The sequence below is a fragment of the Urocampus carinirostris genome, chromosome 1 (assembly GCF_059441175.1).
Source record: "Urocampus carinirostris isolate Australia breed hairy pipefish chromosome 1, RoL_Ucar_1.0, whole genome shotgun sequence".
In the NCBI taxonomy this organism is placed as follows: domain Eukaryota; kingdom Metazoa; phylum Chordata; class Actinopteri; order Syngnathiformes; family Syngnathidae; genus Urocampus; species Urocampus carinirostris.
In genome coordinates, this window is record NC_142349.1 from 31,508,866 (window position 1) to 31,575,891 (window position 67,026).

Here is a 67,026-nt window from a genome sequence, read left to right on the forward strand (position 1 = left end):
TACAAATGGCAATTAATTAGTGACTCTACTCGCATATTTAGCCATATACTGTCAATCAGTTATAATAGGCCAGCGGGAACGAGCAAATAGTATGTACTTCACCTATCCACCATCAATAAAATCACTATCGCTTACATACAGTAAATATTGAGTTCATAAACCCAGATAAATCCAGGGTGCTAAGGGAGAGAGGATTTCAGTCTGCATTTACAGATAATCTGTGAACGCGCCTGGCTAAGAGAAGACCCAGAATAAAGAAAGAAATATAACGTACTTATCTCAAGCTACTCAGATGAATAAAAACGTTTTAACCTCATTTAGCACATCAATATTGTGGTTTTTTTTGAAGAGACTGAAAAATGTCCTTGGACTCAGTTGAGTTTATTTTACTCAATACTGCCCCCTGGTTGAAACACTTGCATCTCAGCTTGTACGGTATTCCGCCCTTGCTTGCAGTTAAATCGTTTTGCTATTTTGACATTGCTTATCAAAAGCGACACACTATGCATAAATCCACGAGCACAGAGAAAACAATCTGATTTCCTTTCCATCAATCAAATTTCTACCCAGCCAAACCAAAAATAAGAAAATTGCTTCACTCGGTTGGGAAAGGGGGAAATGCAAGAAATCACATTTGAATGCAGCGCATTTGTTTGCATTTTTATGAGTTGCTTGTCTTTTTCGCTTGTTTTCGTTCCAATGGGCTTAACATTTTACCAAAGTGATTTATTTTTTATGGTTTAATGTGACTTTGTGACGTGTTGTTGAGTGAGATATCAAAATAAATGTTACGTTTCTCAAACGGTTATAGATTACAACTACAACTCATTCTTTATGTAGTTCTAAAAAAGGAAAAATAAAAAAATCACACCAAAAACCACACATTATCATCCTTGTTAATGTTTACATGTTCCAAATTGTGAATGACGTATATCAAGCTCAGAGCTACTTTTTGCTATTAATTAGTGCAATGGGCTCCTAGTGTGATATGGATTTCCAAATAACAAATGATTATGTTGTTATTACCAAGTTACTAAGTATCATTATTGAAGTAGGGTAAGATAGACTTAGTCAAACCCAACAACAAAAATAATAATAATTTTACGAGAAAATCACCTTAACCCAGCAGTGGTGACATAGTTTTAGACCAGGTCTTTGCCCATTCAGCTTTAATCTGCTACATATAATAAGCAACAGTAAATTTACTGCAGGTGGAGAAAAGACAAAGAAAGATGCTGAGAGAATAGTGTTGTTTATTCAGTAAATCAACTTTACCCCCCCCAAAAAAATCTAATATGGGGAATTGACATCATCAATAAGGGTAGCATTGGCTGAGGTTGACAGGTTTACACAATATTTGTGTTTTTGTCTAAAACAAATGGGAATAGCTTGACGTTGATGCTAGACTACCAAACAAATATAAATTACCCACAATGGCAAGAAAAAAACTAGTCTTTCGTCCCTTTTCTGTCCTTACACAGAACCTGATAGTGGAATATTTAGTCCAAAAGTCCTAGTCGTTGGTTTGGATTTTATGTTGATAATGTCCTGCGTGGCCGAGATGGATATTGTCTTGCCTTTGTCTCTGTGTGGGACCTGCAGAAAGTCCACCACAGAGCAAGTGGGCTTGAGACGCCTGCGTTTTAAGGCTCTTTTGTCGACTCCCGTCTTGGCCGGGGATGGACCTGGGCAGATCCGAGGGCAGGCGGCGGTGACCCCACAAAAGGAGGGATCGTCTGAATGGGACGATGCCTCCGAGCTTCCCTCAGACGGGGACTCTCGAAAGGCCGGCAGGAGGAGCGTCCTACTCATGGCCACTGGATTCGTTGTGACGGGCCCTCCGCTCCATACAGCGGCTCTGTTGCATGTCAGTGGAGCAGCTTGAAAGGATTCCAAGGTCTGCACATTCTCCATTGGTTTAATCTTGCGTCTTTTTTTCTGGAGACAACGACAAGGTAAATAGTAAGGTACAAATGAGCTCCAAATGTCTTCGAGGGAAATGACAAGTAATGGGAAGTGTTCGGCAACCATTTGTGTACCACTGACTGTTTTAATGACTAAATTCTTGCGACACGGCCCAATTATAACAATACCAATAATAACAATATATACATTAAGAATAGTAATAATAATTCCAAATCCACTGTGTTATCACGAGACCATTATATGGCTAGATGACTTAAAAAAACCATTACATTTTATCTTATCTTTACACAAGTTTTACTCGCAGTACTATGTTGTACGTTATTTTCAAGATGGCGGCGCGCGCGAGTGCAGCGGCTTCAGGGTCTCCAATTCGTGTTTTGTTTTTCAGTGTTCTTTTATCCCTCATATTTTCCCTTTGACTCCTTTCACAACTACAATAACATCCACAACATCCCAAGGGATATACAGAGACCACCGGATCTCCCTGGGTGATCTGCCTGCCGACAACGAGGGAGCAAAAGTAAAAAGCTGCCGGTCGGGCCGAGGCTAAGATGGCGACCACACAGACCAGCGCTTCCAAGCATGTTCCTGACCAAAGCCAGTTCCAACGTCCACAAAATGAGTGAATTTGAGCTACGGATCGCCACCAACAGCTTCGTCCGAAATTACAGTATTTTTGTCATCACGGAGTCTTGACTTCCCCGACGCCGCAGTCCAACTAGCAGGACGCACGCTTCACCGGCAAGACCGAGACAGAGACTCCGGTAAAAACAGGGGTGGGGGACTATGCGCTGCCATAACAGCTGAATCATTGACACACACAGCTCACTCGACCCTTTATCTACCGAGAGAGCTAATTGTGGTCATTGTGGTTGCTGTTTACGTTCCATCGGATGCTAACATTCCACCGGATGCTAATGTTAGCATAGCGCTAACTCTCCTGCCCGCTGCTATCAATAAACAGCAGCTTGCACACCCCGACGGAGCTTTTATCGTCGCCGGCGACTTCAATCAGGCATGGTTAAGGACTGTACTTCCCAAATTCATTCAATACGTGGACTGAACAACCAGGGGAAAAAACACTGGACCGTGTACAGTAAGATCAATCATCTAGTTGGATCCGACCATCTCTGTCTGTCCCTCACCCCCTCGAACACCCCCCTCCGGAGAAAAACAAAGCCTGCAACAAGGACAGTACAAACATCTTCTTTGTTCCTTTATCCTCCTTGTTTTCTTTATCCTCACTGTAAAACGTGGACCTGGAGTGCCACGTCCAATTTCGATGTCACAATACATTCAACCCATGTTGTAACAATGACAATAAAGGAATTTTTATTCTATTCTATTTTAGCTAAACCTGTTCCCCTAATGCTACATTACAATGTTGTAGAAAATGGAACCGTTAGTATAAAATAAAATGATGACGAGATAAAATCTAGTGCCTTTTCCATTGTTATCTATGACAATGTTCTCTATGCACCTTTCTGTTTGCTTGAGTCTCCTCAGGATGAAGGCTTTCGGGTCCTGCAAGCAAGACAAAGGTCGGTTTCATTTTTAAACCCTTATAAACACAGGATTGCAAAAATTACAGGTTTACCTTTACTAGGCACTAACTGCAAAGAGTGGATAAGTGGATAGGATGCGCTTTTCTTCAGATTACAGTCATCACCAGAGGTAAAATTCCTAATAGGAAAATCAGAGTTGAAAAGTTATTTCAGGAACGTAATTCCACGTTTCTCGTAGGGTTTGCTTTCAGAAGAATGTCCCACGATAGTCTAAACCCGCAAAGTAGAAACTTTTATTTATTTACTTGATTATGCATTTATTACTCAATTAAAAACACAATTTACAGCTTGTGGTATTTTTTAACAATTAAAAGTACTGTACTTTATAGAAACAAAATACAGTGGCTTGCGAAACTATTTGGCCCCCTTGAACTTTGACCTTTTGCCACATTTTAGACTTCAAACAAATATATAAAACTGTATTTTCTTGTGAAGCATCAACAATAAGTGGGACACAATCATTACTGTAAATAAATAATAATTAAGTTCTGTCAAATTATTATTTTGAAAACAATCCGCTACTTTACATGATACTTTGCTGCAACCATGTGGATGGAAAACTGAATTTACCTTCCGGTTCTCTCCCAAAAAACATACTTATCCATTATCAAAAATTTTTGAAAAAGCACCAGGGAGCCACATGTGGCTCCAGAGCAAGTTTAGCGGGTCGAGAAGTCTGGCTTTGGCGGCAATAAGAAAGCAACTTCCTCTGTTTAGCCAATCAGAATGCAGAACACATTGCACAATAAAAATCCTATCAGTAGAGAAACTGGTAAGTAAACCGTGATAAAGCAAGGGATTACTGTTTCGAATAGGGATGCTTTTGATGAGTAAATAAATTAGCAGAGCATTGAAACTGTTTCAATTTTAAAATGGATTTACACCGTTAAGGTCAGGGGTGGCGAATAAGTTTGACACACGTGTTCGCCACCCCTGGTTTAGGTTTTTAATGTATAAATACAACAAAGAAGAAGTAATATTACCTCTCGGGACAGCAGTAACTGTAGCTGTTTACTGAGGGCGGCTCTGGCTCGGTTTTTGGAGGCGTGATGGAGATGCGGCAACGGTTGGCAAACAACACAAAGCCCAAACACAGACTAAGCAGCAGGCACAGCAGCAGGTAGTTGTGTCTGTCTGACACCTGGAAGATAGATATACACATATATTTGCAATATAACCAGTTACACAAATGGAAATATACATAGTCCCTTATATAGTCTAATTTCTTAAATCTCATTACATTGCATTATAGTTGCATTGTTTTCAGGTTACCAAGTTACTGACGGCCCACATCCTTCTCCAGACTTTTTTTGGGGGTCGGTTACCAGTACCGAGAATAAGAACAATGTGATGAAGAGATAAAACCTAATGCCTTTTATTATATTGTCTGTGTTCCTAAGGGTCTAGTGCAGGGGTCGGGAACCTATGGCTCGCGAGCCATATATGGCTCTTTCTATGAGTATCTGTGGCTCAGAGACCAATTTGATTGCATGCAAAATTTTTCCATCTTGTTCAAAACCGGGATTGTCTATCCTATTCAGGTACACGTACAGCCAAACCGAAGCCAAATGCAGAGGAAACACTTCGCAGTATATAGAGGGCACGTTTTTCACTACAATTTACAGTCAAGGTGTCACACAGAAAAAGGGGGGAAAAAAACTCGTTTTGGCTGTACAACGCTAAAGAATCCTTTATTTAAAAGTTCACTATATAATCTGTGTTCAGTGTTCAGATACTTTATGATGAATCCACAGAACTGTAAATACGCCAAAACACCGGAAGAGAACTTAGTCATTTGATTGGGTGAGTGGGAGGGATGGGTGGAGCTATGCAAAAAGTACAAGCATTCCCTCCCATCTCTCGCCAAAGGTAAGCACATAAGGCTCCCTATTCTCAGAATGTTGTGACGTTTTTACAAAATAAATGCTTGCATCTGGTTTTGAAACCAATATGTATGAAAAAAAGGGTCAAAAGGAGTTTAACCGATCTTGAGTAATTGCAAGAAAGAGACAAGTTTAAAGTGGTCTGTTTGTTGAATTTGGGACAGGGGCTCTGGCATTATTCTCTTTTCAGAATTTTTATCAAATCATCAAAAAAAATTGTGCTGAAGACTAAGCTTTTGTCTGGGGCGCGGGTTTAGCAATTTAGTAAATTTGTCTCATAATATATGGTGTGGCTCTTTCCCAAAATAAAATTAATATTTTTTGCTTTTATGGCTCTTTGAGTCAAAAAGGTTCCCGACCCCTGGTCTAGTGTGTGAAATGCAACGCCCTCCCCACCGCGATCCGGGTTCAAATCCTATTGCAACCAATGTTTTACGATTGTGATCAAATATATATCTTGACTGTTCAATCAATGCAAAAACGCATTATTTTTTGTGTGCAACTCTAGCCAATAGAGAGTTTTAATTAAATGCGCTTAATAGTTTAAAAAAAAAATTAAAAACTTTTTTTTCCTATTATCTGGTGCACATTATAGTGTGGGAAATACCTGTTTTCTGACAATGTTAGTGTGCTGAGAAACCCTGCCTTCATGCCTTTTCACACTGAACTTGGTTTGCTTGATACTGTGCAAGGTTCACAATTAGGACTCAGAGTATGTTCCTGCTGGAATTTTTGACATTTCTCAATTGAATCATAGTGAAGGATTTGTAATGTGTTGAAGTGCAAAGTGAAAGAGCCTTTAGGTCTATGAGTGATACTGCTTATTGAGAACTTGGTTTTGTCTACCTCACTCTTCAGCTTGCTGACCTGGACCGACAAGTTGAGAACTATCTGAGACACATTCTTCAGCTGGCCTTGCAGCAACTGAATGGACTCTGTTTGACGCTGGTCCTTCAAGAGAATTTGAAAACAATCAGTCAAGAACCTGACATGAATAATCCACGAAAAATGTTGCTCACTTGCTCTTCTGCTATTCTGGATGTGTTCTGGAGTTTAATAATGGTTTTGTTGAAAGCTTTCTGCATTTCCTCCATTTGTTTCCGATATCTAATTTTTAAGAGGGGAGAAAGGGTCAATCAAAAATAAAAATGACACGATGGCAAAAATCTGTGAGAATTTTTTTGGCCTCACCTCTGACTGAGCTGCTCCAAATAGCGCCCGCTAAGCGACATATTCATCTCAAGGGCCTTGATGCGGTTGTTAAGCCGCATAAAAACTGACTCCTTTTGGCTGGAGCCGTGCACTGGGTTGCCATTCTGTTCGGTGCCATTAGGGGGATCTGCATAGATGTCTGACAGGGACGGTGAGTGCGATGTTGAGGGCAAAGGAAGGAAACCCGGGTTAGACAAATCCTCTGTCAGTTCCTCTGTTTTGATATCTGTGACGACTGGGGTGCTCATAGATAGCTCAAGATCAATCGGCTGGCGTGCATCAGACTGCGATGGCTCAGTGGGAAGAGGGAAACTGTCAAAAGCAGCGGTGATGTCCGAATGTACATGAGAACTCTGGGATTCACCTGTGATATCGGGTATTGGAATAGAGTCATGTATTGCTACACTAGCCAGGACCACTTTGCTATCGTGAACTGCAATTTCGATAAGCGAGCTACTGGGAGGTAGTGGAGCTTCTGTATGTTTTTCCGTTGCCAGTTTTTCCTGGCCCTCTTCTGAACTTAGCGGCTCCTCAGGGGCCCCAGAAGAAAGCTGCGGAGTCTCGACAACAATAGGGTTGGCAAAGGATGAATCGATGCCGGTGGGTTTGGGGAGGCTAGATGTCTGACTCGGCTCCAGGAGTGGAGGTTCGGACATGGAGTCGTAACGAGATTGGGCAACATCGTTCTCTGGAGGCTGCGGCGCTTCTGAAAGGCTGGCTCCACTTTCTGGCTGCCCGACAGGAACTTGCTCTTTTTGGAGGGGCTGGTGAGCCTCACTGTATATCTGCTTTGGTTCAGGGCAGACGGAAGAGGGGGTGACTGGGTGCCAAATGGGAGCGTGGACGGAAGGAACTGTTGGCTTTCCGTCAGCGGATTGACATTTCCGTCTCTTAAACATAACCAGCAAACATTTCTGTTGCAGGTGCTCCTGAAGGGAGGTCCCACATGAACAAGAGGAAAAATAAGGGAGAGATGCACAAAAGTCAACATTTTGTGGTTCACTGATATCTCTGTTCTCTTTCTCGCCATCTAGCTCATCCTCTTTATCTAAAAGAGTGATGGTCGAGCCGATGGATTCCTCTTCCTCGGATTCTAAAGGAATAACAATTTGTTCCTCCGGTGGGGAAGGATGGTGCTCAACGTCATCAGTTCCAAGTAGCTCTGGGACAGTGCTCTCTGAGTTTGGGACAACTGTTTTGGTAATTTCTGTGTCTAATGAGAGTGTTGCCTCATCCAACATAGAACTAGAAAAAAAAAATAGAATACAGGTTAAAATAGCAGATTGTATATGGAATATATTCTTTCTACAGAGGTAGGTTTTAAAAAAAAAAAAATACAAAGGAACGTTAATAAATCAGTTTGCCTCATTTTAATTTAATATAAATTCGTAAAATTCTAAATCAATTGCCTAAATATATAAAAACAGATAATTTAATGACAAAATACCATTGTCAAGATTACAACATCACTAAAATGTATCCAACAAAGCTTCTGATATGTACTCACACAGGGGTTGCGTCTGCGATGGGGGTTTGATCACTTGTATTATTAGCACTAGGCTCAATTATATTCACATCCTGGGATGAAAGATTTCCTAATAGACACAAATGAGAAATATAACAACATAATCCCAGTCTAGGTGAAATATTTTGCAGGAACAGATTGACACAAAAATAACAGTACAACAATAATACAGATAAACATACACAACCAGATACAGTGGAACCTCGGTTTTCGAACGACTCTCAGTTCGAACAAATCGGAGTTCGACCCAAAATTTTGAGAAATTCTTGCTTCGCTGTTGGGTCAAAAATTCGGAGTTCGAACGCCGGTAATGCCTGAGTGCGTACACTAGAGTGCGATGCTGAGCGGCGTACAGGTGTAGATCGCCCCCACCCCTCTTGACCAACTGATATCACGTGCGAACTTGCCTCTTTTTGCTTTCGCTTTAAATATCGGTGAACGGAGTGTTTTATCCCCTAACTATGCCTCCGAAGAAGGTCGGTGCAAGCAGGACAGGTGAAAAAAGAAAAGTTGTTCGTACAACTATTGCCTTTAAGAAAGACATAATAGCTAAATATGAAAGAGGTGTGCGAGTTTCCGATCTTGCTAGGGAAGACAGCATGCGCCTTATTCTGACCACCACAAAGGTAAGAAATCCTATTCATAATTCTTTTCTTTCTTCTTCTTTTTTTTTTTACACGTTCGTGTTAGCGTCATCTTTCGTACGGAAGATTACGATAACGCGAACGTACGATTAGCCTGGGTTAGCTTTTTGATTCAAGGTAAACATTCAGGGTGTTGGAACTGAGCCCAAAATTCAGGGTGTTGGAACGAAGCCCCCTTTCCAATGAAGCGCTAGCCACTTGTGGTGCTAAATGACTTGTTAACGACCTGATTATTTTATTTTTTCACGTTCATGTCAGCGTAATCTTTCGTACTGAAGATTACGATAACGCGAATGTACGATTAGCCTGGGTTAGCTTCATGTTTACGTTAAACATTCATGGTAAACATTCAGGGTGTTGGAACGGATTAAAAGGATTTACATTATTTTTAATGGGAAAAATTATTTCGGTGATTGAACAAATCGGTTCTCGAACAGGGTTCTGGAACGGATTATGGTCGAGAACCGAGGTTCCACTGTTGTGTCTAATATAGAAAGAAAATGCTGCTTAGGTTAGGTAGACATTTCAATGAATGAATTGATAAAGCATTAAGTTCTCAAATGGTCAATTTTAAACGAGTATTTCTTCTAGTTATATGCTTGAAAATTCAGTTTACGACACATTTAAGACAATCCACCTGAATAACGAAAGCTGATGGTAGAATTTCAATACATTGGAATTGCTGAAAACTGACAGTAAAAATGTATTGGTGGAAGATTGGGACATACCTTCCATTTCTGAGTTGCCACCAAGAACATTTACGGCAATGTTATTGACCATGTTCAAAATAACATCTGAGGAGAACATGATTTAAAAGTGAGATTGGAATCCCTTTATTCTTGCGGGGGGAAATGTTATTGCTATTATTTTACCTTTGGCTGAGCCAATCAGATTCTTGGAATACTTGACTTCACCAGGCCCATAGCCGGATGCAAAATCTGGAGGAGGAAAACATTCCTACTCATACAATGTATGATACACAAATGGGAAATATCTCAGAGAGCTCCAAGAGTGGTTTAAGTCGTTTTAGAATTAGATTGTCTGTATTGGCATTGATAAACATGAAACATTGTATGCATGTAATATAGAGACTTTAAAGAGAAAGACTATCGGGGTGAATAGGCCCAAAAAAATAATAATTACAACATAGTGATTAGAAAACCTCGCCCATGTTATAATAATAATGCAATGGAAAATAGTGCATTGTAACAGTAGTGCAATGAAAATAAGTATTCATAAGAAATTAGTATTTACCAAGGTCTTCATCTTGATCTTCAGGTCGTTCAGAAGGCTCAGTTATTTCTTCATACTCTTCTACCATGCTGGTCCCAAACACTCTAAAAAAACCCACTAATAAGAATTGTTCCAGAATAAATTCCGTATGAAATCTATTTCAGTGTCAGTCATTTGTGTAAACAACCTTAAGATGTAAACAGGTTATAGTGTCAGAAACAGATTTGTCATGGACAGCATAAGACAGATTTCCATATTGAACAAATCAAATTAACAGAAGCAGTTAAAAAACCACAAAGCTAAAAGTGTATCTGTCCTTAATGGATTTTGAAATTGTCTCAAAATTGTATGTACCTTATGAGACTGAGTGGGCAGAAATGTTCACAGCCAAAGTGAGAGAGAAGCTCAACCTACAAAAAAAGTAAACGACTAATCACTTTTTATGGCACTTCAATATATTTGATGAGATTATTCAGCTTTCTTCAGTGACTTATCTCATGAGTGTTCTATTTATGAATCAAGTTGTTAGCAATGATTAGAAAGAAAGTAATTTAACACGATTGACATTGTGGGAATTTCATATTCTGGAGAAAATAGATTGTAGTGTTGCTAGTAGCATGGGAAAGGTTGAAGCTGGTCAGCAAAATGGACACATTTTCAAAAGAAAACCTTCATTAAATAAGTCCAATTGCATTTTCTCAACTACCGTATTTTCACGACTATAAAGCGCAACTAAAAACCTTTATTATTTTTTTCAAAAGCTGACTGTGCGCCTTATAATGCAGTGCGCCATATATATGGGTCAATATTGAGTCACAAGGTCTTGAAACTAAGACAAGCAGCCACCGACTAGAATTTCGACCGTAGGCGAAGTAGTCCGCGGTGTATGCAGGGATAAATATATATATATATATATATATATATATATATGTACACCAGCAATTCATTTCCTAATAATGTGTCAATCATCATTTGAATCGGTCACTACTGGCTAAAGTTATCCTGAAGTAAAGGAGGCGGGTCCTTTTTAGCATTTACAGGCCCCATAGGCTAAAGTGGGGCAAAACAAAACCTGCAATTGGCCGAAAAACGTAATGTGAATCACACGTTGTGATTTCTCCAGACCGTAGAGCAACCTGTTTTTACTAGTCTGTATTTGTAAACAGGAATAATGGGGCTAAACAGACAGCTAGCAACAAGCAACGGCCATCGATGCAAATGCTTCTCTGCGTTTTTTTTTACCTGTTGGTATTATTGCGTGTTTTGGAGTACGTAAATATTTTACACTGTTGGATATGCTACACTCACGGATGTAAGAGGACCTTGGTTGCGTATTATTATTGAACGTGATGGCTGCAAGATGATTTTGGTGAGCTACCCCGGCTTTATATGTTCCCGGTATCTTGTTTGAAACTGCTCTTGAGTTTTCTGTGATGAGTCTATTTTTAAATTCAATTCAATTCAAAGTGTTTATTGTAATATGCACAGTAAAGAACCATGTTTCCCTGCACAATGAAATTCTTACTTTGCTGTCCACACAGATGCCAATGTAAAAAAAAAAGAAACTAAGAAATAGTGTGCATATCTTGAATCCCAAGGGTTTTTTATCTTCCAAATGATATGCAGGGATCAGAATGGAGATTTTCATTTTCAGCTGAAATAGCCAGGGTCCAGGGGCCGCAGGCCCCGGCCAGGTCCAGGGCGGAGCCCGGTGGGGGGCTCAGGGGGGCAAACCCACCCGAAGCCAACGGCATTATTTGCTATGTGAAAATTGCACTAGAATGAATTAAATCCAACAAAACAGAAACCATGTATTTTTTTCAGTTTTAAGATGTTTAAAACAATTGGGGGATTACAATGTTACAACCATCACCATTGTTGTTGTGTTTTGATGATGAAGATGGACCTTGTATTTAGCTACTAATCAACAATATATATGAAAATATATACATTAATAACCATTCATCATTAATTTGAAAATAGAATGCACAAACTGAACATGCTTAAAGAAAATACATGTCAGTCTGTGACAGTCTTCTCCAGCCATGACCACTTCAATTTATTCTTGATTCCTTTATCAATCTCGGAGACAAAAGCCTCGTCTTCTTTTCTTAGTATTTTCATATTTACTTTTTCAAACACTCATTTCACCGTTTGAAAAGACCGGAAGGAGCGCCATGTTTGAGAAAGCCAATGCTCTGAACAAAAGCTCCGCTGATTGGTTAGCAGCGAACCTATCGACCAATGGTAGGAGTCGATCTATTTGTTGTGTGTTATAGATCTAATGCGCTGCGCTTCTTTTTGCCGTTTTTTCTCGCGATCTCTAACTGCTAACTTGGGGTGATGAAACAGTCACGTATCATACCTCACCCCCCCAAAATATTTTCTCATCGAATTTAGACGATTTACGGGAATGACCTTTGGGGTTCAAAAACAGCGGAATTTCGCGGATCCGCGGAAAATTCTGATCCCTAGATATGTGGAATGACGCATTTGAGTGATTGGTGACATCGTACAGACACCATGTCCATGCGTGTCTGAGACACGTATTTGCTTCTTTGCGAGCCGTCGGAATGTTAAGCGGTTAATAAGTTTGACTGAACCATCTGACTGTTTTGTTGACGTTTCCACTGTAGCACGTTATAGTCCGGTGCGCTTATGTATGGAAAATATAGGACAAAAACGATTTTTGAAGGTGCGCCTTATAACCCGGTGCGCTTCATAGTCATGAAAATATGGTAATTGCACTTCTACACAACACACAGGCTAACCTTTATGTACTTGGTGAACATCTGAAGCAAGAGAAAAAAAGGGTGGGGGGCAGAGGAAAACATTAGAAGCTGAAGACAATTACACTGCTGTCATTAGCAAAATTCTGAACATCCCCCCCAAAAAAGAAGGAACCCAATTCATTAGAACAGAAAACATTCAAATGATCAACATTTCAGGCCTACCTTAACATATTTAGCATATAACTGCTCATTTAAAGGAAAGCTCTGAACTGTGCGTTCGTCTCGGGCATGAAAGGTTCCCAACTTGAGCCATTTGTTGGTTGGGTATCTGCACAACAAAAAAAAAAGACCAGAAAAGTAGGCTTTTTGTTAGGTCACTTAAAAGTAATGTTAATGGACCAAGCTTTAAATTAATTAGCTAAAAGCAAATATAGCCGTTTACCTATCACTAATGGAGACGAGAAAGTCTTTGGGTGTAGAAGAAAAGAGTTCAAAATTGGCGATGTCCAACTGCTTCACCTGGATGGGCTCACAGAGCTCAATGATGAACCTGTGAGGGAAGAGTACAAAGATAGATATTTTTCAAAAACTGACCACGCTGTTCTTTTATGATGCTTCATGCAAAAAAAAGAACATACCAGATTTTGTTACTGCAGGGATTAAGCATGTACAAGTCCATATTCTCCTTCAATATGGCTGATGTGCTCTGGAGGTAAAAACAAAAAGTGGATACAATTTTTCCTTGATTCGGTCTTCTATATGTGACTGCCATTGTTTCACTGAGCATACCTTAGCTTCCGGGTTGGCCCCAAGGATCTTCGCTCCACATTCCACAGAAGCATAGTTGTTAAAGTTTTTTTGAACCTTCTTTACTACATTGGAACCTCCATTAGTGGAAGCATGCATTGACAGAGCTAATGAGAAAAAAAATGATACCAGGGTTTTTTTAGTTTGAGCTTAAACGGCTCCATGTAATGATTGAATGATGTAATTAAGATTAACATCGCACTTTTTTCATTTTCTACTTCCAACATTTTCCGTTTCCATTCATCAAATGTTGGTATATCTTCGGGATCTTTGCTGTTTACACTGGGATCAGTATCCATGATGACTGAAGCACTTGCATCCTTAGAGGGAGAAAATGAAAGCTGGGGTCCCTCTACTGGTGGCCGTTTACTCTTGATGTTACTAACCTTCTCGTTGAGAGAATGTGACTTGTTGCCATCCAGATGCTGACCAGTCTGCGCACTTGAAGGGTCACTGTGGGTTTTGGTACCGGTTGTGTGAACGTTTGACATGTTTTCCAAAATGACTGGAGGATTTCTACTCAAAAAGAAAACAGCTTGAAATGAGTTAAAAGCCATACCCCCAAAGCAACAATTTAAATAACTTGTTCAATTGGGGTTTTTACCTGTCATGATCATAAGGGTTTGCCTCGTCCGCACAGTCAGTATGAAGAAAGTCAGACTCAAGACCTTCAGATTGAGCTTTGTCATTTGTATTATCTGAATCACTGAAACGAGACAAGCAGGTTTACACTTTGAAATTGAATACACTTAAATCAAAATCCCAGTGCTTAGTGAAAAGAAACTTGCTTCAGAGTAATGGTGTCTTCAAGGGTAGAATTATTTATAGGGCTGTCGTTCTCCTCAACAGTGGATTCATGGACGCTATCAGTGGACATAATAAGGGCAACTGCTTCTTGGTCTTGAGTAGCTGTTGTATCAAGGTTTTCCATTTCTAAGCTCTGCTTGTTTTCTGGCTCTGGCTGGGGAAAGCTGCTGTCGACTTCTATTGCCTTGTCTATGGTGGGCATTTCAATTTCAGGGACCTGGAAAGATAAAAGGTCAAACCAAGCTAATGGAATGAACTGTCTCATATATTGAGTCTAACTGTCCATCTGTACGTATTCTACCATGTCTTGGTTAGAGGTTGCAGTAGAGGTAAGATCTTGAGCCCGAGCCCGAAACTTACCTGAGGCGGAATTGAAATTCAGGCAGGGTCGGGCCTAAAATGTCAATCATTACTTCCTGTCCGCGTCGGACTACTATTAATTATTGACGCTTGTTTTTTTTCCTCATGCTGATCCTCCACAAAGAAAATTAAAATAACAACAATTACGGGTGGATGATTAAAAAAAAATCATCGAAAGAGAAGACCTCATCTTCCTCTCAAATTAAAAAAAATAGTCTTCACAAATCTGGGTTTGTTCCAGGCTTGATCTCTCAAACAAAGTTAGTTTGTCTGGTTCAGGCTTCAAAACCCGCGGCCCAAGTCGAGCTGGATGTTCATAGGCCCGATCTTACCTCTACGTTAAATTGACTAGAAGCTGGGGTAGCATATGCCCAGTGATATAGGCCAGGATGCAAGGCATTGACTGAATAGCAGCTATCGCAAGTAACCCGGCCTGCGAAGCTCAGGGTAGCTAGGCTATATTTGACTGACCTCTGAAGGTGTCTCTTGCATGTCCCTTGCCCGTGTTGACTTTTCTTCTTTGTCACTGTCACTTTCTGGCTGCTCATATGTAGACAAGGGCTCGGGAGGCACGTCCAAGTTCTCATCCACCTGAAGAATGATTACAAATTTGAATATTAAGTGCAAATGAAAATGATTTAAAATTAAAACAAAATCATAATGATTAGGCCAAAAGGATTTCACAGAATTCAGGCTTTTAAGAAAATATTAAGATGTTTTAAAATAGTCAACTTTCATACCAATGTGCAAAAACACCACTTGAGGAAAAACATTGTTTGAGAAGGCAGGTTTTTAAACAGGTTTTGCAAAGGAAAATTGTGCTAGTTAATACTTAAAAGCAAACCCTTAGCAGCATTATAAACCAAGCCCATGAGAATTGTTCTGATTGTGCAGTTCCAGATTCTGATACTAACTGTTAATAATTTACATTTCTAAAAATGAACTACATCTTGAAACAGTAAAGCTATTTGTATTAAGATAATAGTTTGAAAAAAACCCTGCTATACTATTACATTTGATATACAAGACTATGTTATTGCTGCAGATGTTGATGGTGAAGCTGTTTTTGGGCCTGATTGCTAAAATAGTTTTGTTACTTGAGAAAAGTCACACCAACCTTGTGATGATGATTTCCTGACTCCTCCAATAAATTGATGTCCTGCAAAGGCCCAGCATTTTGGGCTTTCTGGTCTGACTCTGAAGAATCAACATAGCAGCTGTGGAACCTGCAGGATAATAATTAAATGAATGATCACAGATGAAAACATGTTCCAGAACAACATCCAGGGTTGATGTAATAATAAAGAACGAGCATATGCACACATAATGTGTGAAACACACTGAGGAAGTCCAGGTGGCTTGTAACACCACATTCCCAAGTTATCTTATCTTAGTAAGTGAGGGTTGGAAAATCAAATGTTTTTGGAGTACACATAGTCAAATACTATTATCCCAAAAGATTTTATAGGACTTGTTTACCCTATTCATTATATTGTTAGCAACTTAAAGCAGAAAGGAGATTACTATGTAATCAACTATGCTTAAAAGACAAAGCAACAAACAAGCAGATGAGGGACACGAAATGAAGGTTTTGCAGTAGCAGTGTAAATTACCGTATTATCCGCACTATAAGGCGCACTTAAAAGCCTTTATTTTTTTTCAAAAGCTGACCATGCGCCTTATAATACAGTGCGCCTTATATATGGATCAATGTTAAGTTGCAAAGTCTTGCAACTAAGGCGAGCAGCTGCCGACTAGATTTTCCCCCGAAGGCGAAGTAGTCCGCGGTGTACGCTGGGATTTATATACCGGCATTTCATTTCCTAACCAATGGTCAATCATCATTTGAATCAGTCACTTTTGGCTAAAGTTATTCGGAGGTAAAGGGGCGGATCCTTTTTATCATTTACAGGCTTGCATAGGCTAAAGGGGCGAAACAAAGCCTGCAATTGGCCGAAAAAGATGAATGTGAATCACACGTTGGGTTGCACTACGGCATAGAGAAAACATTTTTTACTATTCTGTATTCGTAAATATTTTACTCTCCTGGATTTACTACACTCACGGTTGTAAGAAGACCATGGTTACGTATCATTATTGAACGTGATGGCTGCAAGAGAACTTAGGTGAGCTATGCGGCTTTATATTTTCCCGGTATCTTGTTTTAGAACGATCTTGATGTTTCTGTGATGAGTCTATTTTTGAACTAAATTCAATTCAAAGTGTTAATTGTCATATGCACAGTAAAGAACACCGTTTCCCTGCACAATAAAATTCTTACTTTGCTGTCCACACAGTTGCCAGCAAAAAATAAAATGGAAACTAAGAAATGTTTGGCATTTCTTGAATCCCAAGACTTTAACCTTCCGAATGATATTTGAAACGATGCATTTGAGTGATTGGTGACATCGTACAGACACTGTTTCCGTACATGTCTGAGACACGTATTTGCTTCTTTGCAAGCTTTCGGAATGTTAAGGGGGTAATAAGTTTGACTGAACCATCTGACTGTTTTGTTGACGTTCCTATTGTAGCGCCTTATAATCCGGTGCGCCTTATGTATGGCAAATATAGGACCAAAAACTATTTTTTGGGAGTGCGCCCTATAACCCGGTGCGCCTTATAGTGCGGAAAAAAAACGGTAGTAAGAAACCAAAAATGAAGTTCTCACCAGAAATCTGTTTCATTCCACTTGTTCTAACAGCATTTGAATACAAAGTATGCAAACGTCGAGAAGTTTTCCCTCCAAGGTTTTAGGTCAAAAAAAGTTGAGCTACGAGTGTATTCTTTTTCTAATGTGAAGGGGCTTAGATCACTAAGATTCATAATATTATGACAAAGTTGATAATTTCGAATGTTGACTAGAAATCTGCAAGTACACTGCAATTAATTACCGGCATTTGTGCGATTTAGTAACCATTGGGCTAATGCATATTTAGATATATCATCAATTAAGTTCGTGTTAGTTTTACTTTAATGTGAGTTTAGTAAAGTACAACTAACAACAGTATGTCAGAAAAGGCTATAATCTTCATCTGTGGTCTTTCGTTTACCCAAAAAATAAAAGAATACTGTTTTTACGTGCTTACCGTTATCCAACATCCTGGAAAGGGGATTACCTCGTGTACGGTCCCATCTCAAGGTTTTTTTTTTCTTTCTTTTTTTTTTCAATTTCCTCCTGTTGAGGTTTTTCCTTGCCATCATGTAGGTTATAGATCAGGGGATGGTGTAAGAATAGTCTATGTTTGCAATAATTTGTGTTCTATGCAGCCCTTTGAGACTCCTTGTGATTAAGGGCTACACAAATAAACATGACTTGATTTAGCATCGTGGGGTGATCGATCATACAATAACATAGCGTCCATCCATCCATTATCCGCACCGCTTATCCTCAGTAGGGTCGCGGGGTAAAATAGTGTCTTCCCTTCAAAAACTTAAGTGGTGTTTGCTGTTTCCTTTTTTTGGTTTTGCAGGAGAGTCAGTTTACCATACCTGTCAACTGGTCCTATTTTTCCGTAATCTGTAAATTTTACTGTACTTTAGACGTGAACATTTTTTAATCCAGATGATCTAAATCGGTTGTAAAAGTAGGTCGCTACTGCTATAACAATGAGTAGCATCACTTACGTGTTCTCCAATCTGTAGTCTATTTGTAATGTTAGCAAAATAAGCTACCGACAAGCTAGTAGCTCCTAGTGAACGGGGCTGCCACATCACAACATTGCAGCTCACCGACTAGTAGATGCCGACAAAACATTAAAATCGCGTCTTTGCATAGGTTATATCACAAATTTTGAAAAAGAAATCACTGTGAATAAAAAATAGAAACAATGAGATAAAAACCTACCAAAATATAAGTGAAACAGACAGCCACAGTGCCACACGACGCCATGTTATCGTCGTCATCCCTGTCCCGTTGGGAAAGACATTCTCGGCGAGCTTTTCTAGTCTGTCAAATTCGTCCACCTATATGTCGTCCATACTATTCGGTGGAAAATCTGGCCTGCGGTTTAAGTTAAACGACGTAGGCTACTTCTTCAGTAAGTTCATGTGGCAAACAACCTGCAAGCAACTGCCATTACGTCACGCTCTGTGCTGCCAATGGCAAAGGCAGACGACGGCATACGCAGCATTTGAGTTTAAGATGAGTTTGTCCGCCAGGCGGAGCTCCTGTAGGAGTAAAGCAGTGTCTCAACATTTTTTTGAACAAAAAAAAATCTAGAGGAATGCAGTCCGTTGAAATGATTGGAATTAAATCCTTTATGTTAGTTTTTTGAAAGCTTAAATTATAGTGTTGCCTCAATTCACAGTAGAGACCCTTTTCCGTGTTTGTAAACAAGGGTGAGGCAGCCGAGCTGCGCGCGCATTATTGTGGCAGTACAAAGGAATTCATTTTACAACGTGAAATTGTACTTAAGTCGAGTCAAATGACGTTTATTTGTATAGCCCTTAATCACAAACGGTATCAACGGCTTCACTGTACCATTATAAGTATATTTAAATGACTGAAATAGTAAACGGGTTGTAATGACTAACTCGTAGGCAGCGACACATTTCAATAATGTATTACAACAGTTAAGAGAGGACTGTAAGAAGGGAGAGGACCCACACAAAGGACTGGAGGATGCTGTTTGGGAGGGTGGGATGGCAGAGCTATGCCCTTGCACAATAGTATTGCCCTTTACACGTTGGTTAACATTGATGTTGAAAATGTCAGGAAAAAATGTTAAAACGTCATATTGTCACGTCATATTGTTCGATATAACAAAATTGTGAATATGCTTGTTTGATGTTGAGATTGTCGTGTTTGTTTGCTGCTGTTGGTGTCAGTGGATTTGTTCAGAGCAAAAAACAATCGATTTTGGACTGGACGGATCTATTGAAACTGACAAAGATGTTATATAACGAAATTGTGAATATGCTTGATTGCTGTTAAGATTGTCGAGAAGGGTTGTTAAAACTTCACATTGTTTGTTTGCTGTTATTAGTGTCAATAAATTTGTTCAAACCAAAAACTGTATGAGAGTGTGATTGTGCCGACTGTGTTGTATGGTGCAGAGACTTGGATCCAGAACGCAGATTTGAGAAGGAAATTAAATGTTTTGGAGATGAAGTGTTTGAAGAGTATGTTAGGAGTGACAAGATTGGATAGATTGAGAAATAAAATAAAAAGGTAGGTAGGTAGGAAGGTAGGTAGCATATTTATTATGAACAAATGTTTCAGATCATCAAGTACATTTTAATATCACACAGAGACAACCCAAGGAAATAAAAAATGCAGTTTTGAAATGCTGATTCCATTTATTATGGCACCAAAAAAAATCAAAACCTACAATGGCCCTCTGAAGGTAATAGCGAGTTGGGCCGTCTGTGGCAGCGATAACAGAAATCAAATGTTTACACCATGAAAGAAATTTGGCCCAAGATGGCACTACTTGCTATTAGGTTCAGGGGGGCATTTACTTTTTCACATAGGCCAGATATGTTTTTTTTTGTGCCTTAATAAATGGAATTAACATTTGAAAACTGTACCTTGTATTATCTCTGTGTGATATTGAAATTGGTTTGATGATCTGAAACCTTTGTGAGTGGCAAATGCGCAAAAAAACAACAACACGGAAATCAGAAAGGGGCAGTGTAGTAACATCTCAAATAAGCACAAAGTATTGCAAGCAGCAAGATTCTGCCTTTATTTTAGTGCTCAAAGTCAACAACAACAAACATTTTGATCGGTGCTACATATAGATTGTGTGAGCCACCTTGTGGAGTTTTTGTTTTACTTTTTCGCATTATATGAAACGCCGGACCACAGCAGGTAAATAATGAGTAAAATACTTTTTTTATGCCATCAAGTTAAATAGATGAAAACAGTGGCTCAGATAACCAGTTCATATTTACAGTTGCTTAGTTCACACATAAGTTAAAGTTGTGGTATGTCATTTTAAGGTGTCCTTAAAAAGTTCAAAGTTATAGTATCTCTATCAATTAACAATGCCCATCTGAGTTGGGAGAGCCCTTGTGCTTTATTTTGAACTGTGCCCGTCTGCATTTGAGACATTTTTGTGATTAAGGGCTATATAAAAAAAATGTGACTTGAATTGAATTGACTTTTATCTGTCACGAGGCGCGGTGGCGTGGAAGGGGACCGGACCAGAACAGAGGCAGGAGGCATGAAGGGAGAACTCAAATGCGTTGACGATCCGTAAGTTTTATTTAATAAAATAAAAGTCGCCCAATACTCCGGGGCAAAACAGAACAATACAGAGTTCCTCCGGCACGAACTTAACGGGACATGGCATAACAGACTAAAACAGGACAAGGCATAACAGACTAAACAGGACAAGGCATAACAGACCGGGACTGTGAAGAATGAGTAGTAATGAACCCGCAACCGCAGAACCCACAATGCAGCCTTGAGTAGCAGATCCACAATTAGTGGAACTGCTTTCAGCTGTTGCCCAGAGGGCGGGGCAGACTGGTCACCAAGGCGACCGTGACAGAGCCCCCCTCTTAAGGGACAGCTCCCGAGGTCCCAAAAAGAAAAAATTACAACCTCACGCCCCGGAATGTTGACGCTCGCGATTGGGGCAACCCCGCTCCCTCCTCCGAACACGCAGGAACGGGGAGAGGCAAGCGCCATCTGCGTCGGGCGGATCGGAATCGGCGCTCGGCAGGGAGGGGTTCTGGTGGGCAACTGGACAGGGGATAACAGACAGGCAGAACCGACGAGAACAGGACAGGCAAAATCAGAACAGGTAAAACATGAGAGGGTCAAAATCAGAACCGGCAAAACAGGAGCAGCGGAGTCGGACTGGCACGCAGGCAGCGGAGTCGGACTGGCACGCAGGCAGTGGAGTCGGACTGGCACGCAGGCAGCGGAGTCGGACTGGCACGCAGGCAGCGGAGTCGGACTGGCACGCAGCGGAGTCGGACTGGCACGCAGCGGAGTCGGACTGGCACGCAGCGGAGTCGGACTGGCAGGCAGCGGAGTCGGACTGGCAGGCAGCGGAGTCGGACTGGCAGGCAGGGGAGACTGAATAGCAGGCAGTCGGCACGGGAGACGGGCAGGCAGGCATCAGAGTCGGAGTCGGCCCGACGGGCAGCGGAGTCGGAGTCGGCCCGACGGGCAGCGGAGTCGGAGTCGGCCCGACGGGCAGCGGAGTCGGAGTCGGACTTGCACGCAGGGGAGAGGGAATAGCAGGCAATCGGCACGGGAGTCGGGCAGGCAGGCGTCAATTCTTCCTGGGACCCCATTCGAGGCACAGCAAGGGCCACGACGGGCGGGGCCGTGGTTCGAACGGGCAGGGAAGGCCAACTCAGTAGGCGCCTGCCGAACTGCGCTCTCCAGCTCTCCCCAAGTCGCGCTGGGATCGTTCGCTGAGTTCAATTGTTGGCGGGTTCATTCTGTCACGAGGCGTGGCGGCGTGGAAGGTGACCGGACCAGAACAGAGGCAGGAGGCATGAAGGGAGAACTCAAATGCGTTGACGATCCGTAAGTTTTATTTAATAAAATAAAAGTCGCCCAATACTCCGGGGCAAAACAGAACAATACAGAGTTCCTCCGGCACGAACTTAACGGGACATGGCATAACAGACTAAAACAGGACAAGGCATAACAGACTAAACAGGACAAGGCATAACAGACCGGGACTGTGAAGAATGAGTAGTAATGAACCCGCAACCGCAGAACCCACAATGCAGCCTTAAGTAGCAGATCCACAATTAGTGGAACTGCTTTCAGCTGTTGCCCAGAGGGCGGGGCAGACTGGTCACCAAGGCGACCGTGACATTATCTTACTTTTGTCATAGCTGTTTGGAGCTGAACACAATAGGTTAAAGGAGTGGAGACTGGGGAGAGTGTCAAGTCAATTCAAGTCATGTTTATTTGTATAGCTCTTAATCACTATGAGTCTCAAAGGGCTGCACGGACCACAAATTATTGCAAACCACAGACTATTATTACAACATCCCCTGATCTAAAACCTACATGAGGGCAAGGAAAAACTGAAAAAACTCAACATAAGGAAAATAAAGAAACCCTGAGAAGGGGCCGCACATGAGGTAATCCCCTTCCAGGTTGACCAGGCTGCAATGGATGTTGCAATAACAAATAATACACAGCTATTGTCAACATGAAATATGGGTCATCTATAAGCTGTTTTAAGCCTAGATATAAACAGTTCCACTGAGGTTGCAGATCAAATGTCGGGGGGCAGAGCATCCCACAACCACGGGGCCCAAATGAAGAAGGCGCTTGAACCTGCCATGCCATGCTTGTACCTGCTGTATTTTTTTTTTATTGGTTTTGTGTTGTCAGTGTCACATGAACATTGTGAAAGTAATAACATGCCTAAAAATGAAAAAAGAAGAGTTTATTCCAACGTGTTTAAGAAATGCACTTACTTGCACGCGCATCATGAATGAGCTGACGAAGGCTGCAATCATGCCAGGAGATGGCTCCAGAGAGTGACATTGCCAGTGTTGGTGGGCTCAAAAATAATAACGATACTGACTATGAATCAATAATACGTAATTGTTAACAATATAATAATGTATTATTATTATTATTATTATTGTTATATATGTATTGTTTAAAACATACATTAATAATAATGTTATTATTAAGATTATGATTATTTTTGTATTGTTATTGTTATTACTATCATTATTAAAAGATCTACTATCACCAGTAGTAGCAAATTTATAGTCTATGTCAGGAATTGGTAGCATTCTCAGACACTTGCAAAAAGCAAGGATTCAAATGGATATTTTTTTGCGACACACTAGACAAGGCCCCATGGCACACTATTGTGCCCTGGGTTCTCATGCTGACTCTGAGCCTTCAAATAAACCTGCAAAAACAGGTTTAAGTTTGACCATTTTTAAAATATAAAAAAATGTTTACATAAATGTTTTTTCAATCTTTGCAATATGACAAAGATTTGCCCGTTGTTGACTTGATTTGATGCTGAGATTATAATTCATGAATTTGTTTCATTTCGTCTTAATTACTGTATATTGCTCCCTGGTCGTCCGATGTCTGTCATTTAAAGTTTGCAGCTGGTACATATTGCAGCCAGACTAAACTAGGGAAAGACAGATATCTCATATTACCCCATGTTTAGGTGACTTGCATTGGCTCATTGTCCAATCAAGATAGAACTTTATGGTTATGTTAATAACATACACATTTTCGCATGGTCTTGCCCTTTGTTCTCTTTCGGATTTAGTTGTGCTGTATGTTCCAGCTCAGAGCCCCTGCTCAGAAAAATCTTGACTACTTGTTTTTTTTTTTTTTTGCTTGACTGCTTGTGACTCCAAGTGGCAAGACGAAATCTACCGGCTTGGGACTGTTTTCCATGCGGTGCTAAGGAATGCTCTGGCTCAGAGATTAGATTTGCAGTTTCAGTGGAAGTGTTTATATGTAGACTTAAGACATACTATATTCATATTCTATAGCACAAGATTGACGTTGACCTCCTACTATTTTTCGTTTTCATTTTTCCCCTGTTGCCTGGCTGGTGCCTGAGTGAAAGATAAATATGTTCCCAGATGCTGTAGATTGCATGTATTCGGAGTCAGCGGACCAGCAACTGGACTGGATACATGCCATCACCTGGAGCCTTTTGTATCAAAGTAGCAAGTTTTGTCGATGTTGTCCTAGACTTTCAGTTATAACTTATAATTATTGTTGATGTTCTGTCTATTGGTGCCCACTCAGCCTCCATTGCAGTCTGGTTGTCCTGGAAGTGGGGTTATCAAGGTCAGTCATTTCTCAAGGCTTTTTATTTTTCCTCATGCTGGGTGTTTTGAGTTTTTTCTTGCCGTAATGTAGATTTTAGATCAGGGGTTCTTGTAACTATCGTAAGTGTGGGCCGGTGCAGAACTTTGAGACTCCATGTGTAGACTACTGTGTATGTATACCTTCATTCATACGTCTGATTAATGTAAAGTTTGATTATACTGTAGAGGTTCTAAACTTGTTTTTCATCATTAGTAACACTGGGTAGCATGTGTCAAAAAATATCGACAGTGTAAGAGGGATGATTCATGGAAACGCAACTATGGGCTGTTATTTCGGTAAAATATGGTGAGGATACAATTCAGATACTTTCACTCACATTGCTTAATATGGCTTGGAAGCAGTAAATGGTAATTGATTAGTCTAGAGATTTTAACAAGATTTAGGGTAGATTAAGATAATGGAACAAAGCAGTGAAGTGGAGATTAATCAAAAATAGTTCTTATTTTTGGGACCAACGCTCAGACCAGCATCATGTCAGCATGAGGGTATGTTTGTGTTAGTTCCAGTCTCATAGTGTATTGTCCAATTTTATTGGAGGAGAAAATTACACATTGTTTGAGGACACTTTACTAGGCATTCTACCAAAGAATAATGTTGAGAAGTAGAACTTTTTATTATCATTATTATTATCAAGGAACAATACAGAGACACAGAAAATAACAATAGATGCAATTTTCTATTATGCTCTCTGACAAACATTTCACAACAAATGGAATCATTCATTTTTGCTCTTAAGTTTTATTTTTATACTCTGAAATTCTCTTGATATATTTAGCTTTGGCAATATAGTTTTGTAATTCATGCCGGTAAGGCAGTCAAAATCAGATGTCTACAGAGAACCATTGAAGCGCTAAAATCCACTGAGGTTTTAATAGTCCACAGATACAGTATTTCCTTATCATGACCTATATACAGCAGAACCAGAACACATTTTAGGACCATATACACATTAACAAACTGACAGAGAAGCACTTGAACACTAACAATAGTCACTTAAGATCCAACACAGATGCTGACTGTCTGACACAATGAGTATTTGATTAAAGGAACAAACGTCAGGAGTTCAATAAATTAACAGTTCAGTTTTATGTGCATGACGGCGGTTGAATGTTACAAACCTGAGATAAAGCTAAAAGGGTAGATGTCAAATAATGCGTGCTATTAATCCACATCTTAGAATGTTCCAGTCAGCATCTGAATCCGAGCTTAAGGCGTCAAGGGTCACAACTTTGACCACTGATACAGCACAGGTGGACGCCTATGATAAAAGTAAAAAGTTTTATTGAGGCTGTTTCATATGGAGACAACTGATGGTGCTCCCCAGCCTTGCTATGTGTGTACGGCTGCAACTACAACACACAAACATCTCACGAAAAGTCCAATGGTAAACTTACCCCGAGGGGTTTGTGATTCATCTTTAACCGTTTTGGACGTGAAGACAAATACAACTGAGTCGGCAACATGCGTGCAGACGGACTTTGTATGCATACGTCTTGCACACAAACGCATGTTTACGCACATACACGTACCAAGATACAACTTGTGTTCCTATAGAGAGGCTAATATTGACACTTATCAAAGGGTTGTGCAATAAATTAATAATAATTGAAATGGAGTTTACATTGAGGCAAACTCGTTCACACATTCACACACATACTCTCCCATGCAATAAAAGCAGCTTATGTGCCATGCTGCATTTTGGAACAAATACAACAGCGCATAGGCTGAGCATATTTTCATGTCGAAGCAGCGAGTTCCGGCAGTGGCTGTCAGAGGACAATAAGAGGAAGTGGTTCGGCTGAAGCGTACCTGGACCACAGGCGAGCACGAGCGCACATACACACACGCCACCAGACGAGTACAATACTGTACATAGATATATGGACATGGCTGGAGGTTGCGGGGCAAAGGACACGATTTGCACGAAGAAGAGGGCAGGGCAGCAGAGCCATGGCTAAGAGAGGAAGCAAGGAAGAACGAGAGTGACTCCTTTGGACGATTATGGCGGAACTTGTCTTGTAGGAGATGGTGGTGGTCGTCGACTTGGGTCAGAATTGGAAGTCAAGGATGGACAGAAAAAATACACAGATGAGAGAAAAACAAGGAAATTATTTTCAGTCTAATGTTTTTACAAGTTCCAAAAGTTGTGCATTCATTTTTGATCAATTCTGATTTATTTTAATTGATTGTTGCTTCATGTTTCTTTTTACTGGTTTTAAGAGCTATTGGGCATTTTGTTATCAGAGATAACAATACCTATTAAAGATAACGTCATCAGCTGAGTCAAAGTTTTGGAGCATTCGGCCTTTTTAAACATTTAATTCATCAATAAAACACATTGGATGAGGTGTTTAGCAAGCATGATACGTTTATAAAACACACCATGAGAACATTTAGGGGGGGAAATGTGGGCCTGATAAATTGCATCTTTTGTGTGTGTGTAAAATGCAGTAATGTCAAACATAAGACTATACACCTTTTAGTAAGGTACGTCTTATTGTCGTGAAAATACAGCAATTCGATGGAGGGAAAAAGGTCTTTGGCACTGTAAATTTTAACCAGCATCTTGGAACATCTTGGAAATATTTAATATATGCTTTCTGGAATTCTCCTTAGTTTGATTTACAGTGGTGCAGATGTAAAACAACTACCACTGACTAGAAGGTCTGCTTCTGAGTAGGGCTGGGCGTGTTGACATGTTATGCAGTGTTTGTATTTTCATTACATTGCTGTTTTTATTGTTTGACTCTTTTGTGTTTTGTTCTGAAACAGTTATAATAGAGATACATCTATTTATTGTTTATACCTCGGAAGTTTCCAATGTGGTTATTTAATTTAAAAAAATGAAATATTTTTAGTGCCTTTTCAAGCAAAATTGGTATTTACTTGGATCGGATCGATACCAAAAATCCCTTGATTGCCCACTCCTACTTGTGAGAAAAAATAATTTGTAAATCCTTATAAATACTTTGGATGGATCAAACTTTCAGAGGACCTTTTAAACTGCTTTTTCCCTATTGAGTGGGAGGTCTCATAGCGCTATGTCTGTCATGGGTGCACGTTTCAAAATGCTTCCTGGTGCAGCAGAGCCCAAAACTAAGCATAAAACAAACATTACACAGATTCTTGTAATCACCTGGGAATGCTTGGAGGGGCCCTATTTGGGCGGCTTGGGGCCTGAGGGCTTTCGGCGCTGTTATTGAAGGGTCCCAGGGGACCTGGACGATTTGGTGGCGGTGGGGCTCCTCGAGATGCAGGCCGTTGGCCTCCAGACATCCTCCTTGGGGCGGTGGGACTTGGAGGTGGAGATCTACAACACAGGTTTGGAATGATTCCCGATCCATTGACTTTATTTTGATTGATTGCATTTCAATGAACTACCTGCGGCCTCCGCTTGTTCCCCCAACCCAAGAGTTGTCAACAGGAGGTGGTAGAGGAACAGTGATGGTGGTGGTTGAGATATCGCCAATAATAGCTAAGGCCTCCTTGAGGGCCTGGTGGGTCCTCAGGACCTCATCCCTCCTCTGGGCCTGCTCCTGGGACTCATCCATCAGGGCATTTTGATCACCTGCAGAGTACAGCTGGGCCAACAGTTCTGCGTTGATGAACTCCTTGACCTGGAGCATGGCAGAGAGGAATTGCAGATTGAGCATTAAGATGGAGTGCAAACGCAAATATATTGGTAGTTGTTACCATGCTGCATGACCTTGCCTAGTGTGTACGATTTCAATTTCGGCATAATTGTACCAAAATGTTTCTCCTTTTCAGAATTGAAGCAAAATAATCTTTTTTTTTAATTGCTGGCACTTTATTTATCCTTAATTAATTTATAATGAAATGTTATCACTTTTCTTCGGTAGTCTGGATTAAAAAGCCTGCATTTTGCCTGTTTTTGACAATTTCAACATAAAACATTGAACTGGAATGTTTTTTCTTTAAATTAAATTCTAGGGGTGGTATTCCTTTAGATTTTTTCTTTATTAAAAGAGTGTGGCTTGGAAACAAAAACACAAAAAAAGGAAACACTGGTTTACATTATTGATCATGAGATGCATGATGGTCTTGGGCATTAGATCCCGGATGCACTTGTTCACAATGGCCATGTAGGAGTCGACCAGGTTACGAATAGTTTCCACTTTACGCTCCAGCTGAGGGTCCATGGAGAAGTTATCTGAGGTGGTAGTGGAAGACTCACTTTCAACCTTTGGGAATTCCAGAAAAAAGAATACATTTCATTTTAATACTCAGCAGATGTAAATTGTAAGGGCTTAACCTAGCAAAAAAATTTAATCAAGATGACAACACTTTTTGGAAAGGACTAAAGAAATATGGGCTGACTGTAGTGGTCTTTTCAGGGTAGACCCCGGCACGTAGCAAAGAAGACTTCCAGCTGTCCACATCATCTTGCGAGTCACACGCCAACTCCAGAGTGCGATTGTCCTTGTACACATTCCTGGATGCCAGAGTGGAACGCACAAAAAAGTTCAACTTTTTTGACTCACTAATGTTAAAGAAAATGACTTGTTTGAAGATTTAACTAGTAAAAATGGGAATCAAAGATTTAACATAATGAGATTGCAACTTTTGCCTTAATCAAGGTGGTATGTGTCGTTTGATGTGCCCTTAAAACGTTGAGGGTTAAATACTTTATCTATGAACCCTCCTCTTGTGTTACTTTTCAGGTAACGCTCCCCATGTTAGCCGGTCGGTGGTGAGCCGTGTCTTTCATACATACGTCATTCATTTTTTCTCATCTCTTGGTTACCTGATCAGGCTTCCTAGTCTAAGAAAGTGTATTTTTTTCACCCCATTTTTTTTCATGGGTTATGAGTCTTTTCTCAGCCGGTATTCAGTAGACCTCAATTTCCATCCATCCTTTCATCTATCCATCCATTTTCAGAGCCGTTTATCCTCAATAGGGTCGTGGGGGTGCTGAAGCCCATCGCAGCCATCTTCGAGCAGTGGGCAGGGGACACCCTGAACTGGTTACCAGCCAGTCGCAGGGAACACAGAGACACACAACTCATTTGCTCATTCACACCTAGGGACAACTTGAACCAGCTAATTAACCTGACATGTATGTTTTTGGAATATGGGAGTGAACCGGAGTGCCAGGGGAAACCCACGAAGGCACAGGGAGAACTTGCAAACTTTACACCATGAGGCTGTGGTAGAAATTGAACTCTGAAACCAACCACCCATCTGCTGTGTCCATCCTTTTTTCAATTTTGAGAAATCTTTAAACGAACCTCAAAAGATTCAGATAATCAATAATCAAATGGTTCTTTTCTTATCAGACTATTACTTGTGTTGTATTACAACACATTTAAACATTTGCTAGTTGTTTTTTTTTCTTCGCTTTGATATTATTAACTATAATGATATATATAATGTTACTCGTTCCAAAACAAATAAATAAAAAAATTAGAGAAAGGTCTCTATGTGTAAGAGCTTGCATTGTATGCAAGTATGTGTTAAGATGCATGTGTAGCAAAAATGTGACAAATTTAGTAGGTTTTTTGCAGAGGCATTACTTGCAGCTGATGCTTAATATGTCCAGTCTACTTATTATTTCAGGTTTGGCAGTAGCTAGTGTTTTATCTTTTTTTTCCGGCACGTAGCAAAGAAGACTTCCAGCTGTCCAACCCTCACAATACAAATGTAACAATTTCAATTAGGGCATTTGATAACGTGGAGATCGTTTTGTTTTCACTGGATTTGGTTAAATTAGACGTTCCTGACAAAGTCAAAAAGCTTTGATGCAATAAACAAATGTATGTAGTTTTTGTATGCATTTAAAATCCAAAATTGTTCATTGGCAACCCTAACACAAAAGATGAGTTTATTGTAACAATGTCAGACAGCCTTTATTCTTTATTTCCTATTGCGCCTATTTGCTTTTATCTTACTTTTATCAGAGTTGTTCAGGACGGAACACAATAGGTTGGAGGAAAAGGGGCAAGGAGGAGTGCTGGAAAGTGACATCATGCTTGTCCCTGCAGGGTTTTCTTTTTGTTAGTGTAGCATGACAATGGTGAAAGTAAGAAAAGGCCTGCTTTTAGTAAAGTCCTATCACCAACCAAGACCCCAAGAAGGGTGAAAAAGGAGGAGTTTATTCGAGCTTCTCCAAGCACGTGCTTGCTCATGCTTAATGACCGAGCTAAGAATTTAAATCGGTACGGCTCCTTTAAATAAATTCAAATATCAGCAGTCACTTGATTTATCTCGTTTCCATTTGTATATCTTTGGAACATAAAACATAATCTAAAACATATTTCAAATGCTGTGCATTCCAAATGCCATGTGGTTGATGAAAAAATATTTTACAAATCACCATTGGCTGACCTTGACTCTGTATTAAAAATGCAGAAAATGTGCTTGCTGGACATAAAACTCTTCTCGACATCACGCACTTTCAGGTTGTCCAGTGGGAGCATGTACTTTTTCTCTTTTTCCTGCAAACAAGAGAAACTTCATTTGTTATTGTCTGACTTGTCAGTTGTGCAACTGTGTCTTTTCACAATATAGTCCCGTGCGACATTGGCAGAGGAAGAGGTGAAATCTAGTTTTAAATTGGTGAGTCAAAAGAGAAGAAGGTGACAGGGGTGAGGAGGAATGAGGGAGAAATGTGAGCGGGAGGTAAAATTTGGAGTGAGAGGGGGAAGAAAGACAGGGAGAGGGAAAGAGAGGGAAGGAACGCACATGTGGAAGTCATTAGGGAGCGGGTCAGGACGCAGTCGGCGTTCACGCTGCGTTATACGAAAAGGAGTCGGTAGCTGCAGGCTGAAGAAACTCGGGTGGTCAAGTCAGGGGAAATGCAAATACATGAAAGCTCCTCAGACACAATGTTGATCTTTTAAGGTGTAAGGCTCAGGAGGGGTCAAAGAAACACGGATTGCAGCAGCGCCCTTTGGGGCAGATAGCTTTCATCATCCTTTTTATACATCATCCTCACCGTTTATCTTTGATCAAAAAAAAATATTTTTTACTTTTTATTTAATCTCCCCTTCTCTTTCCACTCAGTAGTTTTTCAATATTTTTTCTTTCCATTCCAGAGGGGCCCACTTCCTGCCTGATTTTTGGGGGGCGGAGAAGGCGGGAGAGAGCCTGAGATTAAATGACAGCCTGGCGTTAAAATACAACATCTGGTAGTGCTTAGCAGCACTCGGAGAACCAGAGGAGGAGGAGGAGTATGTTTGAAGTTAAAGAAATGGCGGGTGAAGGAACGAAGACCGAGTCAAACTCCTTTTTTAAGCTTCGATGAGCATCCTACAAGTAAAGGTAAACTTTTGCATGCTTCATAGGGATGCAAGAAAAGAACGGTGAAGCGCAGGCTCTCTGCAGAACCCTTCTGGTTTGTATTCCCAAGGGGGTCAAGACATTCCATATATGGTCTTACGGGTACCCTCCCTCTTCCTCTTGCTTTCCTCTTACGCACTCACCCCCTCTTTTCCTTAGTATCCCCTCCCAGAACGTGCAGCCAGTCCGTCCCGGTCGTCTGGGCGAATATGCCACGTCAGGACTGGATACCCTTTGAGGCCGGCATTACCACAACGGATCGTGAGGGGATAAAAGGCTCCAGCGAAAAAAATAAACACACCGAGAGATGTGGGACAGGCAACTCTGACGAGCCGGTCGTATTTTTAAAAACTTTCGGTTGGCGGGATCCTCGGAGGCGGGTGCAGACGACACTTCAGAGGCGCCAAATGCCAGGATGGCAGAAAGCAGAAAAAGGCCTGACACTTTGCTCCGTCTTCGTCCACCCAGTGTTCAGACTACCTGTTCATTGTCATACTGGTGTACAGTAGTCTGCACATTGGTTAGACTGGGAATGGACCTTCTTCTGTCAGTCTGTGTGCCTCTTGTTCTGTTTTCCTTTCTGTACTCTTGATACAAACTCATGTACACCTTTACGTGATTGATTTATAGCTCTCAGTAATGCCTGATTGTTTTGGGGGGAATTAAAATAAGTTATGAAAGCTAGACAGCATACTGTTAAGTGATTGTAGTAAAATGTTGATGTTAGAGAATTTTTCAGCATAGACCAAGAAAGTGTGCAGGCTTGTAGCACTGTGAAGATGTGTTTCACAGGAGGGTTGGAAACAATGGTGCCTGTAAAGCATCACTCGCCACAGCAGAGGGGGATCATCAATCAAGTGCAGTTTGAAAATACAGTCAGACTCAAAGGGATTCAGTGGGTGGTCAAAATGGACCTGGGCAATTTTGCTGTCACTTGGCATTCAATTACACCGAGATAAAAAAAATCAAGCGGAGAATCAAAAATAGAGTCACACATGTATTACGATTACGATTATGATAGTACACGAAATAGTTTCAGGTCTTTCCTCCCGGTATCGAATTTATTTTCTTCTTGCAACAGAGTGCTCGGAGATTAAAAACTAAATGTTCCTAAGAAGAATGAAATAAGTGCCAATGGTGACCACAGCAAGCAGCTCTCACATGTGTATGTGGCTGTAGAAAGTTCACAGAGTCTAAAACAGAAATATACAAGGTTGCGCTAGTGAAGTCTATAATTTCCCGCTTTGCCACACTAAGGTATCAAATAACAATCTGAACCCCCAATGCTACGCAGCCTGTGTGCAGTCTGACAGCGAGTGTGATTCATAAACCTTTGGTGTCTTGGAGTGAACATGTGGTTGGGATTGGGAAGAGCCCAAATTTGATAAAATGAAACAAATGCTTGAAGTCCCTTTGGAAATCTATGGAGCAAAGGAAGATGTCATGGAACAAGAAAACATTTCATCATTCCACATGTGAGACCGTTTTATATATATAATGGTGCGCCATATATATATATATATATATATATATATATATATATATATATATATATATATATATATATATATATATATATATATATATATATATATATATATATATATATATATATATATATATATATATATATATGATGACTCATAATAAATGATAATTTTATAGTCTGTGCTGGATTTGAATTTGTGCCTATAAAATATTAAGGAAGTTGCATTGTGGAGGAAAAGAGTCAACTCTGCATGATGATTGAAGATCATCAGTTGTAGTGTGTCCGCCTATCTACACTTGCTGTGCAGAAGATCCTCCAACCTGTACAGCAGGCACAGACAGGCAGATAGGCAACAGCCAGCCAACTGCTGATCACCAATCTTAACAAGCATCTGGCTTCAGTTTAATTGTCACACGTAAATAACAAAAACCATTCTTTAACTCATGTAAGTCACCAAGTGTGCCGTTTTCTCCATAGGCTTTTCATAATCTCCATTGTAACTTATTGTATTTTGAATTAAATGTATAAATATGTCATGGAAGTTTACATTGTGGACCGGGGCAACCAATAAAATGAGTTTACAGAATAGCTGATTAGCCAGTTATTTGGTGTCAAGTGATTGTCATGGTAACGCAATAAATGCCAAATAAATGTTCTTCTACTGACTGGCTCCAGTGATGTCAGCAGAAATCATGTAATTGTGCTATGTTCCTATTCATTGGTTTAAAGAAATAGATGGCTGTTATATGTTGTTCATTTCTTCTTCCTGAAACAATATTACCTGACAATCAAAACATCAAAATGTTTTGAAGTATTAAAGTAAAGGTCAAAAAAATAAAAAAAATAAAAACATGCAAATTCATATTGGAGATTCCATCATATAAAAATGCCTCTTTCTGTCTTGTGGTAAAATGGTAGCCCACCTTACAACCTAACAGTAAATTCATTAATCAAAATGTACATATCACACCGTTGTTCCCTTCCCTAGGGCCAATCATGTCAAAATAATACCCGGATTTTTCACATTGTATCGCCACTTGTACCTGATGCATGCTATCATCTAGAACTGGGGTATTCATACTTTTTCAGCATGAGGGCTTCTTACAAAATAACCAAGTCTGATCCAGCCAGATCAACAAATGAAACTTTAAGAGCAGTCTAGCATTAAATTATCATATTTAATGTGTTTGTTACCTCCTATCTCGATCACAGTAATGTACTACTGTCTGGTCTCTTTCTTAAAACACACCTTATATTATTTATAGCTTATGAATGACCTATACTTCATGTTGACAATATCTGTGTATTGTTTGTTATTGCAACAAATGTTGCAGCCTGGTTATCCTGGAAGACGAATGACCTCATGTGCCTTGTCAAGGTTTCTTCATTTTCCTCATGTTGAGGTTTTTGCGTTTTTTTCTTGCCCTCATGTAGGTTTTAGATCAGGGGATGGTGTAATACTAGTCTGTAGTTTGCAATAATCTGTGTTCTATGCGGCCCTTTGAGACTCCATGTGACTAAGAGCTATACAAATAAATGACATGACTTGACTTAAAAAAACGTTGTTATTAATTGAATGCTCACAACACTTCTCAATGCACGCTGAAATAAATCAAATAGGTGTAATCAAAATAATAAATTCTAATACAATAATCGATTTATAATAAGTGTGAACTCTATAACTCAATTTCAGTCAGTTTTAGTTTCACTTGCTAATGTATTTTGTCAAATGATACTCCTGCAAAAAATAAGAAACACTGTACTGCTGTAGTGCAAATCAATTAATCGGAAATATTAATTACCCTGTACTCAATCCAAGAAAATTACATTTGTGGTTAATAATCAAAATTTTAACTTATACTTATTAAATTAATTATTATTATTTGTAACTTATTGTTATGAAAGTAATTTTGATAAACCCCATTGTCATACATTTTACCTCTGTGATCCACCAGTAGATCGCAATCTACTTAATGAGCACCCCTGATATAGAACATGCTGCAACGGTCTAGATGTTGAGACAGGCAGCTTGTTGTTGCTGTCAACTGGACATTTTGCATGATTTATATTCTTATTTATATTAAATGTTGTCTGTGTATTGTCTGTTGTTGCCATTGCAACACATATTGCAGCCTGGTCATCCTGGAAGGATTATCTCATGTGCGGTCCATTCTCAAGGTTTTTAATGTTCCTTATGTTGAGTTTTGTTTTTAGTTTTTCCTTGCCCTCATGTAGGTTTAAGATCAGGGGGAGTTGTAATGGTGGTGTATGCATCCCTTTGAGACTTTTTGTTATTAAGGGCTATGCAAATAAATATGACTTTACTTGACGTTAATACGTGATAAAATATGTCAGCAGAAGAACTCACCTCATCATCTTTGAACCAGGAGAGGCTCTCAGCAGTAAGAACAAACCAGTACTCCTTAGCTCCCCCTTTCATGATGCTGATGTTGTTAATGGTCAGCCAGCCTTTGCGAATGACCTGGGGAGGACAAAAAAGTCAAACTTTGCAGAAGGACATCATGTCTGTATAATATCGATGAAAGGATTAAAAAGAGTGATGAAGGACACAAGTTGTGTTAATTTGCGTGAAACGTATACAGTCAATAGTTTTGTTTATGTCCGTGCTTCAATGCCCCGCCATTCATGTAGTGGGGTTTACTAAAAGACAAAAACGGTGTTCGCTCATTATTAGTTGGTCATTGAGTTAAGTGCGTCAAACGTACAATGAACGAAGAAGTGTGTGCATTGTGTTAGTTATTGTTACCCCACAAGCCCTGCAGGCGAGTGCTTATTAGGTTGGATTAATGTATATTTTGCACTGCCTCGCTAAGACACAGTGAGCTGCTGCTGACATTGGCACAAATCAAAAGAGTTCCAAGTTCTAAGGGCATATGTCTTGGGACACACTTGAAATTTGTGTCATTAATGTATCCATTGCTTTCTTTTGAATCTCCCATCTTTAGGTTAGTAAGATGGATATACCAAAGCAGAGTTTACTCTCTTCGAAATAACTGGACTACAAGAAGGCCTTTCTTGTTTAATTGTTGTTTTTTCAAATTATTGTTTTGCATTATCATTTTATAAAGTGCAAAAAATGTGGATAATTATCTCACTAAGATTCGACTGAACATTTTTGCAACTATACTATACATACAAAAGTGCAAAACTCTTGCACAGTTCTTTTGCACTTGCTTTGGGGAACCCCAAGAACTGAAGAGTCAACATGACAAAGATATGGACATTATCACAACATTACTCTTATTATTTCAATTACAACATCATTTGGTTAGTAGGAAATGCTGACAAAAAGGAGCTGGGCCCCTGTAATGAGTCTGTAATCCACAGAAATATTTGTCACTCTCTTCACTACTGGCAGTCATTGACCTTTCTTTGAGTTACTGTCCTTCAGAGCTTGAAATATGTTCACTTCTATTTAGGCTTGGCTTTACCGATGGGGATGGATAAGCAATACAAAACAAAAACAATATAACGTGAATAATAAAAGCACAGCATGTCCCAATACATGTGTCCATATTGTAAGTTTATGTATGACAGAGTACTAAGACAGATGTCATTCATTTCTTTAAATCTGACCAATTTATGGATATTTGTACTCCATTCTTAAATGTCGCCTTGTAGTCTGTGGGCTTTGGTGAGTGACGATATTACACGATAAACGTTTGTTTGGTAATGTCTTACAATCAAGCCTGATGCAGGAGGAGAGAAGGCCTGCAACAAGGAGGAACGTGGAGCTTTAAGAATAGAATAGAATAGAATAGAATAGAATAGAATAGAATAGAATAGAATAGAATAGAATAGAATAGAATAGAATAGAATAGAATAGGCTTTTATACACACAGCAAAAGGCTATAGTCTCACTTTTAATCTGTCACTACAGATTCTGTGACAAGAGTTTTTAAGGTGTTAAGTCAAGTCCCCATGAAACCAGCAGTAGCAGAAAGCGTCATACTTATTGCAGGTATAAATGAGAATGCAAACCAGAACCTACAAAGAGCAATACTCACCAACAGACACCCATAAGAGGGCAGCTGACATTCTCACTAAGGGGTGGGGGATGAAATGCAAAGTTGCACCTTGATGACACAGGAGGGGTTCAAACAAAGGGAAAGGTCTCAACAACAACATGGTGGTGGCAAAAAGAAAATCCGGTGCGATAAGGCCAAATGAAACATAGCCAGCCACCATTCTCCCTTTTACAAACATGATGCAATAAGGAAAAAATAACAAGCAAATCTAAAATTATGTATAAAAGCTTATACATTATGTAGAAAGCAAAAACATTGGTTGTCTTTTCTGCATTTTTCTGCTGTCTGGCACTTCATGTAGGGAAAATCTCTCACCTGATTTGTTGCTGAACTCTGACTCTTGTTTGTCTGACTGCTTCTTTGCTGAGCACTAAAAGGAATGGAGGAAACAATAAACACAGAATTCCAAAGATTTTCACTTAATGTGTAAAGGTTCACAAAGTGAAGATTTACTTTGCGAAGCCAATGAAGTCCTCATGGTTAGTATTAATGTAAGAGAGCTGAATGTCGATCAACAGCAAAACCTGAAAACAAATGATACCCAAAAAACATGATTGTCTTTTTTTTTGCTGAATAACAAGACGTATGCTTTGGACAAGAAACTGTCCAACAGAGGTTTGACGACAAAACTATTTAGTTTAGAAATCCATACGATAGCCTTCTTCTATATGAACTAAACCATCGTTTCTAAAACAATAAACAACAGTAGTAACATTTTCAAATTAATACTGAGGTTTTTGGACAATCTATTTTGTCATCACTTTCACAAAACAGCTAGTGACGTTAGCAGGCTTCTAATTCGGGACCTCATTCTCTCGAGATTGTTTTTGCCTCCAACTTAGGTAGGCCTCTGATTTTATTAATAAAGTGAAGCGTGATAACATGTCAACTCTATGTATTATAGGGTGCAAAATTAGCACGAGTGGCAGGCCGTATTTGGTTCAAATCAGAAAAAAACTATTGATTTTATTTGTCATATACCAATACACTCTCGAAACCGATTTCTCGGAAATACACAAAGGAAAAATATAACGTGGGCATTTTAAAAAATATTTATGCATTATTTTCCACATTCCATTCAGGCAAACATAAAAACATGACCCAATAATGAAAATAAGTCTTTTTAGAAGAGAAGGGGCAATATGTATTTATGAATTAACGAACATGCAGACATTTTCAGGTGCATATATTTCTTTTTTGTTGTTGTCTTTATATAAACTTTTTAAACACATTCATTATGAAATGTTTAGAATTAAAACTCAAAAAAACAATACAGCTACATAGTTTTGTTTTAATATAAAATATGATATCTTTATAAAATAATAAAATAAAAACATTGTGTAAACAGCAAGTTAAGAAAAATGTAGCCAACTATTTGAATGTTGGGAACAGTGGAAACAAGAGTGGTACCAAATCAACTTATTTTCATTGGTAGTCCTAAAAACAAATATACTATTTAACTGTATTGGACATTGCATGTTGGCAGTAAGGAACCGAACAAATCCACTGTACATGTTACCTGGTCCTTAGCTCGACTTTCTCTGTCTCGGATATGCGAAGTCACAATTCTCTCTGTTTCTTCACGCAGCATAGGGAAACATTCCAGCTGTAAACACACCATACATTTCATTACTTCTAAAATAACACAAAAATATTACAACTCTAAGGTTATTTTAGTCCTGTTTGGGGTCAAATTAAGTTGGGAACGACTGAACACATTGGATTCATTTTTCTTTTAAGCATACAGTACATGCCAATTTTTGACATTTAAAAACAATAGGAGATATTTAATGTCCAAAATACACTTTGTCTCCGGAATATTAAAACAATAAAAAACTACATGAGCGAGTTTCAAACCAGGAGTGGCAAACTTTTACCAAAACAGACAATTTATGCAGTTATTGACACAGTTTATTCACAAACAAAGACTTAGTCTCACTTCAAAATAAAGATCCTGTAAACATAAACCAGTCCCAAGATTTTTCTTTGTTTTGTTTGAATTCTAAAAGAGTGAATTTATGCTTGTCATCGCATTTTTGTTAGTGTAGCATGAAAAGGGTAAGAGTAAGAAAAGGCCTGTGTCAAATACAGTCCGACTGCCAACTCAAACCTCAAAAAAGATGAAAAGAGAAGCGTTTATTCGAGCGTGTTAAGAAATGAATTATCTAGCACACGCAACATAAGGAGCTTAACAAAAGCTGCGATGATGATACAGGCAAGAAGATAGCATCAGTGAGTAGTTCCAAATTCAGTACAGCACCAATAAAGGGTTAAAAGCGGTAGTCTAACTAACCCGAAAAACGGTAGTGTTGGCAGATATTCTTTAAGTGCAAATATTATTGACAAATTGCATTTGTGCCAGAATCACCTTATTGGAACACTGGCGAACGGTGTTGATGAGTTCCTGGATAACCATATCCACACACTTGACACAGGGTTCCTTCAACTTGATGACCTGTTTCTTCACAATAGCTTCAAATGCCATGTCCGGAGTGAAGAGCCCGGTCCTGTCAGTCCAAAGAAGATGGAATTCAAGTTGTTCTACAATATTGTTAGCCTGGGATTAACACATTTTCATTTTTAAATGCTAGAGCTCAAATGTTACCATTTATTTTAGGATCTTTTTTGTTTAATGAAGACAATAATAACAATAACAAAAATAGGAAAGAACAACACTGTTATTTCTATTTTTTGTGAAAAATGCTGTACGTTAATTTATTTTAAAAAATACAGTTTTCTATTCTTTTATTTTGGAAAATAAATATTCGTAGAATAAATCATAAAATGGGAAATATTTCAATTGGATATACTTATTTTACTGGGAAAATGTAAAATGTTAGTAAATTAGTCAAAACAATAATTCATTTTTACTTATCTTTTTCCGATGTTGTATTTGAAAATGTCTGTTACTTTGCCTGTTCATTGTGAAAATAGAGTTACAATCCTATGCCTGTTTAATAAACCGGTCTATAAATGTAGAGTATATTGTATGATTAGTTAGTTCACACTTATGCAGTATATGATTTCCGAAATGTGAATTATTGTAACTGAATCTTAGTTAGAAAAAAATCTGGTTGAATTAGGGTTGACTTTAAAATATGAGTACCGGTGGTAAAAAGAGACAGTATGAAAGATTGAATGATTAGAAAACAAAGTAACACAAAATATTTTCAGGTATATGCCTTGCTGAAGCGATGTATTGGGTTTTTTATTCAAATCACTCTTCAGATATGTTTTGTGAGCAGTTAAGTGCTACAACTCAAAAGTTTAATATGTATGTACAAAATGTAGGTATGTACAAAAATCATTGGGCCAATGGTTATGAAACTAATAACGGTCAAATATGAGGTCACTTATCGTGTCGTTGGAAAAAAATAGCATAATTAGTCAATTAGAACCATGCTTTACAACTAGTTGACTCTGGGTTTCTTGGATGAATCAATATGTGAACATATCTGAATTGATCATAAACGTCTAATTTTTTTTTTTATCAGAATATGTCAAATAATAAAAATGGACTGTTATACATAAGGTGGAACTATTCTGTTTAAGATGATTTAAGCGGGTATGAGTGATTTTGCAGGCCTATGTGCACAAATGGCTTCTAATTCAAATAAAAATGACAAACATAAAAAAGCAAGCTGTTGCACTCAAAAACAGTAGAAAGCAGAGGTGTTCGAGTGAAGGGCATGACCGTATTTGCTAGCTACCATTTATGAACCAGAAACGTAGCATCATCTGAAAGCATGAGCTCAGGTTGGTGAAATCTATAAACATGGAGGAATAAAAATGGCAAGGACTCTCAAGCTTCTGTCCAAAGAGGAGTTGACGTCATTGAAGGTTAAATGTTGATCAGGACGTTGGGAGATAAGGATAAAGAGTGTTTCTATTAGCATATCCCATGTTAAAAATGGGTTGACTGTTAAACGTTTTAAATAGCACATGTTCTAAAGCAGGTCTGCAGGCTGAGACCTGGCCAGTTGGATACTTTAATCTGGCCCGCCATAAATTTCTAATTATGCAAAAAAAGAGCGAGTTTCTAGGTAATTTTGATCAAAAGGTAGTTTTTTTTAACATAAAACAATCTAAATGCTTCCTCTTGCCGCTACAGGGCACTAAACGATATACTCTAAGCTTTAACAGGCCCAACCTAATAGTTTAATCTGATATAGTCTAATCTTTTTGCCCATGCACTTTTTAAACTTTGGTTTTGTATTTCTTTTTAATCTAGAATGACAATTAGGGAAAAAATATGTTTTCTTTTATAGCTCCCACTTGAGTTTGTATAGCATGGTGAGTTGGTTTTGTCGCAAAACTGCATTGACTCAATTGATAAAATAAACAAGTTGACACATTCAAAGCCAAACGTGAGAAACTTTTTTTTCCCATTGTTTGTCAATAATTATTGTATTCTTAGAAAATATTCCTTGTCATCTAGTATTATAACATGTAAAGTGGGCTACTAAAGCTGGCTGACTGATGAAGCATAATATTGAAAAACTGCAGTAAGCTAACGTTTTAAATTCACATTATTTTAATGTTCCGGCCTGCCCGAGAACAGAAAGTCTGGATCCGGCCCCAGAGGCTAATTGAGTTTGACATCCGTGTTTTAAAGATTGAGAATATTTTTGGGACCCTATTTACCTTTTACTGTTACTGAAGAAGTTCTGTGTGCAATGACAAGTGTTTGCAAATTTAGACTCGTCAGTCAGGTAATTGCAACCGTGTGGGACAAAAAGACGTTCGACAAAGAAAAACCAAGATGGCCATTCATTTGATCTCATCCAAAACGATCTATTCCGTGACAATGCATCACATTGGGAAAATCAACAATCTTGCATTGCGGAAGAAAAACATCCTTTGCAACAAGCTTAATAGGGAAAAAAATTCACAGAACAGTGAAGTGGATTCATTTGAGTTCCAAGGAGCATGATTATTGGTGATACAATTTTTGTAAATTAAAAGAATAAAATCTGGTTTTGGATTGCTTACTCTAGACCGCTTGGCTGTCTAACCTGAGATTTCAACTTCAGACGTTTATGTCTGCAATAGCCTTCAACAAACGTAAAAAAAATACTCTTAAGTTCCTCTGGATGGAGAAGGATGTCCGCACAATACGGGTGGGCGATATTGGGATTTTTGGTATTGATCCGATACAAGTAACTACAGGGTATGATCATTGGATAATTGACCCTATCTCCCCTAAATACAGCCTAAAACTGTCTATTTTGTTATCAAATAAAACTTTAACAGGGTGAAAAAAATAAATATCGATGTATATATTCCAACTGATTCGGATCAAAAGTCAAGAAAGTCAAACCAAAAAATGTAATGTAATGAAAATACAAATATAAAAAAGTCAACATGAAAAGTACTATACCTTCCACTGCACAATATTTTGAAAATGAAGTCAAAGTACAAATAGTGTAAAAAAATATTTACCAGTATAATTATAATACTTCAATGACAACAACTTTTTTTAGAACAAATGTAAAGAAAGTCAATCCAAAAAAAAATAACAAAAAATACAAATACTGTTTCATTAAAACAACGGGAATACAGTATTTTCCGGACTATAAGGTGCACCCGAAACCCCAAATTTGAGCCTGTATCTCACTAATGTCGGATCCATTACCCATGACAAGGATGACTTGGAGCTACAACTCGTGGGAAACCGCTATATTTGGGACGGTTATATTTTAAACATAGTGGAGACCTGGCTCAATCCGAGGATACCGTGCAGCTAGCTAGCCTCTCTAAATCGCTTTCTTACTCTGAAAGGAGAAGCCCTTCAATTGTGATGTGTTTTGTGTTATTATTTGTAGATCTTCAATTGTTATTTTATTGTAGCCATATACTCTCAGTCTGCAAGCATGTCATCTCGAGGTAAGTTTGACCCTTGGGGGCTTTGAAGGTGCAACGCTACTTCGTGGATTTTCACTTTTTGCCGGGGGTTCTGGTTCTAATTGAGGGATTACTATATTGACGTTTTCTGGCGACGGCTAAGCAGGACCTGCCATGTCCATTCCTCTGTGTGTCGGGGATATCATCCAATGTTATTTTACTGAAAAATAGAAGTACTGAAAGCGATGTTGAAGAAGACTACAATCGCACTCATAAAAAGAAACAAATCAAGAAAAAACATTTGTAAACATCAGGTTCTGAAGGACTTCAATTTGTGTGTTTGCAGTATGCATAAACTGTAGCAGAAATTAGTAAATATATCCTTTTGCTTTGTTACAGATCCACTTATGAACAACTCCATATGTCTAAATCTGTTATAGAAATTATTTTAGAAAATCCTTGCATAATTACTTTGTTAAAGTACTCCCTATTAATATGTGGAGCTAGGAGGATGCTTCTCGATAAGTATGAGTGATTTAATGTTCTTAGCCAAGGCAAGTGCGACATTCAGTATTGGAGCACTTGTAAGTTGAAAAATGACCTATTTTCGCATAATGAACCCAATCATAATCTTATACAAATGCATTTGCTCCGAACTGTACATGTTAATAATATGGGGCTCATAACAATAGATTATTGTTTTAGTCACCATCGATATTACTTACAAGCAAAGTAAGGATCGGTTGTTTGATAAATATTTTTTTTTTCCTTTGATTGATTGATTGATTCATTCATTCATTCATTGACTGACTGATGCTCTAGTCACTCCAACACTACTTTTTAAAGACATGTATTATAAACAGAACCTGTGAAATGTTATTCTATTTTTTCAATTGAAAAGAATATAAAAATAATTGAACTTAGTGCAAGTCTTAATTTATTTCAAAATAAAGCATGAAGGTTTTTTTTCTGTATTATTCACGAAATGCAGGATTTTATCATTTATCAGTATTAGTAACCCAGAACAGTTATCGTGCATCCCTATTAATTGGCCTTACATAAGGCCAGATTCTACTCTGTGAATACAATATGCCATAAAAGGAAAGACTCCCACCTGATTCCGTGGATGTTCTTGATGGCGTAACTGATCTCACGACGCATCTCTTTCTCATCACACTCCATCTAAGAAGAGCGTTACAGGCAGAGAGAATGAGGACATTTCGTGAAGTAGCGGGTGCAGTTTAGACAATTTAACACAAAGTACACACACAAAAGAGGAGAACACAAAGTATTTAAAAGCATCAGTTTTTTCTCACTTCATATGTTGGGAAAATTACACAATCCACGTCATAGAAATTATATTCAACAATAACACCCATCCCATTCCAAAAAAGAAAAAAAAGAATGCCTTTTGATAGTCCAAGCAACAACGAAAAAACTCACTGTCGCAATACAATTCCAATTAGATTCAATTCCAGCTACCGCAGCCTCCCCGTGTGGAGTTTGCATGTTCTCCCTGTGCCTGTGTGGGTTTCCTCCTGGCACCCTGGTTTCCTCCCATATTCCAAAAACATGCATGTCAGGTTAATTGGCCAGTTCAAATTGTCCCTAGGTGTGAGTGTGTCACAATTGCCCTATTTGGAAACTTGTGGCAGCTTGATTGGCGCCAACAGCCCGGTCAAGCTGATTGGTGGCCACACCCTTCTTAAGCCCCCGACTTCAGTTCAAACTTTGTCAGATCGTTCTGTCAAAGACCAAAACGAACACAGGACTCAATTGCATGCGTTTCTCAAAATTTTATTGAAACAGAGTGAGAGTAAAGCTTGCTTGATTGCTTGATCCGAAGACTGGCCACACCCTTCTTAAGCCCCCGACTTCAGTTCAAACTTTGTCAGATCGTTGCGAGCTGTTGTGTTTCACTCAGTGAGCGTTCCCGTCCGACTTTGTCCCTGTTAAAACCTGTTTCCTGCCTGATTCCCGTATTTCGACCCATTTCCGAACCTGAGTACGCCTGTTTTGCCTGCCGTCTGCCTACGACCACACGAACTTTACTTCGCCTCTGATCTCCATCCCTGGTTAAACGACTTGCCATTCCCGCGTGTCTTCTTCCGAAACGGAAGTGTCACTCCCGCCTTGCTCATTCCCGCTCTCCGCCATTCTTCGGATCAAGCAATCAAGCAAGCCTTACTCTCACTCTCTTTCAATAAAATCTGAGACACACACAGACGGCTAGGATGGGCTCCAGCACCCTTGCGGCCCTAGTGAGGATTAGCGGCACAAAAAATGAAGGGATATAATGCATGGCAACACCAGGCCCTTATTCTTGTGTAAAACCTACAAGTATTTATAAAAGTGCACGTTTATATGATAGCTCATGTGTCTTTGCTTATTATTCAAATCAATCAATTGTTTTTAATGAATGAAGTCTATTTTTACCACTAGATGGCCCTAAATAATACACAATGTCGCTTCAAAAAAAGTTTATATTTGCACCTGGTATTGACAATCAATTCGTCAGCCTTAAATATTTGCTATATAAATTACCTTGACCAGTTCAAATGGGAAACGCTCATGGAAGATACGGTTGATTTTGGCTCCACCTGACAGTTCCACCGTGTCCACCTGGTCCCCCGAACCCTCGATCCGCTTCTCAAAGTCCACGGAGAACTGTTGGACCATCCTGAAAAAAGTAACCCCCTACCAGTCAGCACCTGCACTAGTTACTCAAATTGCTTTTTTTTAATTGTCAGTTCACATGATGGAAGTGATTTTAACTGTGGTTTCTGGTATTGCTTTATGCTACTGACTGCAACAGCTGCTTGGTTTTGCGGGAAGGGTCATCCGGTCGGTATCCCCGGTATTCCTCGGCCTCCTTGTCCAGAGCCAACAGCTGGGACTGAAGCTTACTGCGAAAAGCTGGCAGTGTGTCTCGGATGTGGTTGGTCAGTTGCTGTGGGGACATTTAAAAAATATCTTGTTAAGCCTTTACAAGTATAAGGTAATCCCTCTTTTTTCAAAGGGGTTCTGTTCCAAAAATAATACCTGATAGGAAAAAATCCGAGAAGTAGAAACTTTTATTTTTTTTCACAATCATTATACAATTAAGTACTTTATTATATATTGAAACCAAAGAACAACCCCATTTACAGGCTCAAAGAATTGTTTTTACAAATGAAAGAACTGTACTCTATAAAAACTTTTATTACAAATAACTTCTATTATCAAAATATTGTTTTAATCATCAATGTATATTGACGGTTTCAAACTGCGGAGATAAGCACCGCCCACTGTGACCAAAGTAATTGGATTAACGGGGAAAACTATTATTGAAAAAATACAAATAAAACAATAGCAACTCAAGTGTATGTGTGTAATTTAGTTGTAACAATAATGAGGAAGAGAAGTGTTGTGTATGCTCAAGCGAAATTGTTTTGAACCCCAGTGTGTGTGACATGAAGTTACCCACTACAACACTGCCGCTGGGGCATACCATTGCAAAAAAAAAGAGGGTGGGGGGTATTCGCACTCCCTCTAACAGTGTATTTCACTGCTCATCTGAATGAGCCGCTGTCTCCTGACTCTGCTCTGCAGTGCTAATTTTTTCTGTGGTCTGCAGTGCATGTGTGTTTTTTGTTTTTTTTGAACATCGTGATATGCAATTGATGTCACTCTTTTTTCTTCTTGGCAATAAGATTCTCGTACACTGACGTACAAAGACACAGGTTTGGTTTTGGCATTGGTGGGGACCAAATCCTAACCAAACATAAGCCCCACTTGAAATAAAAGAAAGGCACGGCCAATACATTGGCCTTATGCGCCAGCGCTTCATCAGAAAAGGTGATTTAACCCTTTTTGTGCTGTTAAGCGAACAAGATCGATCAATATTTTTTTTGATCATACAACATTGGCGTGAGAAAAAACAAATAAATCCGTCCGAACAATGATTTATCCGATCACCATCCATGCCAAGTTTATGCTCTTGCCGACATGTCACCATGGATTATGTTTGAGAACTGTCATAAACGGCTCATCAAAGGGTCTAATTCTTGAGCTACATCCAGAAGTTTACGAAACTACGAGAGATTTTTCAAGTATACTACTGTTCAAAAGTTTGGGTTTGCTTAGAAATATTCTTATATTTGAAAGGAAATAGACCCATATATGCTTAACATGGTAAATGAGTATTTTAGCTGCAAATGTTTGCTTTCTAATGCAATATTCTAACAGTTGGATAGAGGCCCATTTCCAGCAACCATCACTTCAGTACATTGTGTTTGCTAATAGTTTTAAAAGGCTAATAGAAAACCCTTGTGCAATGATATTAGCACAGCTGAAAACCGTTGAACTGGTTAGAGAAGCTATAAAACTGACCTTCCTTTGAGCTAGTCGAGTATTTGTAGTTTTACATTTGTGGGTGTGTTTAAACTTTCAGAATGGCCAGAAAGAAAAAAAACTTTCGTGAGGAACTTAACGGTCTACTCTAAGAAATGAAGGTCATTCTAGGTGAGAAACTGCTTCAACGGTCTGTACTACCCCTTTCATAGAACACAAACAAAGTGGGAAGAGAAGTGAGAATCCATTACAGTCTCTTGCTTAGAAATAGATGCCTTTCAGGTCCTGAACTATCAGCTGGGGTAAATGGTAGCCACAAGACACCATTGTCAACATCTACATTGAAGAGGTGACATTGAAATTCTGAGTGGCAAAGAATATGCCATATTTGAGACTCGCCAACAAAAGTAAGGTTTAGCCTATCTGAAGGCAGAACACAAAAAGTAAAACGCGATATAATATAGGAATTACCATAATACTCATTTACAAGCAGCCAAATAATAAAGGCTTTTATTTATGGTTACCATAAACTAATAAGTGAGTGAATTTTTAGTATGGACGCTGTGTTGCATCACTCAACTATAATGTGACACATGATGGAAGTGGGACACAATAATGTAGGTCACTTTCTTATTAATTATGAAAAGTGCACTGTGTGTAAACGCTGATCACCTGGTTGAGCACTCTTTGCAGGCGGGGGGTTCCCATTTTGTCCGCCATGTGCCTGTAGGACGGATGCGAGAAGAAGAACTTTCTCTCGGCCTCCAGAGCCGCTTTAATATCTTTCTTTCCATCGATGTCCTTCTGACTGCGGTTCACTACGCCGATGTAGCCTGAAAAAGAAAACAAAGGGACAAAAATTGGCGGAATTGGGGACTGATCCTGGGGGAGTGTGAGGGAGATAAAAAGAGAAGAGAAGGCGAACATGCCCACAAACCTCTTCTGAGTGGCAGCAGTTTGTTCTCTAGCACATCGCGGGCATCTGTGCCTTCGTCCATCAAATCCAATTTGGTGATCACTCCGATGGTCCTCAGACCTTCATGACAGATGCAAACACGACAGTTGTGTTGTCTGATTTAAAGGGACAGTGTGTCATATCAGTCTACTTAATTTCGCCATGTTGTGTAAGTGCAAGCAAAAATGAGTAATATTATAAGTAAGTGAGAGTCAAAGTGAGCAAACCGCAATATTTTTCTTTTGAAGGAGGGGGGGACTTTCAAAGAAAGAAAAAAAAGGAAAAAAACATTTCTTTAAACACTGGTATAAATTCCAAACTGGAAAAATAGAACAAAAAACGTAAAAAAGGGGGAATAAAAAGAAGAGGAAAGAAAAGAGGGGAAAACAGAATGAAGAAAAGAAAAAAGGGGAAAGGGGGTAAGAAAACAATACAAGCTATAAAAAGAAAAGAAGAAAAAAAAAAAGCATAGAGAAAAAAAAAGACACATTTTTTGGGTTAAGGGGCCGGTCACACAGCCATTTGCGGCTGAATCACGGCTAAAATTTTGCGTTTTTTTTTTTTGCCCGTGGTTGCCCGCGATGGAAAATGCGCCAAATTGGCCAACCCGCTGTTCATCGGTGGTATGCCCGCAAAACAGACGCCGGCGACTGTTCTGCTTCATCATCGCGTCATTTCCGCATCATTTTCTCGTGTGGACCACGGGTATAACAGCTCCCGAGCCGGTGTTGTGCCCAAATCCAACTCCTACGCATTCCCAGCAAATGCAATACGAAGTGGTTTTGGTTATATGTTCACCTTTACATTCCCTAAAAGTGTTATTAAAGGGAGATAAAACGAGGTAAAAGTGGTTGTAGTAGGGAGGGGATGCAAATCTCGGCAGGGATGTATTTCTCGGCTTAACACCGGGCTGTAGAAATCATAACCGCTCAAGACACAGTCCCGTGAAGATCAAGATTTCAAGCTATGGCACCGAAGAAGCCAATATGTTATTATTGTAATAGTTTTTCATTTTTATTTTATTATCTTGTTATGAAATGAAAAGAAATGTCAAGAAATAAAAATGGATTAAGACGAGGTCACTACGGTGACGGGGATCCATGTCCACCCCTTGACGCCTCGAGCACAACTGACATGTGCTCGGCAAATCGCACTGTATATACGCGGAGAAAGGCGTTTGACCGTCACACGCGTAACACGCTAATTTCACGTAATAACACCGCGATACAGGCGCAGAACATGCTATTACCGTGCTCCACCCACGATTACCCGCTGAAATTTCCCATCCTACCCATGTGTAACCACGCCCTGGCCGCGGCCAGAGCACGTCGTTCCGCGTCATTTCCGCGTCATTACCTCGTGTGCCGCCCGCGGTTAACACGTGCTCAAAGTTTTGAGCAGCTCAAAACTTTTGCGCGACCAACCGCGTGTGAATTTCCGACCGCGAGTAAAGCACTGCTGTATCTCGTCTATATGGCGGTCTCCAAGCGTCTAACAACGCCCAACAGCGTCTGCTTCACGGCCAGAGATTTCTGGCCTCGATACGCCCGTGAAAGGCTGTGTACCCGCGTTTTAAAGATTTGAGCAGCGCAAAACTTTTTCGCGCTGCCACCTGCGCGCGAATTTCCGACCGGGTGTTAAGCACTGCTGTATCTCGTCTGTATGGCGATCTCAAAGCGTCCAATAGCGTCCGCCTCACAGGCAGAAATTTCTGGCCGTGGATCAGCCGCAAACGGCTGTGTGACCGGCCCCTTATCTGGATTCCTGAAGCAGCAAGATGGACGACAAGAAAAATAAAATAAACAAATAAAAACGCTTTAAAAGTATTTTGTATGAAAATAACATGCTGTAAAAACACTCCTTGTCTGAACCGCTTTCTCCCACTAGAGTTGCTGGAGCCCATCCCAGCTATCTTCCCTGAACTAGGTGAGGAATAATAAAGCAATAAAATGTAATGAATTGTATTAAAACAATAAAATAAAAAGTGAACTGTATCATTCTATTAAAAAAAAACTAAAATCTAACAGTACACTATGTGAGTTTCGGTTATCAGTTTTCACTCCTGAAATCTTGCCTGCAAACTCTCACTTCCGTGGGTGTTCACCATTTGTTTTTGTTTTTCATATTCAGGAAGAAAAAAACGTTTCTTAGGGAAATTTTAGATCTAAATTGCCGATAGGTGTTAAAGAGAGAGTGAAAAGCTTTTTTGTTGAAGACCCTCTGGCTTGAAAATCGATGCATGGATAAAAACTCATTGAGCACCAGAATGCTCAATTGGAAAAAAAGGGGGTTTGATATCTATAACTGTCTATGACAATGAACATGTTTATGATATAAACTGTTTTTTGAAGACAGTTTTACCAGATGAGAAAAGATATTGAATGTAGTTGACTTAAATACTTTTCAATTAGTTTTATCATCGGTACAGCTTTATTGTTACTATTAAAAATATTTAATTCTGATACAGGGCAGCACGGCGGCGCAGTGGTTAGCGCTTGTGCGGCACAGTTCATGTCATGGGAACCTGTCGTGGGTTCAAATCCAGCTCCAGACTTCCTGTGCGGAGTTTGTATGTTCTCCCCGTGCTTGCGTGGGTTTCCTCCGGGCACTCCGGTTTCCTCCCACATTCCAAAAACATGCATGGCAGGTGAATTGGCCGGTCCAAATTGTCCCTAGGTGTGATTGAGCGAGTGAGTTGTCTGTCCCCGTGTGCCCTGCGATTGGCCGGCAACCAGTTCAGGGTGTCCCCTGCCCACTGCCCGATGATTGCTGGGATGGGCTCCAGCACCCCCGCGACCCTACTGAGGATAAGCGGTGTAGCTAATGAGATGAGATGAGAATTCTGATACAAGAACTGGAAGCTGCAAAAACTTCTGCAACCTGGTCTGTTTTTTCTTCAATTCTTAATTCAAATAATTGAGGTCTGGGGCTAATTTGAATCAATGACTGTCTTGCACAGCATCCTAGAATAGTGCTTAGAGCAGTGGTTGGGAACCTCGGGCTCTTGAGCCAGATATTCGGTCCAGTATATGTCAGGCAAAGTCTCAACTACAGTTTCCAGTCCAGATGTTACACCAACAGACCCCGTTTTGGCTGTGCGTCGCTAAGGAATCCTTTATATGGAAGCTCATTAAACAATCTATGTTCATTGTTGATAAACTTTATGATGAACCCCCCAACCCCCCCCCCCCCCCCCCCCCCCCCAAATGTGTAAACACCAGTTAACTCCAGCAAAGCACCAAAATAAATTTGATTCGGTGACCGGTGGGGATAGGCTGAGCTAATCACATAGCGCACGCACCCTCCTCTTTCTCGCCCGAGTTAATACGTGGGTATCCTTCTCATTTGCAGTATTTTGTGACATTTTAGAAAAGAACTTTGCCTGCACCTTGTTTTGAAACCATTATTTAGGACAAACATGAGGGTCAAAATGAAAGATAAATGCACATCAAACAAGAAGCTCGGGTCTTAGGACGTTAATAGGCTGATTACATTTCTGTAAAGGGTTTTTTTAGTGTGAAAATCTCATGCAGCATTTTAGGTGGAACGATGTGCTCCCTTGTCCTATCCGCCCTCATTCAACAAAATGATTCACTCCCTCGTACCCTCCCACTATTTCTTCATCCATGCCTCTCCTTCATTTCCCTTTGAGTTAATTCTCCTGTGTGTCCTCTCCTCTTTTCCCCTTTGCAATCTGGAAGTCAAATGTTCTCCTTCATCCAATCTGCAGGATTGCCCTTCCCTGTCCTGTCCTTTTACCAAGCTTTTATATGTCTCTTCACCCCCAGATAATAAATTAGATTTTGAGCAATTATTGTTGATAAATATTGTGCCAAGATTTAAAGAGGTCAAACCAGAAGATCAAACACAAATTGCATTTTGCTAAACATAGCTTCACACCTCGCTTTGTTTGATTGAATCTCCTTGGGTTGTTTTTTTTTTGTTTAGTACAGAGTCAAACATACCACCGTAGGCCGGATCAGGCCTACCAATGGATTTAATGCAGTCATTGAGATAATGCTGAGTGAAGCACAAGAGAAAAATGAGCCACATCAGTTCAAACCAGTGTAATCCAGACATTGAGATAATGCTGAGTGAAGCAAAAGAGAAAAATGAGCCACATCTATGAACCAGAGAACATTTGAGGAAACACCCCTCCCAATGTTATTTTACCTAAACTAGAAGTGACGGAAGCGTTGTTCGAGGATTTAACAATTGCAATCATGTGTGGTGCGAAGATGTCTCTCTTAACCGCAACATTTGCTACTAAAGTTTGTTTTTATCCCTAGTGATTGGAAATTAACGGTGAGCACCTGGATCCAAAAATATAAAATAAAAAGAAAAAGGGCCTTAGGTCCCTTTCAGAAGCATGAAGACGATTTAGGTCTTTCTATAACAGAAACGGAATTTAACAGCAAAGTTACCAAATTCAGGTAAACTTTTTCATTAAAAAAAGAAAATTAACAAATGCAGAAAAAGAATCATTAAAACAATCATTTAAAAAAAATTATATGTTAAATTAATGTTTGTCTGCAATTTTTTGTCATTTTCAAGTTTAAATGACTGTCCCTGAGTTTAATTAGCCATAGTGGAAATGAAGTTAACTTTTCTTTTGCTCTTTTTAAAAATACACAGTTGATAAACACTAAAATAGATTAAATCTCTTAGTTTTATAATTGAATCTTACACCCCTGAATCATAATCAGAATTTAATAGTGGGCCTCCAGAAGGCCCCCACCCATACAGTAAGCTGCACTTTTTATGTCGTTAATTTACTATTCCGGCCCCTGTAAGAATGTGTTTCTACCATATGACCCCTGAGTTGAGCATTTTCCTGCTGAGCCGACGGAGGCCCTCGCCTCACCTTGAGGATCGACGTCCTTGGCCAGTTTCAGGGCGTCGGAATTGGCAAGGTCAGTGTTGGCCGGAGTGACGGCCAAGATCAGGCAGCTCTCCCTGGTGATGAACTGCATGATCATCTCCCGGATTTGCTGCTCGATGTCGGCGGGCTGGTCTCCGACCGGCACCTTGGTGATCCCCGGCAAGTCGATGAGGGTCAGATTCAGTACTGTTTCAAAAGAGGAGTTTTTTAAAATCCGTTGATCTTAAAAATACTTAGTATAACAAATTGCATGGTAATCCAAATTATGGGGAAAATGAGTGTAATCCGATTTAGTAAAAAAATATGTTACTATCTCCATTGAACCCCTGACAGGGCAATTTTCTTCTGCTTCTTTCCCCCTCCTCTAAGGTATCGTAAGAACGGCTGCTTGCAAAGTTATGTAAACAAGGAGTAAAATGAACTTGACTCTCTAAATCATTTTTGAGACACTGAAAAGAATTTCTGCTCTGTAAATTAATGTGTATTGTTATCAGGCTTGGAGAGTAGTGGAATACATGTAACAGCGTTACACAATCAAGAGATCCCCCAAAAAATTGATTTGTATTATATTAGAAAATAGGTGTCCAACTCACGGCCCACAGGCCACATCCTGCCCAGCGTACAATTATGTGCGGCCCGTAAAATCATTTTATTAACATCTACTATAATGGACCAGCTCTATGCATCGCTGATAACTCTCAAGCTACAGATCCCACATGGCAGCGCTTCTGCTGCCGCCACAGGACTTTCCAAAAATGTCATCACGCGAGTTAGCTGTAGCCTGACGAGCGCAGCCAGTTTTAAAACTATCAACCGACAAACAACACGTTGGCCAGTTGTTCAAGTCCAGTCATGTTTATTTGTAAAGCCCGACAAGTGCATTAATAGTGAGTCTATAATGTCAGTGAGCAAAGAGGTAACACCCAGGGATGACCTTCAATCTATCACGATGTAACGGAAGGCTCAACGGAAAAAAGCAGGGTGACTTTTCTATTGCTGTGGATTACGCGGATGCTAAACCCTCACAATGGCAAAGCAAAAAATGTATTCCGAAAACGGAGCCTATTGAAACCAAGGAGCGAATGAATATTTGTTTACTGACATCTTCTTTGTGGAGTTAATGTGGCTATAATTTAATGAAAAACGGCACTACAAGACAAAACAACAGCGTAAGTAAGTACATAAAAAGAAAACACGTCATTAGATTACAGGTTTATTTTGTAAAAATAAGGATTACTTTGCAGGATTACAATTTTATTTCAAACCATTTTTATGTTGCACACTACATAGGACCATATTAAAGTCAAGTTTGAGCTAGTTGTAACTCTTTTTATTCTCTTCCTTGTTTGCATTAGCTTTGCTTATATTCGCCGTGTCAGGTCGCACCTCTCTGCAGTCTCATTCCACACACAGGCAGCGGTGCACTCTCACATTTATTAACAAGTAATTAGGACCCTTATCGATTACATTTTTCAAAGGAACCCACCCAACCCTGATTGTTATTCCCAAGGACAATAATTAGGAATCAATTTATGTTGTATGTATTTTACTTCATGTATTCAGTGAAAAAACTATTGGCAGATCTCATCTCATCTCATCAGCTGTACCGCTTATCCTCATTAGGGTCGCGGGGGGGCTGCATCCCAGCCATCTCCGGGCAGTGGCCAGGGGACACCCTGAACTGGTTGCCAGCCAATCGCAGGGCACACAGGGACAGACAACTCATTCGCTCATTCACACCTAGGGACAATTTGGACCGGCCAATTCACCTGAAATGCATGTTTTTGGAACGTGGGAGGAAACCGGAGTGCCCGGAGGAAACCCACGCAAGCACGGGGAGAACATACAAACTCCGCACAGGAAGTCTGGAGCTGGATTTGAACCCACGACAGGTTCCCATGACATGAACTGTGCCGCACAAGCGCTAACCACTGCGCCGTATTGGCAGATCATTTTACTATTTATAATTTGTTTTTGTTTTTTGAGTAAAATGTGGAAAATAAATAATAATTTAAATTTGTATGAATATAGCTATGTGGGAGATGGCAGTGAATATTGCCCATTTTAGGCCATATCTTTCTTGATTTTTTTTTTTAAATGAACTTTTATTGTTTTTATGTTAGCGCACATACTTAAAATGCGTATCTGCTATATAAAACAATTATATTTTTTTAAATAGGTTACAAATATATTTTCAAAAAGCCTATAAACAGTAATAATTTGGGGCAGGGGGGAGTGTTGTTCCAATAGACTCAAAGCCTGCAAAATAAATGATATTTTTGTGCTCAGGTTAAAAAGTATTTTATTTTTTCAAATAGGTTAAAAATATATCTTAAAAAGACTTAGTAAACAGTAATAATTTGGGGCAGGGGGGAGTGTTGTTCCAATAGACACAAAGCCTGCAAAATAGATGGTATTTTGAGATGTGTATATTTTAATAACAAGATGCCAAAATATTTATCTCCAAAGTTATCATCGAAGGAAAATAAGGAAAAAAATCAATAATCACTTCCCCTTCTCCATTCAGAGGGCACATAATCATCGGTTAATGATAGAAAATTCAGAGTTTGCTTTTTTTACATTAAAAAAACTCGTCAGCTATCACCTTTGCCATTGAAAGTTATTGACAATAAATAGAATACCAAACAGCAACCTTCGTCAAAACAAAATAAATCTATCCTGTCTTTGAATGTTTCATGTTTAATGATTGTCCAAAACAATGAATGAACTTTTTTTAAATGATGAGCTACACTTACAGTATGAGTCTTCCTGAATGGACGGTGACATGAACACAGTTATAAATGCATCTCATTAAAGGCAAACCATCAGGAAAAACCTTGATGCATTCTTTTATCAGCAGCATTTCATTCTCCACTACAAATACCAAGGCCGCATTAGAACACTTTATTATTTGTAGTTTTTTTCAAGGCTTGAACTCAAATTACAAATGCATAAAGACCCAGAGAAGGATGACTGTCAATTTGAAAGCAAAAGGGTCACCGTCACGTATTAAAAGGAATTTGGATTTCTCACCGTTTGGGGAGTACACACGCAAGTTGATGGGGACCGGAGAGATGCCTTTGTTGGCACCGGTGACTCTGTCCGTCTCGCCTTCGATCTCCTGGCGGACTTCGTCGAAATCGGTGAACTTCTTTCCTTTGCAGTGTAGAAATTCGGCCCATTCTGCCAAGGCCGATGACAGGTGACAGAGATTGCCAGGGTGGAAGCAAAATATAAAGAGCAGTTCCATTAAAATTACAAAAAAGGGGGACGAGGGGGCTAAATTTGTAAATTTAAGAGCAGGCCAGCAGCTTGTGTGGGAGGGTAAATGTGCAGGAACACACCTGCACTAGCACTGATAAGCTGCAGAACCAGAGGTCTGCGAGTGACGATGCCAGATCCTCGGGGCAGAAAGTCCCTGTGGACAAACGACAAATTGTTCAAGTCAACAAGAAACATGCAGTATTTAGACGGACGGTGCCTAATGTTCGACCACTAGATGTCGTTTATTGTGTCGTGCAAGCTAAAATGAGTGCTTAAAGCACAAGGAAGAATACAAGCTACTGAGACTCAAAGTGAACAAATTGCGCAATGTTCTTTCTAATCTTATAGAAAAGCCTTTCCTAAGCATTTTGTTTTTTTTCAGGTATCAGTACCAGCAAGATGGCAGATAATCATGTCATAATCCCACAAAGGAAAATACTTGCGGAGCTCAGTACTCAAAAACCATATACTGTATGTTTAAAGAAAACACTAGAAAAAAAGCACAACAAATAGAGAATTGAGCCACCCACATTGACCTTTTGTAAATGAATAAGAAAAACAGGAAGAAAAAGAAATATCTATTCAAAACATCACAATTGCAAGCTCAAAAGGATCCAACTCCAAAATTAGGGGAGACACACCATAGGCAACACTTTGCATCCATTTAAGATTCAAATTGGGTTCTGCACAGATGGACTGTTTCCCGGCATTCTGAAGCTACAAGGAGAACAAGACAGAATTCATCCATCTGGTTGTAAATGTTTGAGCATCGCCACCTAAACTATTCTGTCCCTCTCTTCCTTTCAGCCATACCGTCCTCTATATACCAGAGGGCATTTGAGGTCGAACCTTTTCAAATTACATTGTGACATAAGACACTCTGAAAACTGAATTCAACTGAAACAAATGGGAAACTGTATGTCATGATGGTGTAAGTTGAAGTAAGACAAAATCTGATTTTATATTCAGCCTCAATCATCTAAATAGAACATTGTTGTTAATAAAGTGATTGTAGGATTTGAACCAAGCAACAAAGTCCATACCTTTTAAATCATATCAGGAGCGGCCATTTTGCTACTTGCCAGGGGTTGAATATGAGATCCGAATTGACCAAACAACCAATCGCAGCTACTGTATTTTCAGAATCTGGGCTATAAATGTCCTTTATCTTAGCCCATCAGCATTCATATTTCATACTTCAATCCCATTCCACACACACAATAACATTCAAAATTCTGTATTCGAGCCGTGCTTGCATTAAAATATTGAATGGAATGATTGCCCAAAATTGCTTGTTAAATGCTACTAACAATCATACTCTCACAGCACAAAAGGGTTTCTAAATATCGACACATCAACCCCAAAAATATTCCAATGCGATTCTTATTTGATATCATTATGAGCACCAATAAAAATATTAAAAGGCCACTTTGCTTTCTATTAAAGTGAGAAAAATCTTGGCTCAATTGAAATTAGACAATTTGCTTTGGCACACCAGCCAACGTCTCACGACACACGGGTAAATAGCGAATAAGAGAAGATGTAATATATTAAAAAATAAAATGAAAAATAAAGCATGTTTGACCTACCAGGCAAGTCTGAATTGTCTAAAAATAAAGAGATCATCTAGTAAGGGTTTTGCGTTACACCGTATTTAAATATTTTGATTGTTTTTGCTTCCCGAAACTCCAAAGCAAGACCAGTTATGAGTCTGGGTGGGTTATGCATTCAAGCATATACAAATAATTCCAAAATAATACTAAGCATCAATTATATCAAGAATGATCTGTAATTAGTGCAAGTGCCTTTATGCTGCTGCAACCAAAATCTTGCTTCAGTCTAGCAGTCCCGAGACCCAAGACCGTGTTGTGGTGTTTGCAACAACACAATTCCAACCAGGAAGTCCCTAAGCTGAACGCTGCATGCTTTCAACTCTGTAGGCCACTAGAGCTTGGCCATCGTAGGCTTCTTATGTCACAAGGTCAAAGGATTATCCTCTTTGCCATGATGGGTTTTTACCTGCCCACAAAATTTTCCAGCACGGAGCTTTTCCCTGCACTCTGGCCGCCCACCACTGCGATTTGCGGCAAGTCCAGGTTGCACGCCTGGCCAATGGAGCTGAACGCATCTTGCAGCTTGTTGACCAGCGGGATCAGCTCCTCCATGCCACGGTTTCCCATGGTGCCTTTGGATGGAGGGATTGGCGTTTGGAGAAAGAGAGAGGCAGAGGAAAGGGAAGGCAAAGGAGGAAGATAAAGCTAGAGAGAGAGAGAGAGAGAGAGGAAGAGAGCAGGGATGGCGCTGCTATATTAGTCCAGGATATCGCGCTGCTTGTTGATGTGGTGAAGTCATCTATAGCCACGCAATCATCCCGAGGCAATAGAGGGTCGCACTGAGTAAGGCAGAAAGGGGGACTGCAAGAAAAGGACAGGTATCGAAAAGAAACATGAACAGATAGCGTCAAAATTGCGCAGTTGCTTGCAATTAATAACACTAACCACCCCAATCCAAACACGCATAGCGACAGGCCTATCATTCAAGGACATTTGTTGGATGAAGCCCTTCATCGTTCAACACATCAGGCGAAAAGAATCACAGTCGCAAGTTGAATGCCCCCTTCTCCTTTAACCCCCACCTCCCCCCCTCATCTTTATACACATCTCAATTTATCATTCGAAGCGAGCGTAGCATACCTCGCTTCAGGACCTCCTTCCTCGTTCCTGGCCGCTGTCCAGTGCTGAAAAACTAGGCTGGGTTCAAGCGGCGAGGACGCAGCGAGCCTGCACGATTACACAAGCGGGGCCACCTGCAATGGCGGCGTCTGTGAGTGCGCTCGATTCCTGCGCTTTAATTCTTCAACTCTGCTCCGTCACGTTTGTCAGCGGGCTCTCATTGTCAGCACAAATTCACGCTTGACGTATGAATCATTTTTGCCCTTCTCGTCTCCCTCTCTTATCGAATGGCGGAGCGTCGCCTCTCTGCAGCATATCGACGCGGCAGCTGACCAATCAGAATCGTCTGAAAGGGAGCGGGGCACTCGACATAGGCCTATGATTGGCTTTAAGAGCGCAGGTTAGGCCTACCTGAGCCCGCCTCCTGTTTACATGCGTGCTACTGGCTTGGATTGTGAGTCATGCGGCACGGCTGCGCAACACGAGACCCGCACAAGGCAACAATTTTTCCATTTTTTGCGTGGTAATTGGTAGAATATATGAATACAAACTTCATTTTTCTCAACGAATTTTATACACAGTTGAAAATCTCTTAAAGAGACAATCCTGATGTCAATGGAAGGGCAGCAAAGATATTGTTGATTTAATTCAGGCTGTGTTCACTGCAGTGCAGTTATCTGTGCTAACGCTAGAGGACAGCGTTGACCCAAACTTTCCTTTCAGGTTTAGAAGGAGGTCCAGCACTGATTCTGTACGGCAGGGCTAGGCAAACTTATAGAGTAGAACGCCGCATTGGGTTAAAAATGACCAAGGGGGTGGTCCTGGATACCTACCCAATGTTTCTCATTTATGAATGAATATACATACAGACCTCTATACTAAAAAGCAAAATCATATATTCGGTCCGTGTTTCAAGCATTAAAGGTGTATGACCTGAAGAGGGACAGGCGCCACCAGGCTGCACTTGCCCAAGACACACCGCATGAAACGCTCCCCCTACGACCCTAGTGGTTAAGGGATCCAACCAACCATCCAGTTTGACTGTAGTGGTATGTTTGTAGTGTTTTACTGGCATGTCTGGATTTTAGTAGTATTATTGTAGATGTATTTTTTAGTATTTCTGTCATATGTTTAATAGTTTTTGTGATTAAGGGCTGTACAAATAAACATGACTTGACCTGAGTAGTGGTGTTTTTGTTGTATTTCTGAAGTAGAATTTCAGTAGTTTTATTTATATATTACAATGTTACTGTAGTACAATTTTTGTAGTAATTTGTGGGATTTTATTTTATTTTCAGAATAAATAAACACAATAATATATTAGGTTTTTAAGAACAAAATTTTGTATTGAGTCTGTAGTTATTACTATGTAGTTAAAATTCTATTATTTTGTTATCACTGGGTTGTAATTATGAGATATAGGAATTAAATAAGCATAGTCAAACCCCAAAACATTGTTTTTAAATACATGATCATGTCAATGATTTCTCATGCCAGGTACAAATTAAATGTTCTAGAAAATCACTATGACCCATCACTGGCCACTCATATGGTCTTAGAAGCCACCACCTTGGAGACTTCTGCACAGCACTATACAGCGACATATAGGGGTCAAATAATACACACTGTCCCTTCAAGGAAATATGAATAAACTGACATGCACTCCTGCATATAATAAAAAAGAAAAGTTGTGGAAAAAAAACAATATTAGTAAATACATGTTCCATTGATTTTAGAAATTTCCAGAATAAATGAATAATAATTGATATTTCCTGAAGGTCAATAAATCGTTATGATAGCATTAATTAACCTGGAAATAACTGGATTAATGTGCTTCGTTCAGTTTATTTCTCCACAATATGAATCTGGGACTGCTCCATTCTGAGTTTCACTAAAAAGACGTAACATTCTTTACAAAATAGGCGCTATTTCAAATTGTGCACGCCAACCAAATTTGTGTTTAGACCAAAAACTACAACTGACAAAAATGTTGTCAAGTTATCCCAGAATAAGAAAACAATGCTAAAAATGTGCCAAAAGATCTGGTTAATTACAAAAAGACTATTCATTTTTATGTTTTTACCTTTCTTTCTTATAATGTGTAAAACATTGCCTCTCCAAATTGTTCACACAAAAAAAATCAAATTTAAGCTTTCTTTTTTATTGCATTGTACTGTTATGCCTATTTTGCCGGATGAGTTTTGAATCTGTTTTTTAAAAAGGAAAATAAGACAAAAGGTACATAGTGATTTAAAGCCCTGGAAATGACCTTCATAAGCACAAAAACACAACATATGGAAAGTGTCTTCTTAATCCGTCATTCCGTCATCATTTGAGAAATACGCTGGGCCCGTTACGTAACATGGCCCCTGAAACACAAAGGACTCACGCAACACGTCACACTAACCTTTACATCAAAATGAAATTTCGCTATGTGTTGGAGAAGAAAAGCAGATGGAGCTTGTAGAAACACATAAACACATGACTTACAAACAGGGTTGGGAGGGATGCTTTAAAAAAGTAATCAGACACAGTTACCAGTAACCTGTTGAAAAAGGCAGCCAGTAACATAATCCGAAAACTGTAATATTAAATAATGTACCTGGATTTTTTTTCAATACCGTTTGGATTACTCCAGTATCGAATATGCTAAAAATAGACTGTAACAATGTGAATAAAGTGACTAATTTGTGTTTAACATAAATGAACGATTTAACTTTTAAAAATAATTGGAGAAAACCAAGATTAGGTAGTTGCTTCTACAAAAAGTGCTCACATTTTAACCAGGAGCATAATTGTCAGTACCAGTGTAACATTTTTTTTAATTGCTGTACCTGGTGGAAATTTATTTTTCTTTTTGCACCCTAGTTTTGCACCCTAACCTGGAACAGGATTGGCTGGTGTTTTTCTACAAAGCCACAGTGGAGAACCGACTGGCTGTGAAATGCACGGTAGGCGCTACAGGTCCCTCAAAACTAGGACAAACAAGCTCAGAGACAACTCTTTACCCAGGGCCATCAAATAAATTCACCCTGCGTCAAAGGTCTGCAGTGCTTGGCAACCAACATCAGGACCTTGTAGTGTGCCTTTTCAGTATTTTCTTTTGATTTGCGGGGTTTTGTGAAAAAGCGCTGCTGTACCGGTAAAACAGCTTCCATTTTCTTCACAATACCACATTTTTGCTTCCAGCTAGCTTTTTGTAGTCTGGGTGTTTCGCTGGCTATGATTCCTAAGATTATATTATTTGAAAACAGCCACAGACTCTTGGCAAATCAGGCAAACGCAGTTGTTTCGGATTTCGGTGAAAAAAGAAAAAATCCACTTGTCCTGGATGTCGCACCCCTCACAGTCAACTTTTCTTTTTTTATTTACAGCCGCCTTGTCGGAAATGGGGTGGGATAATTTTATCAGGAAAGCAAGTATAAGGTGGCATAAGGACTTCTGCCATCATTTTTCCTTTAATAGAAATGTATTTTATATTGCATTCAACATTAGTGGTAGGCCACGTATTACTAATGTTATGACAGAGGCCGTGGGGCAGTAAAAATGTGATTGAGGACTGCAACTGCCCCGCAGGCTGGATTTTGGACATCCTTTACTGTGCTGAACCTATGCAGATGCAGAGTGACGCACGCAATTTTCTTGCTCGATGGCAGAGGGTGATGGTGGCACCAAGCATTCAGATTTGGCCTACACCTCAGCCCAAATAATAACATTAATAATACTACAGTATTAGCAAATTCAGCAAGTCAAGTTTATCAGTATTGTTTTCACGTTGTATAGACTTTTTTCTGAGTACAGTTTTACATTTCTATTGATGCTTTAATTTAAAAGGAGCAGCACTTGGACTGTATTTCTAAGTAAGGGTAGACAAAAACATATTTTTCCTATGCTACAGTTTATATATATTACAGTCTTGTCCTGCCAAACAAATGATAAACAAATGTAGGTTGATATTGTATAAATATGACTGTGCCTCACCAGACACAAACCTCACCACATGTTATCGTCTTAATATAATAACACTTGAAAACTACTTGTCCTGGCATGGTCAACATGAGAGGGATGTTTCTGAACTGCTATTTTGTGTAAATGATGCAAGCTACGATAAACATTAGAGTCTAAAGAAAACAGTTTTTTTCTGTATGCTTTCCCTAATGAATGCCACATGATGGTTCTCTCTCAAATAATGTTCTCTGCATGCCTGTGATCACACCCTCCTCAGTCACAGCAAGTGTATGCATTTGCACGCACCTCATCCAACAAAAACACCTGCTAAACTGTCCCAATGGACCAGATATTGAAACCCTTCGTCAACAAAACATAGTGACTTTCCATCTCCATTTTCTAATGTTTTCATTTACTGTAAATGTGCGGATGGTCAAAAAAAATATCCAAACTTTGAGGACATTTTGTCCGGTCCGGTGGGAAAGTGCACTTACAGGCCTCTGGAAAACAGAGTAATTGACCACACAATTCTTGAAAACAAATCATTCAAGTAAGGCCACACCATGTTATGCAACTTTTCACACATTCGCAAGCATGAGGGGTTATATTTATGGTAAAAATACTTTGTTGAAAAAACATCTTGTTAAAAACAATCTTGTTTGATAGGTAACGAAATCCCTAGCAAAAAGTATGGAATCACCAGTCTTGAGCAAGTCCTCACTCAGACATGTTATTCTGTAGACAAAACTCAGACCACAAACAATTATAAGGTCATTCCAAAATACAACATATTGGCATTCAGAAACACTAATAAATTGAGAAAAAACATTGCAATCGTCAGTAGATGTTACTTTTGAAGAGCAATTGCAGGGAAATGGATATGGAATCATTCAATTATGAGGAAAGGAAATTGGAATCAGTGCATTTTAGGTAGAAAATAAGGACACACCCAATCAATTTCCTTTCCTTAATTGGGCACCTGGCTTAGATTAAGTCTGCTAATTAGTCAGCAGATACAAACAGTGCAGTTATCACACCTTGGAGGGCTCCTGTACTAAGTGGATTGGCAAGAATCACGGATCCAACAAGAACGATGTCTCTTGAGACCAAAGACGAGATCATCAAACTTCTTGAATAAAGTAACTCTACTCGTATGGTTGCCAAAGATGTGGGCTGTTCACAGTCACCTGTATAGAAGATTTGGACCAAGTACAAACAGCATGGGAAGGTTGGTGAAGTCAAGCGTACTGTCATGATTACCTAAGTGGAGCCACCTGGGGTAATCATCTGGCGCACTGGAGTGCGCCTTCTGATTGGGTTATGTTCGCTATTTAAGCATTCTACACCGAGACATGGGTGTCTGAGGATTACTCCTGTATTCGTAAGACACTCCCGATTACCTGCCTTGTTGTTTACTTGATTCTGCCCGTCTGCCTTCGATCCGACCTGCTTCCGTCCACGCTACGATCTTCTCTTCAGTCCTGGTAAACTCGACCTGCCTTCGTCCCACGCTACGATTGATCACGTCTCCCGCTAACCTATACGCTTCCCCAAATAAAGAATTGTACGAACGCTCTGGGGTCTCCTGCTCTGTTCTGGTAATCCTCGTGACAGAATCCTCAGACCAGAATGGACCCCGCGTTCATACAAGTGCCCCCTGACGACCATGAAAGTCAGAACCAGCAGCCCAATCCCCCTTTAGAAGGTGCAGTTCGGCAAGTAATTTCCGACGTGGCGGAATTGGCTAAGCAAGTGAGTCAGTTACGGCTCGAGTGGGATCTGTTAGGTCAGGACTGGTCCTATCTCTCCAAAGTAATAACCCATCAAGCCACTTCATCGGCGCCCAACACTGACCGGCCACCTTCGGCCTTTCCCAGTTCATTCAGCGCGGGATTCGCTGAGCCGCGAGTGGGCTCGCCAGAAAAGTTTGGGGGAGATCCCGCTCAGATCCGCCCATTCATAGTAAATTGTAGATTAATATTTGATCTCCAGCCCCGCAATTTTGCTACGGAAGCAGCTAAGGTAGCGTTTGCCATTAATCACCTCACGGGAAGAGCGCGTCTTTGGGGAACGGCCGCCTACGAGAGAGGTGCTACGGCGTGCAAGTCATTCAACCTCTTGGCTCAAGAGCTGATTAAGGTCTTTGACTCTGGTTCCTCATCGGTCGACGCGGCCCGCTCGATCATGAACATCCGCCAGGGGAGACGTTCCATTGCCGACTATGCTGTCGACTTTTGTACGCTAGCAGCACAAAGTGAGTGGAATGAAGAGGCGCTGGTCGACGCCTACCTCCACAGTCTGTCCGGTTATCTCAAGGATGAATTAGTCTCCCACGCTCCTCCGGCAACTCTTGACGAAGCTATTGACTTGACCGCCCGGATCGACCGTAGGGTTCAGGCGAGACGCCGAGAGAGGGAGGGTCCCAGCCAATCCGTCACCAGGCAAGTTCAAGAAGCTAATAATGTACCAAACCCCCGGGTTCTGTTCAGCCCCATCGTAGAAAGGATGGAGGTGGACCAGGTCCCGGTCATCCCCAACGAAGAAAGGATGGAGGTGGACCGGGTCTCTCTTTCCCCCGAGGAACGCTGGCGAAGATTTGTCAATCAATTATGTTTATACTGCGGTGGTAAGGGACATCGCGTGGCCACCTGTCCGGTATAAGGCCAACGCTCGTCGGACGTAAGGGGCGTCCGATTGAACTCAGTCCTTGTATCTGCTCCCAAAGACGCTAGACCCGTTATCCAGGCTTCTCTCTTCCTCCCCGATTCTACGCAGACATTCCCAGCCCTGATTGACTCTGGCGCTGAGGTAAATATCCTTGATCTGTCCCTCGCACGCAAAATGGGGATACCTGTTAAACCCCTTCCTAATCCGATATCTGCTCGGGCTTTAGATGGTCACCTGTTAGGCACCGTTTCTCAAGTAACTGAACCCATAGAATTACAGCTGTCTGGAAATCACCAAGAGAAGATCCGATTCCATTTACTCCACTCCCCGAGCCAACCCCTCATTTTGGGTCATCCATGGTTGGTCCAACACAACCCCCATTTCGACTGGCGCACTGGGTCAATACTGGAATGGGGCAGGGACTGTCACCAAACCTGTCTGCGAGCCGCTCCTTACCCAGGTCACTCCACTTCCATAAGAGTTTCACCCAATCTGTCCAAGGTCCCAGTTCGTTACAACCACCTACGGGAAGTCTTCAGTAAAGCTAAGGCCCCTTCCCTGTCACCCAATCGGCCTTATGACTGCGCAATGAGTCTCAGGCCTGCCTGTTCGTCTCCCATGCCTGCCTGTTCGACTCCCATGCCTGCCTGTTCGACTCCCATGCCTGCCTGTTCGACTCCCAAGCCTGCCTGTTCGACTCCCAAGCCTGCCTGTTCGACTCCCAAGCCTGCCTGTTCGACTCCCAAGCCTGCCTGTTCGACTCCCAAGCCTGCCTGTTCGGCTCCCAAGCCTGCCTGTTCGACTCCCATGCCTGCCTGCTCGACTCCCATGCCTGCCTGCTCGACTCCCAAGCCTGCCTGCTCGACTCCCAAGCCTGCCGGTTCGACTCCCAAGCCTGCCCATCTGACTCCCAAGCCTGCCCGTCTGACTCCGACTCTCCAGCCTGCCACTCCGACTCCGCTGCCGGCCCTGATTCTGCCTGTTCTGATTCTGTCTTTTCTGCCTGTTCTGTTTGCCGGTTCGTATTCTGCTTGCCTGTTTTTGCTGGTTCTGATTCTGCCTGTTCTGTCTCCGCCTCTCCTGTCTTGCCTGATCTGATTCTGCCTGTCCTGTCTGAATTGCCGGT

The 67,026-nt window shown here is 40.1% G+C and overlaps 2 protein-coding genes across 3 annotated transcripts; both read right to left on the minus strand.

Annotated features, from left to right (window-relative positions):
* Nucleotides 1-1,236: 1,236 nt before the first annotated feature.
* On the minus strand, nt 1,237-18,803 carry LOC148374307 (SUN domain-containing ossification factor-like). Of its 2 annotated transcripts, XM_088334938.1 has the most exons (24): nt 18,542-18,803; nt 15,812-15,920; nt 15,166-15,285; nt 14,316-14,551; nt 14,132-14,233; nt 13,914-14,043; nt 13,730-13,847; nt 13,510-13,634; nt 13,359-13,426; nt 13,163-13,270; nt 12,943-13,048; nt 12,760-12,780; nt 10,343-10,398; nt 10,010-10,092; nt 9,628-9,693; nt 9,484-9,549; nt 8,094-8,181; nt 6,566-7,831; nt 6,394-6,481; nt 6,221-6,325; nt 4,475-4,632; nt 3,524-3,609; nt 3,407-3,450; nt 1,237-1,938 (listed from the first exon to the last, which is right to left on the minus strand). In XM_088334938.1, the coding sequence occupies exons 1-24, from the start codon at nt 18,598-18,600 to the stop codon at nt 1,474-1,476; spliced, it is 3,873 nt and encodes a 1,290-aa protein (XP_088191064.1). In that variant the 5' UTR covers nt 18,601-18,803; the 3' UTR covers nt 1,237-1,473. The 2 variants fall into 2 exon arrangements, with proteins under 2 accessions (XP_088191064.1, XP_088191065.1); XM_088334939.1 differs by lacking the exon at nt 12,760-12,780.
* Nucleotides 18,804-25,088: 6,285 nt separating this feature from the next.
* On the minus strand, nt 25,089-59,600 carry dnm3b (dynamin 3b). The gene is made up of 21 exons (XM_088334940.1): nt 59,307-59,600; nt 58,633-59,027; nt 56,694-56,767; nt 56,383-56,532; nt 53,332-53,535; nt 48,450-48,548; nt 48,185-48,345; nt 45,988-46,130; nt 45,725-45,860; nt 44,295-44,362; nt 39,705-39,843; nt 38,856-38,942; nt 37,790-37,860; nt 37,652-37,706; nt 35,656-35,769; nt 30,845-30,954; nt 28,838-28,952; nt 28,534-28,701; nt 27,881-28,116; nt 27,636-27,809; nt 25,089-26,541 (listed from the first exon to the last, which is right to left on the minus strand). The coding sequence occupies exons 2-21, from the start codon at nt 58,791-58,793 to the stop codon at nt 26,499-26,501; spliced, it is 2,508 nt and encodes an 835-aa protein (XP_088191066.1). The 5' UTR covers nt 58,794-59,027; nt 59,307-59,600; the 3' UTR covers nt 25,089-26,498.
* Nucleotides 59,601-67,026: the final 7,426 nt, after the last annotated feature.

What these genes read in the sequence shown, in the direction of transcription:
- LOC148374307 (XM_088334938.1), bottom strand. Translation starts at nt 18,600, where the DNA reads ATGACGACGATAACATGGCGTCGTGTGGCACTGTGGCTGTCTGTTTCA. An exon ending in TGCAAGAGACACCTTCAGAG is followed by an intron (nt 14,552 to 15,165) that starts GTCAGTCAAATA and finishes TTATCTTTCCAG; the next exon opens with GTCCCTGAAATTGAAATGCC. An exon ending in TCTGATTGGCTCAGCCAAAG is followed by an intron (nt 9,550 to 9,627) that starts GTAAAATAATAG and finishes TGTTCTCCTCAG; the next exon opens with ATGTTATTTTGAACATGGTC.
- dnm3b (XM_088334940.1), bottom strand. Translation starts at nt 58,793, where the DNA reads ATGGGAAACCGTGGCATGGAGGAGCTGATCCCGCTGGTCAACAAGCTG. An exon ending in AAAGTCGAGCTAAGGACCAG is followed by an intron (nt 37,861 to 38,855) that starts GTAACATGTACA and finishes ATTTGTTTTCAG; the next exon opens with GTTTTGCTGTTGATCGACAT. An exon ending in GACTTCATTGGCTTCGCAAA is followed by an intron (nt 37,707 to 37,789) that starts GTAAATCTTCAC and finishes CATTCCTTTTAG; the next exon opens with TGCTCAGCAAAGAAGCAGTC.